Source organism: Neolamprologus multifasciatus, chromosome 22, assembly GCF_963576455.1.
Source record: "Neolamprologus multifasciatus chromosome 22, fNeoMul1.2, whole genome shotgun sequence".
Taxonomy (NCBI): Eukaryota; Metazoa; Chordata; class Actinopteri; order Cichliformes; family Cichlidae; genus Neolamprologus; species Neolamprologus multifasciatus.
In genome coordinates this window covers 26,850,625-26,915,909 of record NC_140459.1, presented here as the reverse complement: position 1 = coordinate 26,915,909, position 65,285 = coordinate 26,850,625, and the positions used below count along the sequence as shown (strand labels likewise).

Below are 65,285 nucleotides of genomic sequence, written 5' to 3'. Positions count from 1 at the left end.
ATGCTAATCGTCATGTTCATTCAACATATTGGATTAAAATAATAATAAAATTTAGCCTGCTGCCGTGTTATAGCGGATAGATAGAAATAATAGGTGCAATTTGCTGGAAAATGGAGGTTTAAGCAGCTATTGGTTCTTCTTTTTTTTAAAACACAATCACAGACATAAACAAGTATGAAATATCCCATAAAAAGCAAGATGAAAATATAAAAAGTCAAATTTCCAACCTTAGTTGTTAAGACGAAGTTACACTGTGATTTTGGTTATGCAACCTTTTCTATGATAAAGAACCACCCCCATCACTAACATTCCATAAACGCTATTATTTTTCTGGACAGTGTAGTTAATAATCCAGCCATCCATACACCCATTTACTTTCGTCCACTTTACTTGGCTGGGTCATGAGGGCAAAAGCCTGAGCAGAGAAGCCCAGATTTCCCTCTCTGGGGCCACCCCCTCCACCTTATCCAGGGGCATTCCCAGGCGAGCTGAAAAAAAAAAAAATCCTTCTAGAGTGTCTTGGGTCTACTTGGGGCCTGCTCTTGGTAGGATATGCTTGCATGTAACACCTCGGAGGCACCCTAGGCACACTGGAGTATCAGCTCTACTGTGAAACCTGCTTGAATAACCAAACTCCTTATCCTATCTCTAAGGAAGAAGTCAGACAACTTTTTAAGAAAGCTTAATTGTGTCACTTGTATCTGCAATCTTATTCTTTCTGTCACTACCCAAAGCTTGTAATCTTAGGTAAGAGTAGGGATGTAGATCCCCTGTTAATCAACAGCTTTGCCTGTACACTTAGCTCTCGCTTTATCACAACAGACCAGTTTACATCACTGCACCTGCACTACTCATCTTACTCATGAAAAAGATCCCTCCACTTGGGGCAGAATCTTGTCCCTCACCTGGAGTGGGCACTCCACCCTTTTCCAGTTGAGGAGAATGGCCTCAAACTGTTGTCCGTCTTGAATCCGAGGTTCGACTAGTAGATGAACTCTCCTTTCAGTAGCTTGGCATAGTTCTTCTCACTGAGGCTGAGGAGTATGATCCCCATGTAGTTGGAGCACACCCTCTGGTCCTTCTTCCTAAAGATGGGAATCACCACCCTAGCCTGCCAGTTCGGAGGCACCACCCAAGATCTCCACACAACATTCCAGAGGTGTGTCAACCAAGACAGCCCTACAACAGCCAAGGCTTTAATGAACTCATCCACCCCACAGGCCCCGCTACCAAGGAGCTGTTGAGGAGGAAGGAGCGAACTTGTCCCCAGTGATGGATCAATCATCCCACTCGACTTTACTTCCTCTACAGAAAATGTGTAAATGGTATTAAGGAGGTCCTTAAAGTATTTCTTCCACTGCTTGCCTATATCAGTTGAAGTCAGCACCACTCCACTTGCATTATTCACATGTGAGCAGAGTAATAATCTCCCCTCCTGAATGTTTGTCAGAATCACTTCACCGCAGACTGAAAGTCTTTTTCCATGACCTTCCACATGGCGTCATGGGCTGATCCGCGTTAATCGCTAACGGAGATTTGCCACGTTAATGCGGTTATGATGTTAACGTCATTTTAACGAGAATAACGCTGACAGCACTAGTGTAGACACAGCAGTGGTTTCCAATAGTGGTTCATCTCTTAAATGCCTTTTTCTATGCTTGAATGATTCATAGGTTAGCCTTAAGTAACTTAACAAAAACAAAACAAAGAAACAAAGAAACAAAAAAACCCAATATCATTGTTTCAATCAACCCAATGAATGAAACAATGAAAAACTAGAACTATTGCTCAGGACCACTTTAAAAGTTTGCAGCAAAGGCTGGCATAGCAAAAACAGCATCAGCAGTGCTAAGATAGGTCAATATAATATAATATAATATAATATAATATAATATAATATAATATAATATAATATAATATAATATAATATAATATAATATAATATAATATAATATAATTATAGGCTCATGTGATTATTGGTTGAATAATTTTATGAATTCCCCTCTTGTATATTCAGTAGCTTTTTAATACATATAGAAGAACATAGCACATAGCCAACAGTGCATACTGTCATTTTGTCTTGTTTCAGTGTTTTCCATAGGTTTTCTTTTTTCTGTAGGTAAGCACCATACAGCACACCTCATCTTCAAAGTATAGTAGGTAGCTAAAAAGTGGTGCATAGACAACATAACGGTGTCTTGGCAGCGATTATTTCGCCTTAATGGAGACATAAATCCAGACATACTTGACAGCTAATGAGGTTGATCCCTGGTTGTTTGCTTCATATTGCTAGGTGACTGTGGTCTCAAGAGCAATCTATTATTTGAAGACAACAGAGGAGGAAATGTTACAGATGGGGGAACACATTAGATTCAAAACATAGAGTGTGCCCATTCCCGTTAATCATAGCTTTTAGCATAGTCAGATGTCACATTTAATGTTAAATGCACATACATATCCTATTAGACACTATTTGTTTTGTTTTCTGTCTTTTCACTACCTAAGCAATTACCTGGTTGCCAAGAAGGGGGCTCTTGGCAACCATGTGTACTCACCTTCCCCTAGCTGTGCTTACATCACTCATTCCTTTTGTAAGTTAGCTGTGTTTTCCTGTCAATTTCTTGTATGAAATTTTTTATTATTTTTAGTTTCTCTCTACTTTGATTTTCTTCTGTCTGATATCTGTTAGATCTGTTTTATGTTGCTCTCTTTTGGATTTATTTGATATGATTAGTGAACATCTGTGCATGATCTTAGGGTTTAAAGATACAGTGTGTAAAATACCACTGCTAGATGTCAGTAGGTTGCAGATTGCAGTGAAGTGAATTATAACTTCTCACCCTTCGCAATGTAAGTGCATAATCCTTGCTACAGTGTAGGGGAAACAACTGCTGTTCATCTGTGGTCAGCGTAGACTGTCTGCTTGTGAAGTAGTCAGACTCGAACGTCAAGGAAGGTGGTAGGGAAGCAGACTATGCAGACATTTCAGGTTTCCAAAGTGAGCAATTTATTTACAGTGAACCTAATTTAATGTGACTTAACAAAACTTCCTCCTCAAATAAACTCTATTAACAAACCTCAACATAACATGGATCTGGTAACACAGCTCACCTCTCGTCAAAGGAGCTTGCAAAGAAAAGCGTCTGGACTTCTTTAAGTTACTTGAAGATGTTTCACCTCTCATCCGAGAGGCTTCTTCAGTTCTAAGGTCAAATGGTGGAGAGTCCCAGATATAAACCTGGTGGGAGTGTCCCCCCACAGAGGGACAAAAGGACCCCCTGATGATCCTCTAATCGCCTGAGCCAAGGTGTGGAACTGGGTGTGGGTCCCAATCAGCCAGAGTTTCGGGTGATTTCATTGTGAAACCTGGCCCCACCTTATCATGCGAATTCCTGAGGTCAGATGGCCCAGGGTGTGAGTGGGCGTTAAGGCGTCTGGGAAGGGATCTCAAAACTGGATTATAGATGGCAGAGAGTTGGTGTCGTAAACCACCGCCTCTGTTCAAAGATGGTCGCTCACAGTGGACATAGATGGCTTCTTTCACTCCTCTTTCAAACCATCTGTCCTCTCTGTCCAAAATGTGAACATTGGCATCCTCGAAATAGTGTCCTTTATCCTTAAGATGCAGATGGACAGCTGAATCTTGTCCTGTGGAGGTGGCTCTTCTGTGTTGTGCCATGCGCTTGTGAAGTGGCTGCTTGGTCTCTCCAATGTAGAGGTCTGGGCATTCCTCGCTGCACTGTACAGCATACACCACATTGTTAAGTCTGTGTTTTGGCGTTTTGTTTTTCGGGTGAACCAGTTTTTGTCTGAGTGTGTTGCTGGGTCTGAAGTACACCGGGATGTCATGCTTGGAGAAAACCCTCCTGAGTTTCTCTGATACACCGGCTACATAGGGGATGACAATGTTGTTGCGTCTGTCCTTCTTATCCTCCCTCGCTGGTGTCTGATCTTCTTTTCTGTGCCTCTTTGCTGACTTTAAAAACGCCCATTTAGGATAGCCGCACGTTTTGAGTGCTTTCTTTACATGTGTGTGTTCCTTCTTTTTCCCTTCAGGCTTAGAGGAAACATGTTCTGCCCGGTGGTGTAGGGTCCTAATTACTCCAAGTTTGTGTTCCAGAGGGTGATGGGAGTCAAACAGGAGGTACTGGTCCGTGTGTGTGGGCTTCCGGTAAACTTCGATGTTGAGGTTGCCATTCTCTTCAATGTGCACAGCGCAGTCCAGGAAAGGCAAACAGTCGTCCTTTGTGTCTTCCCTGGTGAACTTGATGTTTTTATTCACAGCGTTAATGTGCGCAGTGAAGGATTCCACTTCTTGTGTCTTGATTTTGACCCAGGTGTCGTCTACATATCTGTACCAGTGGCTGGGTACTCTTCCTTTGAAAGAGCCAAGAGCCTTCCTTTCCACTTCCTCCATGTAAAGGTTGGCTACAATAGGTGACACGGGGGAGCCCATGGCACAGCCATGTTTTTGTCTGTAATAACCTTCGTTGTATTTGAAATATGTAGTGGTGAGGCAGAGGTCTAACAGTGTGCACCTCTGATCGGGTGTGCAGTTGGTCCTGTCCTCCAAGCTCACCTCTCCTCTCTCCTGCATCTGGTAGAGACTGGCTTTAAATAGGGCCATCAATTTCCCTCCAATTGCCCAGCCAGTACCACTCACTCAACTGAGGGATCTAAAACTCTACACAGATTATCCAAAAACACAAAACCTCTACACACTTCTAACATGCACATTTACACAACTAAATGGCAGTATTAACGAAAGGAAAAACATTCAACAAATCCCTTTAAACCTTAACACAAACAAAAGGAAGCATCTCTATGGAAAAAGAAACCCCTCCACTTGGTTTGACCTGCTGATGTCATATGTGACATCATCAGGACTTTAAAATGAGGAAATGCCAGGCGGGCGTTTCCCCACACCTGACCCTTATGACAACTGAAAAGACAAACAAAGTAAGTATGAACAAATGACTTAATCTGTAACATAATAAAATATAAAGAAACATGTAACTGAGTATTTAGCTTAATTTGCAGAATGTTTGATTTGCCGGCAACAAAACGCTTACATAAACAAACACGGGATAGTGAGTGAAGCAATGTTACTTGACAAATAGCAAATCATAGCAAATACATAGAAACAGAATAATGTGTACAATGTGCAAAGAAAAGGTAAACACATATGGGACAAATGGAGAGCATTGCAACTGCTCCTCCACTTTGTGACACTGCTGTTGACCTGTCAGTATGCTGACTGTCCACACCTATTTATTGTGGTGGAGGCTGTAAAACTTTCTGAAAGGAATCTAAAAGGAGTTGATGAGTCAGTGAAGCTCATTTCTGTCTGATGACAGCGATACTGAGGTGAGCTGCTAAAGATTTCCTAAACTTTCTCTCATTAAGCAATGTTATTTTTGCTGCTATTCACTGGCGTTACTGAGACTTTCTCTGAAGTGGATATAACATTGATGTACACTTAATGAATAAACTCTCATATGTGTAAATGTTATCAAACTGTTAATTTGAGGGAAAGTGTGATTTTTAGGACACTCGAGCCTAACATTAGGTGGCATAGTGTTAGCTTATAACCAGCTGTGGTTATTGTTTAGACGACCTTTTTATTAGCTGTCTGGAGATGGGAGTGTCACATGCCTAATCGGTTGGCAAGAAGTTTTATTACCTGCGCCAATATCAGGATAATGCATGTTTTCATGTGCCGGTGCCCTGACTTTAGTTCTGGAGATGAGGCTTGAGGTAAGGATTAAGAGGATGAGGTTGAAATGAGGAAGGAAAGAGAGCAGTGGTGGAGAAGGAGAAAGACCTAAAGAGAAAGAGATGATGAAAATATACACGCACAAATGTTAAAGGGTCATACAGAGTTTTAAAGCGTTATTTGTGATCTTTAAATTAAAAGTAACTTATGGCATAGTACTTATGTGGCTGGTGTCTAGTTACATAAAATGCGATTAGATGGAAATGCTAAGTCTCATCCACTGTTTTTATGAGGGTGGTGAACAATTTGTTGGAAGACATAATTATACACTAATCATTGTATATTTATGAGTACAACATTTTTTTTCTACGAAATAAGCTAATCTTGTAAGCAATGCAAAAATGTTACATTTATTAAGAGAGCTGCTTTTTGTCCACAAAGACTGTTCCTGAATGTAGTGTTCATACAAGTGTCACGAAAATCACAAAAAATAAACCCTTATTACTGTCAATGGCTGCTTATGTCAATATTATACTTAAACAAATAAACAACAAATGTGAAAACGCACGATCTTATTCTTAGCTAGGATTATGCAGGAACTCCAGCGGAAAAAGAAAGAGAGGAAAGACTGTCAAAAATAATGCACGCTCTGACTCCCTCATGTGGCCATACTCTCAGTGACAAACAAAACATCCTGTTTTTGTTCCACTTCATAATCTTTATTGGTTTAAAAAAAGACACATCTGATATCAGAGATTAGTTCCTGATACAACATATTTCTGCTGAAAAAAAAGAAAAACAAACAGAAACATCCAAACATTCGACCTGCTACAGCTATAACGTGTCATTAGCAACAAAATGCACAAGGCTTCACCAGACAATTCAACACTTTCAGTAAAGTAAGAAGTATAGTTTGATAGATGTAGTCAGCAATTCATTACTTCACCTAGATGTTGGTCTTGTTGGTCCAAACCAGAACAAGTTTCCCATCATTCCATTCTAACCATGCTGGGGTTGGGCACTACAAAAACCTCAAGTATTCTGGAAGATTTAACAGAATGACTACAAAAAAACTATTCTTTACATATGTAAGTAAAACAGATTGTGGGTGACACATTGTGGAATACGTGAACTAGTTTACCATTTGTATTAAGTTACTACAGTTATGTTCCTTAACAACTGTAACCATAAACTGATAATGCTAAAGGGCAAAAAAAAATAAAAAAATGGACTCAGTGACTCAGCTGAGAAAATCCCCGTCAGGACCCGAGGGTAAATACAACAAGTACATTTGTTGTCATGAAAACACACCTTCACTTCATGAGTCAGCTTGAGATAAACGTCGCTAATAAGTTACGGCACACGATACAACCTACAGTGTAGCTTCAGATCACGCTGGCTCACATAATATTTGAGAATTGAAAGCAAACGGTAAAACAGTCACAATCAAAATGTATCCAGCACACAGTTAAGATACGAGCTTAAGAGTTATCAGCTTTGTATGAACTTCATGTTTTAAAACAAATAATAAACTGATTTGAAAAAACAAAAAACATTCCATGTTGTCTGAATATTAACTAATGATATGAAATATTTAAAAAAAAAAACAACACCTGAAGGCTTTTTTTTGCAGCCTTCAACTTGTATTTCCAATTGGACGTAACGAAACACAATACAATTACAATGAAAACTCTACTTTTCCTCTACATAGAAAGTATGCAGTGACGCCAACCAGGTGCTTCACTTAGAAAATCATTCAAATTCTGGAAACTATCAGAACTTTATGTAGACTCATTAACTATATATTTGCGACATAACCACAAAACTGAAAGCAAACACATACTCATCAAATCAAATCAACAATAATGAAGGCATTTGAAATGTGCAAAACAACAGAAACAACACCAACGACAAACTTTAAGTCTAAGAGTAAAATCAGAGCAAGCTCTTAGGATCCTAACTCCTTCAAGGACGAGGGGACGGTTATACAACATGTATGATACAACACCTAAGAGCTGCTGATGACGTCTGCCTGCAGGGCAAGCTCCCCATTAAGCAATCCTTCAAACACAAACATAACATTTATGAACCAGAAATATTTACACACAGAGCCCTGAGTTTACTGAAGTCCTTCAGACAATGTGAAATTTCACATTTTCCTTTTGCCACAGCAAAGCCACGGTCTCTGCAAACAGCTTGGCTCAGCCAGGCACTCGTGTGCAAGTAGGGTCTCCTTTCGACGTCCCGTATGTCACCTTTTGGACACAGTTTGACAAATAAAGAAAAATGTGGTGAGTGAATCATGTTCTCACATAGGTGCGGATCAGCGGGACACCTGAAGAATCTGTCTCTGTGTGTGAAGTGGAGTATGATGTCGGGGAATTAGAAGTGTGACCTGCAAGAACACAGAACAGAAAGAAAAGCTATCATGAGCATGAACATGCAAACGTGGCAGACTCATTTTACTTCCTTGCATATCATACAGACAATACACATAATGTTTGTGTGGCAGTAAGAGTAAAGTCACCAAAACTGACACTTTCAATACCGATCCAAGCAAAAATGGCAACAACACAACAGTACTTGTTTTTTGACACACAAGAGTAAAGTTCGCTGTGTGGTTTCCTGGTGTTTGTTTTGCTGCACATACAAATGGAAGAGGATGCACTTAAACCAGTGTACGGGTTATGCAAAACACAAACCTGACTATGGCTTCATACTGTTCCACTCATCTACAGGCAGCACTCACACTGCAGGGAAGGACACAATCAAATAACAACACTGGAAACCACCAGTGCTACCCTTCAGCCTCCTAGTAGACATACCAATTTCAAAATGCTACGTCACCTTGTTTGAGTTATTGCATTCGCAAGGTTTTCAGAAAATTGGACCTCCGACCTTGAGCTCAAGGTTGCTGAGATTCAAACTCGTCCTGGATTTTTAGTAGATGGTATCAATTTTAAAAGCCTAGGTAACTTGCTTTGTGACGTATTGCATTCACAAGATTTTCAGAATATTTTATCTTTGTCCTTGAGGTTGAGGTCAGTGAGATTCAAACTCATCCAAGATTTTTAGTAGATGCACCTGTTGTATCAATCTGAAGGTCCTACATTGCTTGTTTTCAGGTTATTGCATTCACAAATGTAGGTGTCCACGCCACCTGCTCACGCAGAGCGGTGCCTTTCACAGGTTAAAGACCAATTGCTGCTAAAGGTCTTAATAACTGCTTAGTTTTATTGATTGTTGTTAGTTCCTTTTCTCATTTCTCAGATCAGGTGTGAATCACCATCTACTTAGAAACATGAGTTGTCAAAAGGCCTGTGTTCATTTTATGGCTATAGAAATCTCTAAAATTTCACAGAAGTCATATTTTCAATAAGCTACTCTGCTACTCTTGGTGTAGTGGTGTAAGCTTTCTACACAGGAGTGGAAATATATGTATGTGAATGTTTCAAGATCTCAGCAAGTGCTACTACTGCTTAGTTCCACATGTGACGGTGTCGTACCCTTCCCTGGTTCTGTCACCTGTACATTGTAATGCACTTTTGTTAAAATTTTGTTGAAAGTTTTAGATGGATGGTCCATTAAAAATTTCGACCGTGGTTCAGGGGGTTGGGAAGCTCGTCTTGTAACCGGAAGGTTGCTGGTTCGATCCCCAGCTCTGTCTGTCCTGGACGTTGTGTTCTTGGGCACTTCACCTACCGCCTACTGGTGATGGCCAGAGGGGCCGATGGCGCGATATGGCAGCCTCACTTCTGTCTTACCTACTTAATACTTGTATGTATATTTCTTTATATAAAAGATGAAAATTGCTTGCTATTGTTATACAGAAGCATAAGCATAACATAAGAAGCATAACATATCATGAAGCATAACTTCATGATATGTTATGTAGTTTAGCTTCCGGCTCAAACAACCAAGATATGATTGAAGTGCAAACTTTCAGTTTTAATTCAAAAGGTTTAACAGAAGTGCTGAATTAACAGTTCAGAAATTACAGCTATTTTTATAGGACCTCATTTTTAGAAGCATGAAAATAACTACAATTGACTAATAGTCAGTTTCATCGTCATGTGAAGCCTGTTTCCTTGTTGTTTCATGACCAATCACACAGATAAAAGACTGGACCTTTTCACTGGATCTGTCAATATGACATCCAAAGAGCTTCGGAAGACCACAGAATATATGTGATTTCAAGTCAAAAACACTCAAGGTCTTACAAACGAGAGATGTCTTCGTGAATGGAAATGCAGATAATTTACAATAAGGTGCAAACCACTGGTTACATTCAAGAACAGAAGTGCTAATTAGACATTAAAAACCTAATAAAAATTAAAAAAAAAGGACAGACGAAACCAAGATTAACTTGCACCAGAATGATGAGGAAAGTATTAAAAAGGAGAGAATCGACTCATGATCTAGTGATCCAAGGTATACCACATTATCTAACATTGTGGAGGCAACATTTTGCCATTGGCATGAATGGCTGCCAGTGGAACCAGAGTTTATTGATGATGTGAGTACTGATAGAAGTAGCAGGACGGATTCTTAATTGTACAGGGCTATGCTCTCTGCTCAGATTCAAATTCTGCAAAACATACGCACACTCTGTGTTGCTTAATAAACTTTATTTAAATGTTTCAGATGAAGCCAGCTAAAAGATCTAAAAAAACAAAAACAAAACAACACATCATGCCACGATCTGAAGTTACTTTAAGAACAGATAAGAAACACAGTCATGGACATTTATCATCTATCAGTCTGGAAAGGGTGACAAAGACATTTTTAAGACTTTGATACTCCAATAAGTTCCACAAAAGGAGAAAAATTGCAAAAGTGGTGATCCTCCAAGATTGCACCGATGACTCACAAAAGAAAAAGTTTAAAAAACTGAAAGTCAGTGTTCATGATTCCACAATATAAAAAAGAGAAAGGACATCAAGTTTTGGTCTGCAGACTGAAAAGAACACAAAGGCTTGTTTCACATTTACTAAAAAAATATCCTGATGATCCCTAAGACCACCACCAGGCCCTGGCTAGGTGGTGGAATCGAACTCAGGCCCTTCTTGCTGTGAGGCAACAGTGCTAATAACCATGCTACATCTTTTAAATCAAAATCTGTTAAAACCAGCGCCGCTCAACAAAAAGTAGACCATGACTACAGAAGAGCCGTGCAACATATCATGATCATACCCTTATTTAAAGTCAAAATATATTTTTGTTCAATTTTTTTAACATTACTATTATTAAGAATTAATTTGTAAAACACAATGGAGGCTCTGTCATGGTATGGGACTGCATTTAAGCCTGTGGTGCTAAGAATTGTATCAAAATTGTAGGAATTATGAACACTTAAAAGTATCTAAGACATTCCCAACCCCCGGGCCTCGGACCGGTACCGGTCCGTGAGTCGTTTGGTACCAGGCCGCGAGAGTTGAGGCTCAGGTGTGAAATGTATAGTTTTCAGGGTTTTTATCGGTTTTCAGCATTATTTTGTTATCGTTTTTATCGTTAACTTGGTTTTCCTCGGTCTTTTCATGTGTGTTATGAATAAATCTTCTTTTTTTCGATAATGGTACTAGTTTTATTTTGTTGTATTTATCCGCGACACCTTAAAGGCCGGTCCGTGAAAATATTGTCGGGCATAAACCGGTCCGTGGTGCGGACCGCCATGTAAGACCATCTGAAAATCATCTAACAGGCAATGACTTTATTTATTTTTTAGCACACCAACAATCACAAACCCACTGCTAATGCAGTAAAAGCATTAATGGAGTCACTGTCAGTCATGGATTGGCCTCCTCAGAATTCAACATTATTAAAGCAGCGTGAGATCAAGTTGATAAGAAAAAATTGAATAAAAGGCAGCAAACATCCAAATAGGAGCTTTGGAATGTTTTTCAAGAATCCTGTAGATTAAAAATGACAAGAACAGAGTTTAGGCTGTTTTAAAGAATAAAGATAGTCATTCCAAACTTGTTAGAAGTGTACACTCTGCTTTTGCTTTCCATATGGTATTTGCATTTACCCATGTTTCAATAAATCGCTGCACCTATTTTCCTCAAAAATATAAAGAAATATGAGAAAAGCTAAAGCAGTGCTACACAGTACTGCAGTTCAGATTTTAATTATTTTTAACTGTGTTTTAATTGTTTTTAAATATTCTTTTGTAAGTATAAGTGACATGACGCATCATAAACCGCTTTTCGGGGCATTCATACGGTAATTTAAATCCCATACATCAAACAGGAACTTTTGGCTGCAATGAACCAAGTTGGTTGAAATGTTTGTTGTGAGTTTACCATGATTATAAGTTAGTTATTTGTTATTAGCTAGTTATTTGAATTAAAGGAAATTAAGGGAATCACAATCCACCTAATCAATGTACAGCACAAAGCTACTGTATTATGTGCAATTTTATCTTATTTGTAAGAAAAAAAAGACTATTAAAATACTGAAATAAGTTCAGTCCAGAACCACTTTTGCCATTTATCTCCATTCACTCCAATCAGTTCATAGTGGATAGTCTGAGCCAATAGCGTGAACCCCTTGCTGGTAAACTGTGGTCATTTTGGGCAAAAGATTATTAGAACTCTTTAGGATCCATATTATTTTATGTTCTCATCACACTTATTGCTGATGCCAGCAAATTTGCCACTCTGGCTAGAGCTACAAAAAACAAACAAGCATAGGTGGAGTAATGTTTATCAATGGCAGCCATCTGGAAATGTTTCCAACAGCCCAGCACCAAACACAAACAGTTCCACTATATGTAGTACAGCGGCTATATTTTCAAGGATACAAATATGCAATAAGCTCACTCTCAAAGATGGAAAGAATGGTAAGAAAGAGAAGACAGGAGAGGAATATAAGGGAACATTTTCAAAGTGCTCAGTGACATCTAATAAATCTGAAATTTATTGTTTAGGTCGGTTCTGAAGTATGCTGGAGTTTTGATATTGGATCAAACATGATGTATAGCTGTAGCATACATTTTTATTATAAGGCCGGATGAAAATATAGACCGTTCAGTACAGTTCAATGCAGGCTAAAGTAGCTAGTTTGCAGTGTTGTGGTAAAGTTTACAGTAATGCATGTTGTACTGGTGCAGGGCAAGCTATGGTTTTGATGGTCAATGTTACACCAAGCCAAGGGAAACTGTGCTTATCTCTTTAAGCTTATCTGTGCTATTATGTTACTGAATTCAGTTAACACTACAGAGAGCAATAAAGCTTACAGCACAGCTCAGGTGATCACAGCCTGTATGCAAAGAGATCAAATCTACTGTAGCTTACAAAACAAATTTTTACAGGTCTTCTTTCTAGTGAATTCCCCCCATGCTTCATTTTTACACTGTACCCCGCACGTAGAATCTCACATTAACCCATGAATAAAGCAATTAGTACAACTTTGATACAATTTAGGATGTTTTATTTAGCTATTGACTATGTGCACGTTAGCATATGCTACTTCCGGTGCGGAAACTCCTGTGGGGAGCTTTGTTTCAGGTGTCTTATTCACGCCCTGTTTACGGTCCAAAACAAGTTAAGCAAATGAATGAATCAAGCGGCGATTTACATTTCTATAGATGTCTTGGGCATTTACCCAATATATCTGTAAATTATGTTCATCGACTTGTCGATATTTTTTCCCCCGCGCCTCAGAGCAAAAGAGAAAAGGGATTCAAATGTTATATTTCTCAGCTGTCCCTCGTTTATCGCGGGTGTTATGTTCTAAAAATAACCAGTGATAGGTGAAATCAAGTAGCCAATTTTATTTTTTGACGGTGCAAAACGTTTCGTGGACATCGTGGACATACAGCACTGCACTTCAGAGTCACACTGCTAGCGATTGATGCAGCGATTCTGTACTGTACAGGAGAGACGTCACGGAGGAGATCGTCTGCAGCGATCAGGACGCAGGACACAATGTGACGTAAAAAAAATAAGCATGCAAACTTGCACTAAAAAAAACTGCGAAACAGCGAGGTGAAAGGTGAACCACGTTATTAGTGAGGGACCACTGTAATTTTGAAGGTAAGTCACAACATACCCTTCGTACATACTAATGTATAGAAACCCTTACCAGCAATCATTCATTTTTGTGTGGCTTTTTTCACGGTTTGTTAACATGCTGTGTAGGTGTGTACTTGACTAGCTGATCTGACATAACGGGGGAAACATCTGGTTTGACTATTCTTCACCTGTAGTTTGAATGCTGAACATTTGCCTGTTTAAATCATAAGACCAGTCACTATACAGAGATGTGCTTCTGAATGTGGACGATGTGTCTTCTGCTGCAGTGATGCAGTTCTGCTTGTGTTGAGTGATGTAAACAACTGATCGATCTAAACTCTCTAAACGTCAAAATTGATCATTAGATTTTTTATGACACAACAGTGGTGAGTGTTCCCACCTTCTCCTCTTTGTAACTTAACGCGATCTTTCCGTTTTCGAGTTTTGGACATGATTTTGGAGTATATCCTCGCAGTAGCGATTGACCGCAAAGTAAAGCTACCGGAAATGTACAACCCCACATCCGGTCTCAAACCAGGAAGTTAGCATTTTCTCGTGCACAGGGTCAATTGTAATTCCCACTGATTCCCTTTTATTCGATTTGTGATAACAAACTTAATTACATATGAATTAGGCCATGAAAAAAAGAGAATGAAAGGAAACAAAGGTGTGAGAAAATGTCAATCTTAGTTTTGCCAATTGCTAAATGCTTTTAGAAAAACAAAACAAAACACAACGTATTCCTTAGTCTTCGTAAATATTTAACTTAGTGCTAACCTATTTCTAAACAAATCTTTTCTATTGTCTGAACTCAGTTATCAGTTAATGACAAAAACACATAATTGTGAAAGCCAGATCATGAAAAACATTGATTAGTCAAAAATCACAAATGTTAGCTTTCTTTTTTTTTGGTTATCTAAATAATCCAACCACACTGCCAGTGTAATTTATGTTTGGTAGCTTGTAGTTTGATATCATTTCTTTTTAAATTTTCTTCAGTCATAAAGTGCACAGATGAACTGTTAGTGTAAAGCAGTGGTTCTCAAACCTGTTCTGGCATGTCCTGCTTCAAAACGCTCATGCCCCAAAAATATTTTTTTATGAATCATTAACAATAAAAACGGGTTCAAAATAATTTGGAAAATCACTTAAATACTGACGTAATTTCACTTCATACTGTTTACCTAGTTGTCAGTGCCCCACCTGCAGGAGCTCCACGCTCACTGTAATTGAGTGAAGCAACTCAATAGAAATGATGCAACTGCTCCAAAAGCTACTTTTTGACTGGTGTAAAACAGCAGATGTCTGTTCCTGACTTACTGAGAGATGAAACTGCACAGCTGCTCACACATATGTGACAAAGTGTGACTGTAACATTCACTGATGCACATTATTTTTTAATCCATAAAGGCTCTAAAACAGAGAAGTTACAGAAAGTCTAAATGTAAAGAAAACTTGAATGATTGAATTGAATCCTGTGCCCCTCCCACATCCTACTTCTAGTATATAGTAAGTAGTACATGGAAGAGCCTTAGCAGGCCTCATCTATGTAACCTCATGGTGACTGAAGCATCTATAATCAGTCTTGATAATGAATAAACCACTCAGAATGTTATGTAACACCATGACTGCAATGTCTCTCAGCAGAGTGGCAGACTTTACTTGCAGTTTCTATTTACTGGCACTGAATGGCTTATATCGTCAATTGTACAGTGGAGCTAGTCTAATAAATTGACTTTATCAGAATAGCTCGTTTAGGACAGACTTTCAACAAAGCAGAATAGTGCAGATTTCTTACCTCCATTGTTCCTCCAAATCTCCCTGGCACACTGATCAGAGGAGGTCAAATCTGATATCTGGATATTGGGATTTGACTTGTAGTCATCTTAGGTAAACAGAGAAAAATGAGATTGTTACTTGATGGCACTGAAGCATTTCCTAGATGCCGGCAGGAACACTGATGTTTCTGTACTAAAGGAGTCGGTCAGGACTTACTGTTGTTGCTCACTGAAAAGGACTCGCTCTCCCTCATCGTCTCGTTTCCGCTGTCCGACAGTGTCCTCTCATTCCTGGAGATGTGCGGCCTCTTCTTCGTACTCTTCCGAGTGCTAATGCGGATGATTCCACGCACTAGCCGACACTCGGCCTCCTGCTCATCCATTTTATGCTCCTCAGCTAGTGAGTTGATGAGCTGGTTGATGGCCTTGCTCTTTTTCAGGAACACCGAGTCTGAGGTGCACCGGGCCAGTTCTTCAATCTGATATTCGGAGTAAAGCTCCAGCAGCTTCTTAGTAATCAGGGAGTCAACATTCTCCTCCCCATCCTCCCAGTCATCAATCCTTATAGACTCATGCAGCGACTGGTGGCTCGGCAGTGTCTGAACACCAGGAGGTGGCACGTATGGCAAAGTGGGAGGATTGGTTTTAGCACCTAAATACTCTATTGTGCTGTCCACTTTGACTCCAGCAATGTGGAGATCCTCCAACCAGGGTTCTTCTGCAGTGTACTCTTCTTTGTTGTCTCTTGAGTTCATAGCTTGGAGACTCAACCTCTCTGGTTCATCTGGTGAACTCTCCTTTGGTGCCAGGCATGGAGCGAGGATGGAGTTCTGGCAGACCCTGTACAGGCCGCAAGTAAGTATGCTACATATAAAAGTCCTACAGCTTCTTGGAGAAGCACATGGATTGCAGGTTTGGGTTGCAGTGGATGGCTCAGCTGAGCCAGGAATGAAGCCAATGGTCTCATACTGTCTGCCATTAGCATCCTTCAGGTCAGCTTTGTGGACTCCTTTCGGCTCTGGGTTTTGTGCTCTGTCTTCAACTGGGTCCACACAACGTTCTTCATAGGACGACCCCTGGCTGTTGCTCCGGCTGGACCGAAGCCTGTGGCCTGCGCCACGTCCTGAACCATGCGTAAGGCTGCTGGAGGTGCCAGCAGACATGATTGACTGCATCAGAAAATCCAAGAACAAAAATGAGAAAAACATTGAGGTCATCTGAGGTTCAATTAAATGATGAGACAGGGTTGAAATAGTACAGCTAAACAAAACGCTTCTCATAAATCCACATTGTCAAGCAGGAAATAAGTGTGCTCCTAAGCACCTGAGGGCATTTCTCTTCAAAACAATCGTGAAACTAATATCCGCAGGTGGCAGGTAATGCAGCCCAACAGGTTTTACGGAGTATGTGTACACACAGTCAAACACAATTACCCGTTCTTATATCAAATATACTGCATGGTGTCATGGAGATCACAAAATACTCATTGAAACTCCAATGAGTACACTTTCCTGGTGATTCACACATATATTCATTTCAGAATTATATAGTTTTATTTCCTTTTACTCATTAAGAACACATAACAATGATGAAGGCTACTTTGTGGATATGGATCATTAAAATTAATTAAACGACAAGTGTGGCTATTTCGCCAGTCATTAAAACAACCTGAGTAAAGACGAATGAATGCCGAATTTAAAAAAAAAAGTGTAATTATAAATTATAATTACTTTACATTTGTATTTATTTATTACATGAATCTTATTAGAAAACGACAATGAACTCCCAATGAAGCAATTCTTCAGCAGTGTTTGGCAACCTGTGTTGTGACGATATACGCCTGGACATTTATCAACAGTATGACTTAGCTTTTAAAAAAAACAAGTCAAACGGGACTATAGTGTTGCGGTTTTGTCTTTATCTAATCACAAACTCGATTTGACGGTAACTTTAGGAACATATGAGCTCGAATTTCGTCTCAAATACAAATATTATTTTCACTTTCATGGCGACTTGTCATTGCGGCAGTTTCCTCCATTTGAGGACTTTCTCACCTAACATTACTCACAGTTTACACGGTGCGTCCACCGGCCGTCTCCCGAATTAATGCCTGATTCTCCACTTTATGGTTCGCATTTATTTATTGTAATCCATTTCGAACGTTTCGTGTATGAATTTCGCCCCAAAACGCCAGTTTCAACAAAGTTTTCGACCAAATCTGTGTACCTGAGCGTCAAGGTAGAAGAGGCGCACCAGGTAGCTACAGCCAGAGGTTGGCCTTCCGGTTGTAAGTGACTCACAAAATAAAATGTACATCAAATTGCCAATGTAATTTTGTATCTTGCACGATAATAGCGCATCACGGGCGTCTTAACTTTTCTCAGGAAGGCAATGATAAAAAAAACAACAACAGTTAAAACACAGTTATACCCAACCTACCATTATAAAAGGTAATTCTTACACTTTTATTTTTTTTTTAACACATTTCCGGTGGTTATTGTCCTTTTCTGTGAACCAGCGTCAAGTCACCTACACTGGTCATTGAATTACCGGATATTCCACATGAAAGTATACTGATATTTTTTTTTACATATATTTGAGAGAACAATTTAGTAACAACAGTGCGAGTAAATAAAGTACATCTTTAACCAATATTTTTGTATAACTTTTATTATTATGGTATATAAAATATAATATTGAATGTTGTGGTTTATTTAGAAAGAAAACCAACCGGAAATACAACATTTCTTTGCGTTTACTTTGACAACACGGCTCGTTTTATGGCAACGTAGCTAAACAGCAGGTAGTCACGAATGTGTCAGGACTCCTCCTAGTAGAGCGATATGCATTAAAAATAACAAAGTTTTTGTGTTACACGTCATTTACTCATAAAGGACCGCCGGAGCTTAGCATAAAAGCCGGCAATAATCTATAAGTCGAGGAAGCTAACAAGCTAGCAGTGGTAACAGCACTTTGGATTTACTGTTGTTAAATAACTCCGCAGCTGGATGAGCTTGCTAGGATGAATGGGAAAGCTAAGAAGCTAACGATGGTCATTGTGTTATAGGTTGAATTTGTGCTGTCTTTTTGGAGATAAACTTTTATAAATAATAAATTAGGAGTTATGAGAATAAACAGATATGTAATTTCGAGCACGGGGTCTCGTGGTTATTTACAGCTGGATATCCTCGGTGTGGGATTAGCTTATTTTCTGATTGGAAAGACGACATTCGCTCCTTTCAGCTACCTCAAAGTACACGGGAGTCGGTGATGCTGTCGGTCGATGGACAAATGCACCGGGTGTCCGAACTAGGACAGAGCGGCCAGACTCCGTTATAAACAATGAAAAACTGCGAGTATCAACAAATAGACCCGCAAGCACTTCCGACGCCCACCCCGACCCCTCCGCCTCATCATGGGAATGACACGGAGAAGAAAAAGGAGCCGAGAAGACCCAGGAGAAAGTGGCAAGTTTTCCCCGGAAAGAATCGCTTCTACTGCGATGGACGGATCATAGTGGCCCGACAGAGTGGGGTCCTTCCCCTTACCATGGGTCTCATCCTCGTCACAAGTGGTTTATTTTTTATATTTGAGTGAGTTCGTCTTATATTATATGGTTCTGTAATACTGATTGTTAGTTCCGTCCAAAAGTTGTCCACAGATGATACAAAGCTGCTTTTAAGCTGATATTTTAATGAACTGAGACCTGTCTGGCGCATCAAATCTGATTTATTTATATTGTTTGTCTGTTTGTTTGTTTGTTTGTTTTTTCCAAAAGCAAGAGACTCGCTAACATACAGCTGGACTTAACAGGATGATATTTGATGATGCAGATTGCTAAAAAAAAACAAAGCAAAACAAGAAAATACTGACCAAAGCGCATTTTTGACCCTGCACTGTATCGATATTTGTTTTAACCTGTGTGTTGCAATTATGTTTATCCTTAATGTTTTTTTTCTTAATATTTGAAGCTAAGTGCACATTTTTAAGAAGTAGTGCTTAATAATAGAAACAGGATGCCACAGTAGAGTGAAAATGTGTTCAGTCTTCTGGGAGTTTTATGGCAATTAAAAGAGTTGAATGTTAATTAAAATTAGATCCATCAGTGAGTTAAAGAAAAGAAGAAGGTAGGCTCAGTTATATGTGACAGAACACTGTCTGCGTCTTTTCCCAGTGTGCCTTAGTAATTACCCCTGCCTGTGTTTGTTTCTCAGTTGTCCGTTCCTGGTCAAACACCTGACCAGCTTCATACCTGTTATTGGAGGAGTCCTCTTTGTGTTTGTGCTCATCACCCTGCTCCAGACCAGCTTCACCGACCCCGGCATCCTGCCCAGAGCAACACCGGATGAGGCTGCAGACATTGAGAAACAGATTGGTAATGTCTAATAGCTGCACTAGTAACTATGAGGTTGTCTGCAAGGCCTTTGAATTTGACGTCCCGAATTGTTTCCTACAGACTGACATTCTGTTGGAAACACTGCTGGATAATAGGAGGAGTGGGGCTATATGCACTTGAGTGTACTGTGTGCTAAACATTAGTCTCTGGGGCTGAAAAGGCTTAAATGCCCAATATCTGCAGTTCCTCAAATAGCCACTGGAGGCAGACTCCAAAAACAAGCCAACCCAATGGTGGCACTGAGAGGTCAAATGCACTGCAATTCAAGAAAAAGCCTGCATATAGAAAAATGCTGTAAAAGCACTCAAAACAAAACACAAGTGTTTCTGAGAAGGTGATAACGTGACAGACTAGCTGTGGCTGTAACGAAAACCGAAACATGCGTGAATCATGTGATTAGATAGCAAGATACATTTAAAATTGCCTCTATAGTTCCCCCTCATAATAACTCCATGGTGGATGGATTTTTGTATACAGTGCTTAACAAATGTATTAGACCATAAAAACAGCAAACATTAATATTTGTCAAAAACTTGTTAAAAAAGTAAAAACATAATATTATTTATTATCCATATTTTTATATCCAAATCAGAGAAGAAGTCAGAAGTGAATCAACCATTAAAACTATTTTTTTTTCTGTTCAGGAATTCAACTAAACTAATTTGGCATCTTAATAAAAAAGAATAAAGGTGGATTAACATTGCAGAAATACAAAAAGTGATTTTGGTAAGCAGCTGTGAGGCATCTGTAGCATAAACCTTACACTGGGTGGTGTAAGGCTTTCTAATTATCAGCATACTGGTGGTAGGGGCATGACCCTCTTGATTAATATGTCTTCTGATACAGAGAACTGTAGTCGATACATCTCGCCTTCACTACCTTTTGGTGTGTTTTCTGGTTGTTTCATATGATTGTTTGATAAATAATGTGCCTTCTTGTAAAGTACAGCCCGTCTAAGAAGTTTGTGCTTCGGATTTGGTGAGTAATATTTTAGTCTGTGCTGTGCTAGCAGATATAAGTGTGTTTGTTGTACGCGTGCAGTTTATGTAAGTAGCCCGCTAATGAAGCATGCTAGCATTAGTTGGTAACCTAGCACCCTGTTATACAGATTTTGTCAAACAAGAATGATAATAATTGTTCTTAATAAATCAGCCATGTTGGTAATGATGGTGCTCACTGAGACACATATGGAAAAGGAAAAATTAGTCACCAAATATACTTGGTTGGCCTAAAATCTGTGTGCAGGAAATGCTGTCCAGTGTTGTCGCATTTTTTTTCTTTTGGGATATTTCTGCACTGTGTTTTGGCTCTAAAGTTTTGTGTAGGACAGGGAATCTTACCCATAAACCAGTACTGCTTAAACACAGGTTATTTTATTCCAAGTTACTGAAGAGTCAGTGGGCTTGACTTTGTTTTGATTAAAACACCATTCATAGTTTCAAGAGAATGAAAGCGCTGTTCTGGTGTCGCTAATTATTTATTCTGGAATCACACATGCGCGTACATTTTAATGGCTCAGTCACAATTTAAAATTCTTCAGGTTATTTTAATGATGCGGAAGTCATCAAGACATAAAAGAACATAAGTGGAATTTGCTGTGACTCAGTGTAATAAACGTCATGTTGGCATAGGGATGGGTATCGAAAACCGGTTCTTGTTGAGAACCGGTTCCCACTGTTTCAATTCCTTGGAATTGTTTGCCATTTTTGCAAACGATTCCCTTATCGATTCCAGTCGCCCCGAATGACGTCACCCACGTTGCGGAGCGTCATTTACCTGGCAGGAAACATGGCGCGTAAGCGGCTCAAACGCTCAAAACTTTGGTTATACTTTACGAGAACGGATGACAACAGGGCAACTTGCAATACTTGTAAAGTAGATATTTCATTTAAGGAAGGAAACACTACGAATATGCAAAAGCATTTGCTCACAAAACACGCGATAACCTTAAATGAATGTCGTGTTTTTAATTCCGCTCCGGACTCGTGAATCTCAACCCAGCAGCAGCGGTAACGTTTGCGCGTCCTCTCCCGTTAATGCGGCCGGTAAATAATCAACTAACAGTGCATATTATGTTAGCGCGATCTGCCTTATTACAAAACCTGCCATTACTGTGCGTTTAGGTGACCATGATGAGAGAGACAGACAGAGTCTGGCTCAGATGCTGGCAGTTGTCGCTGCAGTCTACCGGTAGCGTCTCCTTTCAGGCCAGGATAGACGAATGTCACCGAGCAGTGACTAAGTTTGTGGTCAAAGGCATGCACCCATTTGCCACAGCAGATGATTTTCAGTAAGTGAATGTGTTTAATTGTAGGCAGGGACATTACTGGATATTCTTGTGTAATTGCTACTGAATAATTTATGTTATACTTTGTTATTGCTACAGAAGAATATTTATTTTATTATTTTACATTTACAATTTTTTTTTCCTGGGGACCCAGTGACACCCCATTGAAGAGCTGTAGGCTGTGGATCTCTTAAGATCTCACTGTTGGGTTTGTAAGGCCATGTTACTCCTAAATTTCTATCTTGTTCAAAGAGAAGATATAAAACAAAGTTCTAAGCTATTAGACCTTAGTGTTCTCCTTTTTTTAAAAAAAAGAATCGATAAGAGAATCGATAAAGAATCGAATCGTTAAACAGAATCGAAAATGGAATCGGAATTGTGAAAATCTTATCAATACCCATCCCTATGTTGGCATGTTGAAAAGTGTCTGCTGCCTTCTAGTTTTGGACTGAAGTTTTCACTAGATTTTATACAGATTTATTTTCCCCAATCTTTTACACCTCAGACCTGTTCAAAGCTCATCAGTTATGTTCACTGTCAGTTTTATGCCATGGCAATATTATTTTTACTTTCCATATGACTTGCATCGTTATAATGACCTGCATGTCTAAAGCTGGCTTTCTGTGCACTTTGGAAACTCCTACTCATGACCAGAGTTTAGGCAGTGGTGATGTAAGATCCACATGTTATCCAACTGAACTGTACAACAGCTATTTTTGAAATGAAGATTCTGGCGTAACTGTTGAACATTTATTTGGGCCCCAATGTTTCTGGAAAGCTCTCTTGTGTAGCTTCTTAGTTTGAATTAGCGCACGGTTTAATATGGTATGGAATGGATGACACCGACTATTGTAAAAAAATAAAATAAAGAAAAAAATCCATAAGGAACCATCTGTAAGTTGCGCAAAAAGAATAGTGGGTATTTCTTTTCTTTTTTTTTCTATTATTTTTCTCATGTTGGTCAACCTCTCAGGCACATTGTCCAAGTTACTGGGAAAGAGAACTTTAAAAAACAGTTTTTGCAGGTTAGTCATTTTGTGAAAGACGACGCATCATTTTCCATCTGCTGTTATGAGCTGCACACCTGACACCAGATGTCTTTCTGCTCAGGCTATTATTGGGCTATAATCCACCCCTCGCCCTGAGTAAGAGTGGATAAAGGCGCAAGTTGTTACAACCCAGTGAAGTGGTCAGACCTGATTTTACAAGGATGTGAAGTGTGACAGAAAATGATTATAGGTTGAGATTGTGTACATTAAAACAGGATTGATACGTACACTATGCTTCATTGATTGACAGTGGGAGTACCTGACATCTGGGGTGTCTTTGCTGGTGGGATAGTCAAAGCAGTAACAGCCAGCCATTAACAAGGCAAGCTAACTGAGCTTTGATGATCACTTAGCATGAGTCACACTAACTGCCTGTTGCTAATGTTCTCCATTTTGATGCTGAATTACACAAGCATCAACTTCCTTCATATTTTAATAACATGATGTGATGGATGGATTTGATTGGCTGCCATGGTGCTGGCATTGGAGAACTTTCTCAACTTTTAAGTGCAAGCACTGAAAGCAAAACAAAGGTCCAGATTCACAGTTTAGTTGTGCACTGCGTTTAAAGTCAGTGAGAGGTGTGGGGATTGAAGTTTGAAATGCAAATGTGTAAATCCCTGTTTTGTGTGCATGGAGACTCTCCAGGCACTCCAGGTTCTTCAAACTGCCCATAGACACAAGCAGTGTTCAGGTTCATTTGTGTTTCAAAATTGACTGTAGGTTTGAATATGAGTATGAATGTTTGGCTCCATGTTCTAGCCCTGCGACACACTGGCCACCTGTCCAGGGTGCACTCCCCCCTCCCTGTGGGTTCAAGTCTGTAGCACTGATCGAGGGAAAACTTTTTGAAATGATCTTTTAGAGCAATCTTCAAAAGGTTTTTAATGAGAAGCTCAAAGTACTGACCAGAGATGCGTGCAGCCCTAATGATGTGCACGCATTGCTGATAATGTGATGGTATCCATTCACACTTTTATCGTGTGAATGTGACACTTGTAAGTTTGCTGCCATGACTTTGATGGAAGTGGGAACCGGATGCAATAACTGCACACCTACCTTAGATTTAAAGCACAACACTGTGCCCCTATTTTCACTGTTCTTCTCTGTAGACAACACTGGAAACACCAGCTATCGACCTCCGCCTCGCACCAAGGAGGTGCTAATCAATCAGCAGGTGGTGAAGCTCAAGTACTGCTTCACCTGCAAGATGTTCCGCCCTCCGCGCACCTCCCACTGCAGCCTGTGTGACAACTGTGTGGGTGAGCTGTGAACACACAGCGACACTGACATTTACAACCCATAAATAATAAAAAGAGGCTTCACAGAGCTGCAGAGAGCGCACTTTTATATAGCTCAGTGCTCTAGAGTTTTGTTTTTTTAAACATTCCTAAAATGTGAGTTGATCACTGTCTTTCAGAGAGATTCGACCATCACTGCCCCTGGGTTGGGAACTGTGTAGGGAAACGTAACTACCGGTTTTTCTACACCTTCATCGTGTCGCTCTCCTTCTTGACGGCGTTCATCTTCGGCTGTGTGACCACACACCTAGCACTGAGTATGTGGTTTTGCTCTGATCTGCAGGTGTTTCATGCTTGGGAAGTAGCCGGCTTCAAATAGCGCCTGCTTGTTTGTTTTGTTTCATTCGGACTGCCAGGCGTGGTTCACAACAGCAGAGCAGTTGAATGTCTGACAAAAGCCATATACGTGGATCAGCTCGGTCATTTCCCACACAAATTACATTTTATGTCATCCTGAAATCCTGTCCACTTTCTTCTTTTTCAGGAGCTCAGGGCGGGAAGGGCCTAGTGTTTGCGCTTCAGGAGAGTCCGGGGAGATATCCTGTACTGAATAAGATTTTTTTACTCAAAAAACACAGTCAGTGACAGAAGTCGGATGAAAATCAGTCAGCTTGCATATGTATATATAACATATACATAGACACCATTGCCATCTGTGATAATTGTTCTTATTTGTACTGTTTTTAACCGTGTTTTTCTTCACTTTATATTAGGAAACAAAAATTACTGTAATCCGTAGTGAAGTTAGACTGAGGCTTTCTGGGCTGATTTCAGGTTCTAAATAACACTTTGGCAAATATCCAGTGCCCAAATGGGGATATGTTTTAGTTGATTAGCTGTTGTTATGTCTTATATATTTCTTGCATTGTGCCAGTGAAACAAATTTGGCACAATTTTCAAGCCTTTTGTTTTTTCCTATGTAGCCAGTGTTTTGATAACTTTGCTTTCCTTGACTCAGTCTTTCACTGCAGTGGAGCTGGTGATATGTTTCTTTTCAGTTTGGTCCATTTTGGGCCTCTCAGGCTTCCATACATACCTGGTTGCTTCCAATCTTACCACTAACGAAGATGTGAGTACCCAAAGCTGCTTTTATGACTCAGTTTGTTATTTGTTCATTTTGTGATGCTTGTTAAATCAAAGAAAATATACTCTGTATGTAATTTGGGAGTTCAAAGAAATGTGTGTAAATATAATTAATATTAATTTTCTGTTAGTGTGGAAGTATATTTAACGTTAGAATACTTTTAATTAACAATAACAATAGTAACAACAACACAAATATTAATACTAATATTTTGTTAGTAGTAAGGGAAATCTTGCAGATACTTTTGTATTCACAAAGTGAACAAACTCTATTTCCAAAATAATGTTTGGGGAAAACATGTCATATGTTTTATATCAGAATCAGAAAGACTTTATTTATCCCCAATTATATGTGATTTGTTTTTATATTTTTTATTTATATTTTTTAGATTAAAGGCTCCTGGTCAGGGAAGAGTGGAGAAGATGTTACAAACCCATACAGTCATAAAAACATCTTTATCAACTGTTGTTCGGTGCTTTGTGCGCCCATGCCGCCAAGGTTGGTCCTCTTTATGAATGACTCCTTCCATCATTAAATCTTTAATATCGAGTCCAAGTAACAAAGAGAGATGCCTGTGAGGATCCTTGTATATTAGTTTTAGCTATTTTATTACTAATGGGCTGTTTAAGATGGTGCATATTTCATTTGCAAGCATGCATACTTTATAAAAGAAGCAATCACTGATAATTTTAAATAAGCTTGTATGAGTTGATAAAGAGAGCGCAGTACTAATAAACCTGTAGCAATACATCAGCTGGATTGTGGCTATTTTTGAATTACTTCAGTTCATTGTTTAATTGCAATTTAGTTTTATGTGTGTAAGTAGCACCAGTTTAGTTGTCTCAACCACTTACTATTACAAGATAAAGACTCTCAGATGGAAAACCAGACAGCCAAGAGAGTAAGTAGTTGGAGATGGCGGGGAGGAAGAATTCCTAATTCTTAATCTGTGATGTGCGTTCTGCATTCATGACAAAGATGACAAGATATTGGTATTAATGGAGGAACATCCTCGCCTCATAACCTGAACATTCGTATCTTTCTGTGCCATTTCAGCATGATTGACAGACGGGGTTTCCTGCCGGCAGATGAGTCTGCCCAGACTGGCAGTGCTGACATCGAGCTGCCCACCCTGGCCGCTAAAAGCGAGATAAATGTGGTAGGAGCCGCTTTTGCTTTGCAGAAATCCCCCTCTCCCGTGCCTGCACCCTCTGACTGCCACCAAAACTCTTTCTGTGCCTGAGAGAAACCTCGTTGCCTGCTGTAGCCCCAACCCAGCATCTGTCTGCTGCCTGTTGTTGACTGTCATGTAAAGGTTTGGTGTATTAACACTCTAGTCAGAGGTTTATCGCACAGTATTATGCCTCTTATTGGAAGTTAAAGGGATAGTTGAACGTTATGGCGCATTTGTTTGGTTTGGTTGGTGGAGTTTATTTCTATTATTCTATTTCTTATTCTAGTAAAGAGCCGCAATGTTTTAGCTCGCTTTACTTATTAATTTATTATGATTATGAAAACCAGATAGGGTACTAGTTAGGAGTACTTACTTGCCACTCAACACCTGTTTTGGTTTTAAATCGAAAGCTGAAGGACCTAGAAGAACATCAAATGAAGAGAATGTATTTGGGGGCTTTTGAAGCAGTACAATCACAGTTTGAAGACTGCTTAAACTGGGTTACTTTTTACATTTTTAATATTTTATGACAACATTATTTTGAAACTGAGTTGTCCTATCTTTAAGAACTCCTCATTAACTAAATATAAAAAAAATTCAGAGAAGTCTGTTTATGGTCTGTGTGTTTGAAAGATGAGAGCAGTAGTGGTAGACAAGTATTTTGGATTTTTAAATTGCTAACTGTCAGTATTGGTGTTCCTATACTGGTTAGACTCTACAAAGGACAAACTATTCTATTTGTTATATTCTACTAATTCTAATGGTTGCCAAACCATGTTTTTATTGATATATACTGAGGTGTCAAAACTCATCATTAAGGCTAGAGGGGGATGTCATCAGATGCAAGAGTTAAAAGAAGAGTTGGGGGAGGGATATAATATTTTTATAAGTGATCGAGGGGCACAACCACACACATAGTCCATCCATCCACTTCTGCTTATCCTTTTTCGGGGTCGCAGGGGTGGGGGGGTGGAGCCTATCCCAGCTGTGTTAGGGCGAGAGGCAGGGTACACCCTGGACAGGTCGCCATTCTAACACATGGACAACCATTCACACCTATGGGAAACTTAGAGTTTCCAGTTAACCTATCCCTACTAAGTGCATGTCTTTGGACTGTGGGAGGAAGCCGGAGTACCCGGAGAAAACCCACGGAAACACAGGGAGAACATGCAAACGCCACTCAGAAAGACCCTGGCCACAATCTTCTTGCTGTGAGGCAACAGTGCTAACCGCTGTGCCACCGTGCTGCTCATACATGATTTATGACTTCGTAGAGTGACCAATAGAGGTATGTTAATTGTCACGAAGTCTCTGCCCTGAGGGTATTGAGGTCTGCTGCTAGCAGCACTCTTTGAATCGCGAATACTGAATAATTATTAAGTTGAATTGTCAAAGACGCAGACAATTAAATTAGAAAAAAGAAAAAAACTCGTAAAGACCAACAGTAGCCAGTCACCCAGTGACACCTCTTAATCTTGTTTCTGTTTCTTAAAAAACCAAAATGTTAACGTATTGATTTATAATATTTGTTGAAGGCGTATCTTAGAAATATAGATAACAAACATGAAAAAGTAGCTCTAATGTCCAGGTTTAAATAAGAGAACTAATGATGCTTTGGCAGGTGCGTATTTTAATTCAGGAAATAGTCAACTGAGATCCTGTTTCACGACTTCTTACTGCATTAAGCTAAGGTGAGAAAGTGACATTAATCTTCTCATCTGACTCTGAGTGCTAAATTGAACTGATGTTTTTTGAACTACTTTGTTAAAGTGTAATTTAATATGGTGTCTTTAGCTGTTGTTCAGCCATGTCTACCTCATGGAAATGCACACATAAAATTTTTCTTGTGCTATTTTTAATAGAGAGTACTACTCTCTGTATGCACATTTTTCCTCAGTGTTTAATTCTATGCAGTATCGTGTGCCAGCTCCGGGTGTTTAGAGAGCAGGAGATGTAAGAAGTGTTTCCAGCTCCTCCTCACAGAGCATCTCACAGTTGTTCTCTCTGACAGCAAGGGATATAAAAAGATACTTGAAGTGTTTTAAAGCCAGTTTTGTTTACAAGACTTGCCCAGAGTTCAGATAGAGTTGCAATCTGAGCCTCAATATATTCACATATTGCGTAGTACAGTGAGAGTCAGTTGAAGCTGGAGTCTTGTGTTTTTGAGTGTGTATAAGTTAGCCTTTTGAAGTCAGTTGATAAGCTGGTGACGCTGTAAAGAAAGCTATTTCTGTAACAGCGGTTTGTAAATTTGAGTGTGTGCTGTTTGTTTTCTCCTGTCATGTCTGTCTGCATATAAAAAGTTAAAATGCCAAAAGATTTGTGACGAGGGAAGCTCCTCATATCCTTCATCTCTTGCTTTCCATCATGCCTTTGTTTCATTTTTACGTGTTTGTTTTTTTTTTTTTTTTTTTTACGACGTTTCTGTTTTTAGTATCTGTAATGTATAACATTAAATTTTTGTCCGTGCAGTTCATCATGTGTGTTGTAATTTTTCATTTTGTTTCCATCCATCATCACCGTTTTCATATCACAGTACAAGGAGACATACTTTTCTATATTTTTCCTACGAGACAAACCCAGAATCAGTCCCTCCCTGTGTGTCTGCTCACCCAGTGCTGACTCACTGTTCTCTGTGTGGTGTGTCTCTGTGCCTGCGTCCCTCCACCAACACTAGGAGGAGAAGTGTCTGGACTTTGCTCTGTCCTGCACTGGCTGATTAGCCGCTGTTAGAGCAAAGAAAAGCGAGCCTTGAGCTTGGTAAGCCTGTATAGAGAAAGGGAGAGTGAGTGCAGACAGCCTGTGGCCGCCGTTGTCTTTGCATGCCCCTTTGCTTGGCTGCTTTACTCCCACATGGCTTTAACCATGGCCAATGTTAAATGCATTGAAGTGTATAATTGATCACAGTAAAGGGTGCATAGTTACGGATCAAACAACTCTCTTGTGCTAACCATCAGACCGTTCAAAGACTGACAAAAACAACTGTAGGAAGATGTTCATTCAGAGGTCAGTGAAACATAATGACAGCCATTAAACCAGCTTCTTAAGGAATGAACTGCAGTACTTTAACAGTGCTTAGAGATTTCCCACGTATGTATAATTTTTAGGTTTAGGGGTGGAAACAGTGTTGAAATATACCCACATGGTGACAGCACATTTTCTCGACCCTAAATTGTACGTAGCGTATAAACTTTGAATACAAACTAGCATATGGAGAAAGAAAATGGTTTAGCATTTAAATTAAAAATTTTCCAGAGCATATGCTGTTAAAATTCATTCATTTGTCAGACTAATTTACATTCAAGGCTAAAGACATTTTGAAGCGAATTCGGGTGAATAGTTGCATTTAAAAAGTGCCCAAAGCAACATTTTATACTAAGAAATGATCAGTTCATGTAAAACAGGTTGCTCATAGTATCAAATATTATCACCTAACTGAACTTCCAGTCAGTTCTGTGCAGTTTAACAGCTCCTTTCAGCTCACTCTTTTGGTTTTACTTATCTTCGTTTGGCCGAACTAACTGCTACTTTCTATTTTCATTGTGTGTTAAATTGCTTTAGTAATAAAATGTACTTTTTAAAAGTACATTTGCATGCTTATAAAGATCCCAGCCAATCTCTGTTTAATTCGGTGTTTTTTATTTGGCGTCAGTTTAAAGCAAAGCATCTCAAGGCAGGTATGTTTATAAGGTAAAGGCTGTGTAACGTTACAGAGTGGGATAAAAACATCTGCCAACAAGCAGAAAGAAGTCAGGTTCAGGGTCTGCTGCTGTACTTGTAAACATTTACTGTTTTGAGCTACTGAACCTTTAATCTCAGTTCCGATCAACTTGGATGTGTCAGCTTGAAAATGTAAACTGTTAAATTGCAAAGAATCCACCACACAAATGCACGCTTGATAATGGATGCATTAACAGAGCCAATGCATCCAATCACTTCCTTTTAGCCAGCTTGTCCCAGTGGTCACTCATTGTATTACAGACAAGAGTTTTTCACATAAACCACAATTAGAAAAGTTTATAAAGCATTTACTGAAGACCACTGACTCTTAACAATGTTAGGTTTTATCGTTTTGGTTGGGACTTCTTCGTCTGCAGATGGTTTAAAAAGCATAGAAGATTTTTTGTTAAACTTCAACATCTCCCAGAAGAATCTTACAGTTTGTGATCTCAGTGTAAAGCCTGACCTGAGTCTGATCCTTTGGGCAAGCCTGCAGGGATAGTGATATGAAGTTCTTTTTAATGGATCCAGCATGACACGTAAGAAGCATCCACACTGGAAGAACTAGCAGTGATGATACCGTAAAAGATGGACTTATCTTCCTGATCTGAGAAATGAAGCCTTTAGGAGGACGTGAAAGACTACACGTAAAAAGGCTAATTTACATCACGGAGCCCTGCTCTCAAAAACTGATATAGATTTAACACTGTCTGCGAGTCTAGTCATGTTTGTTAAATTCTTTTCAGCTAACAGCTGGATTTTCCCATTTCAGTGCAGGTAGCCAAATAATGAAGAGCCAATTACTGCGAAAGAGACAGACAGTGAAAGTGGACAGTATATCCTCGGTTTCTTAACGTAAAACTCATTGTTGCAGCCAGGGACAGCACAAAAGTGATCCCCTTAAACCACAGCTGTCAAACTCCAGTCCTCAAGGGCCGGTGTCCTGAAACCTTTCTGTGTACCTGCTGCAACACACCTGAATAACATTAGGTCATTAGCAAGACTATAGAACTTGAGTGCACGCTGAGGTGGTAATTCAGCCTTTAGATTCATGTTACAGCAGCATCTTTCAAACACATACACTTATTTAAAATTGCTTGAGTAGGGTTAGGGGTTGCCACCTCAGCATGCACTCAAGTTCTATAGAGTCTTGCTAATGACCTAATGTTATTCAGTTGTGTTGCAGCAGGGACATATTTAAAAGTTTCGGGACACCGGCCTTCGAGGACTGGAGTTTGACACCTGCCTTAAACTCATTTTTAGTTTTGGTGTTGTTATTTTTGGCAGCACGGTGGTTAGCACTGTTGTTGCACAGCAAGAAGGTCCTAAGTTCAATTCCACCATCAGGTCGGGGTCTTTCTGTGTGGAGTTTGCATGTTCTCCCTGTGTTTGCATGGGTTTCTTCCGGGTACTCCGGCTTCCTCCCACCGCCCAAAGACATGCAGTTTGTGGGGATAGGTTAATTGATTAATCCAAATTGCCCATAGGTGTGAATGTGAGCGCAAATGGTTGTCTGTCTTTGTGTGTTAGCCCTGTGACAGGCTGGGATAGGCTCCAGCGCCCCCGTGACCCTGAAAAGGATAAGCGGAAGCAAATGGATGGATGATGTTGTTATTTTTCTCTGAGTTATCGATTCTATGGGCTCAGTCACTCATTTTGGGAACTTGTAAATTTTGGTCATAATAAGGGTCAAAAAGCAGGATTATCCAGAGTGCTCATTGGCTAAGGACGTGCTGTTTGAACATGTTCTCCTCAAGGCTTCATAAAAGAATCTCACAAAACAGTCAGTGATGTCATAGTCACTATGTTCATCTTTTATGATATTTATGACAATAATGTGGGAACTAGAGGTAACAGAATATCAATGACATTCAGCAACTTTAACAGCGACAGGCAAAATAACTGCTGATGACATAAAGTGGTCAGGTTCTGAGTTAGACTTCTCACATTCTACTTGAATGGTAGAAACGACTACCAACGAGAGTGAAGGATACGGTTGACTGACATATGATGGAATGCTTTTAATGTTCACTAGTGACCAGTCGTCAGTGATGAAGCCACAGGCACCAAGCAAACTGCTTCTTGTGTGGACGCCCTGTTAAAGTCTGAATATTCTGGCAGCTGCTACTTAAACTTCATCAATCCTTTTTTAAAACCATCTCTTGCAAGCTCTCACGCTTTGTTTTAGTGCCATTCTAAAAGTTTGGTGTAATAAATAAACCGGCTTCTTGGGCTAAATCAAATATGAAATGTGACTGGCCAGGTTCAATGTGCATGCCTATGCATGTCTGTGGCATGAAATATTTTGGATATCCTGCTTGAGATCATGTGTGGATCCTGCTTGCACTCCTAGTTGGCCTTTGACTCATGTTATATTTACTGATGTAATTTCAGAGACTGATGTTTTCCCTGTTAATATCACTAGCTTGTTTTGTCACTTGTTTTATTACTTTTTTTACTTCCTCTTTCTTGCACTGCCCTTGCAGTGCACACAGGGAACTAAAGGTCTGCTAGAATCGGCTGCGCTTTCTCCGCTCCTGTCCACTTCGTGTCCTCAGGGGAAACCTCAGAATGCTCATTCCTGCCCAGAAACCAGCCCAGCGTTGAACTCTGACCCCACATCGGAGTTCTCTAAAGGCTGCAGGGGTAACCAAACGTCCAGCTCCCATGGCGATACTTCTCGTCCACGTCACACCAAAGCTCGCTCAAAGAAATGCAGACGAGAGGCTCTGCATATTCCCAACCCTGCATTTGATGTCCCTGTTTCCCCTACCTCTCCGGACGCTGCCCCTGACTCCAAAGCAAGGAGCCACAAAGGAGGCAGCCTCACCCCGTTGCACTGACTTTCTTGAATGATGTTTTTCACAAGTCAAACACTGTTTGAGGCTTGCATGCTGTAACACAGTCAGATCCAAGTTATATGATTTTTTTAGTTTGGTTATTCCTGTTGGTTCTCTGAAACTCCAGGAGCATTGAAGATGTTTGGTACCTGAGTAAGACAATCACAGTGGAAATAGGACAGATTGGATGAAGAGGCTTCTAGAGGCAACATAGCGTTGGTGTAGAGAAAAGTTCTAAGAAGGGCTGTGAGCCGTAGATTCTTGTGTAAAAAAACAAATTTACCAGCATGTCAGATTTCACCAAATTTGTGAAACAGCGGCTTTAATGTATCAGGTGGATGGAAGCTCTGAATTGTGTATATCTATAAAGAGAGGATCCTTGAAGGGAAAATCCACCCAAAAATGTTCACATCTCAAGCTGTACAGGCAGTGATTAATGGAACAAGTCGCAGGACTCGTAGACAAAAGCACTGTCCTCAAAACACTTTCTTATGGAATCACCTGTTTAGCTCATTGGGTTAATCAGGCAACCCATTTGCCTCAAGACATGTCTTCCCCCTGGTTTTCTCCCAGGCTTCCTGTCTTCTCTTTGCTCTCCTATTGCAATATAATCCATATAATCTGGTACAGAATTTATATGGAGTAAATATTTAGTCACCACAGCCACCACAGGTGGGTAAGGTTTGGCCACCCCTTCTGCCCAGTAAGTGTGAAACGGCAATGTCTGCAAAAGAGCCTTTGCTGTACAGTGGTTGAAATATCTTGTAATTTATTCATTTGGATTGTTGTAGGGCTTTAGGGGTATGTCTGCTCTGTACCACCACCTGTCATTGTCTGTTCTGCTAATTTAAATCTCTGAACTGGATCTCTGGGCTGTGTTTGAGGAGGTGATTCTTTTTGGAACATTTTTAATTAATTATTGATACTCTTAATAATCTTTTGTTTCAGTTTTACTATAGGGAATTTATTCTTCTGTTACTTGACACTTTTAAAAACTTTTTTTTTTAAAGTTTTACATAAAAATGCTTCTTATGCATGAGTCCTCATGGCATACCTTTCTATGGCAGTCATACCTAAATGATTAGGAATGATTTGGTACATCTGGTAAGCAATCGTTTAGTACTACAACAATCTGGCTACCTGGCTCTGTGGCTGCTTCCACTGGGTTTCAGTCTAACAGAACCTGAGGGTACCAAATGCAGAGATAGGGATATAACTGAACTATGCACTTGTTTTTTCCCCCCACATTTATAATAATGCAGGCAAAGATTTGGTCCTCTGACCTTAGTGACATTGAATATTGGATTAATGATTCAAATCTATATGTAAAACACCTAATTTTTCACTGAAGGTGATGACTTTGTGTTCTAAAATAAGCAAAATGTGAATGTCGTTGTGTGGATTTTTCCGATGACCTTGCACAAACAGCACAGTGGATAAGATGTAAATCAGTTTAGTGGTGTGTACTGTTGTTCAGATCTTCGTGCTGTAAAATGGAATTGAGTGCAACTGCATGGTCATGACTAAAAGGTGTATTTTATGATATGTTTCTTTAAATACATTCAAACATTACACCATCTCAACACACCTTTTTTGTAGGAAACCAGTGTTGTGTTTCAAAACTGAAACAGCATTACTGATTCCCGCTTGTATTCTTGTCACCATCACACAATGATTTAAAGCTCCTTTTCACATGTCCACCTCCTGCACACACACCTTGTGTCAGTAATAGCAATACCTTCTGTCTTCTCCTTTCCCTAAAATTGTTTTTCTTTGTGCACTTTGACAAATCTGAGACTTGTGTGAATGGAGGATGTACTGGTTTGTTCTCAGGTGAAAGCTTTAGGTTAGGTATTCAATATGCAAGTTCAATGTGACATGTGTTCGCACACATTGTGACCCGATGGCAATAGCTGCACAAGAGTGCAAAGACCCCAACTATCATGTACACACTGTCCGTCTATAGTTCACCTAAAGAGTGTCTGTGCAGCATCTGCTGTGTCAAAAGTCACCCCAACACCCTCAGTGACATCACTAAGTGAATGCGAGTGATGCATTTATTAGGAGAAACATACTGTACTGTATTTGTACCAACTGTAAGGTAAATTAAGCCAATGCTCCTGTCAAAATAAAGGAAAGAAAAATACAACTCACTGAACAATCTGTGTATTTTTTAAGCTGACCACAAGGTGGCACTGGAGGTCCGTGAGCGTGGACTGAGTCAGTAAATCAGTCAGTGAGCCACTGTTTGGACAATTTGGTGTTTTGTTTCCTCTTCTCAGATGTTTAAAACGGAAAATAATCAAAAGATTTTTCTTTTGTCCTCTTTGCAATGGAAAAAAAAAGATCACAGTACCACATCTGTGCAATTATTTAAAAAAATATATATATACTGTAGAGAATTACAGTATATATTTACATTATATATTACAGTATTTATTTACAGGTTCATGTGGAGCCATGTGCTACATAAAAGTTTATTCAATACAAAGTATGAAACTTTTTTGTATTGAATGATTAAGTTCTGTTTTGCAGAATCGTGAAACAAGCATCAGAAGCAAACAAGCTTCTTTTATTTAAGTCACAACTCTACAGAAGGAACACTACGAATATTTAAAAATATGCTTAAAGTAAAATACTCTACTTTATTTATTTTATCGGATCATAACTGATTCATTGGTTTAAGTATCACTTTAATGTGTCAGTTGGAGAGGATTGTAATGATATATATATATATATATATATATATACACAGTGGGGCAAAAAAGTATTTAGTCAGCCACCGATTGTGCAAGTTCCCCCACTTAAAATGATGACAGAGGTCAGTAATTTGCACCAGAGGTACACTTCAACTGTGAGAGACAGAATGTGAAAAAAAAAATCCATGAATTCACATGGTAGGATTTGTAAAGAATTTATTCGTAAATCAGGGTGGAAAATAAGTATTTGGTCAATAACAAAAATACAACTCAATACTTTGTAACATAACCTTTGTTGGCAATAACAGAGGTCAAACGTTTACTATAGGTCTTTACCAGGTTTGCACACACAGTAGCTGGTATTTTGGCCCATTCCTCCATGCAGATCTTCTCAAGAGCAGTGATGTTTTGGGGCTGTTGCCGAGCAACACGGACTTTCAACTCCCGCCACAGATTTTCTATGGGGTTGAGGTCTGGAGACTGGCTAGGCCACTCCAGGACTTTCAAATGCTTCTTACGGAGCCACTCCTTTGTTGCCCGGGCGGTGTGTTTTGGATCATTGTCATGTTGGAAGACCCAGCCTCGTTTCATCTTCAAAATTCTCACTGATGGAAGGAGGTTTTGGCTCAAAATCTCACGATACTTGGCCCCATTCATTCTGTCCTTAACACGGATCAGTCGTCCTGTCCCCTTGGCAGAAAAACAGCCCCATAGCATGATGTTTCCACCCCCATGCTTCACAGTAGGTATGGTGTTCTTGGGATGCAACTCAGTATTCTTCTTCCTCCAAACACGACGAGTTGAGTTTATACCAAAAAGTTCTACTTTGGTTTCATCTGACCACATGACATTCTCCCAATCCTCTGCTGTATCATCCATGTGCTCTCTGGCAAACTTCAGACGGGCCGGGACATGCACTGGCTTCAGCAGCGGAACACGTCTGGCAATGCGGGATTTGATTCCCTGCCGTTGTAGTGTGTTACTGATGGTGACCTTTGTTACTTTGGTCCCAGCTCTCTGCAGGTCATTCACCAGGTCCCCCCGTGTGGTTGTGGGATCTTTGCTCACCGTTCTCATGATCATTTTGACCCCACGGGATGAGATCTTGCGTGGAGCCCCAGATCGAGGGAGATTATCAGTGGTCTTGTATGTCTTCCATTTTCTGATGATTGCTCCCACAGTTGATTTTTTCACACCAAGCTGCTTGCCTATTGTAGATTCACTCTTCCCAGTCTGGTGCAGGTCTACAATTCTTTTCCTGGTGTCCTTCGAAAGCTCTTTGGTCTTGGCCATGGCGGAGTTTGGAGTCTGACTGGTTGAGGCTGTGGACAGGTGTCTTTTATACAGATGATGAGGTCAAACAGGTGCCATTCATACAGGTAACGAGTGGGGGACAGAAAAGCTTCTTACAGAAGACGTTACAGGTCTGTGAGAGCCAGGGATTTTCCTTGTTTGAGGTGACCAAATACTTATTTTCCACCCTGATTTACGAATAAATTCTTTACAAATCCTACCATGTGAATTCATGGATTTTTTTTTCACATTCTGTCTCTCACAGTTGAAGTGTACCTCTGGTGCAAATTACTGACCTCTGTCATCATTTTAAGTGGGGGAACTTGCACAATCGGTGGCTGACTAAATACTTTTTTGCCCCACTGTGTGTATGTATATATATATATATATATATATATATATATATATATATATATATATATATAATCCTGAGCCTGTTTCTTCCTGTTAAAAGGGAGTTTTTCCTTCCCACTGTCGCCAAAGTGCTTGCTCATAGGGGGTCATATGATTGTTGGGTTTTTCTCTGTATGTTTTACTGTAGGGTCTACCTTACAATATAAAGTGCCTTCAGGCAACTGTTGTTGTGATTTGGTGCTGTATAAATAAAATTGAATTGAATTGAATTGAATTGAATAGAAATGAAATGAATTGAATCTGCATCGTGTTGGCAAATGGTATTGCTGAAAATAACAGTAATACCACTTTAAACATTAAGACTGATTTTGGTTTTCCAGTACAGTGTAATCCATTATTGTAAAATTAAATGTTGTTGTTGATCACTGTTGTTATAGATATTCTTTGTGAATATCTATAACAATTTTTTTTTATAGTAGTTAATTTTTTAGGTGGTCTGGGAGCAGATAGAAGGCTGGGGTTTTGTGTCTAATGGCCATTATTCTGTTTAAATTAATTAGTTTCTATTAAAATTAATTGTTCAGTTTGTGAGTCCATGCTTATTGTAAGCGGTAACTGACTAAGGAAACACACCTGAGATTAACTAACTAATTAAGAAATCAAGTGAAGAAGTAAAGGCATATTCAATTTATATTGCAGTTCTCTAATTTGCTCTCATGTTATGGTGTTATGCATTGTAAGATTAACACTGTGAGACATTAGTGTTGGGACACCAGGGAAGGCTGGACACACCTCTGAGCAAAATACAATGAAACACTGCTTAAAAGCCAGATTATCCAGTTGTGTCAGAAGAGGACTGGAGTTGAGTCTGGAGACAGAGACAGGGAGAGAGATGAATGCGATTGTTGCTGTGTCTTCCTCTTTGTCACCAGCTTCCTCTGATCAGCCCTGGCTAACCTGTAGTTATATTTTTCTATTATCTTCAGCAGTTAATTGAATAAGCACATTGTCAGGTGAGGTTATATAGGAGATTTTAATCACTGATCACTAAGACAATGATTAATTATAAAGGAATACCACACTAATTATAAATGACAGAAAATATTTAATAGAAGAACAGCAGGTTGAAGCTGTGCTATGAAAGGAACCCAATCCAGATTAGTCAAATGTGACATGCTTGGAGCAGATACCAACTGACCACTTTAGACAGGGCCATGCTTGCAGGTACCTGACTGTCAGCACCTGGAGTACCAGAAGGTCAATAGGAGGATAAGCTGTTCATGGGCAAAACCCACAAACTCAACTTTGCTGTTCAACCCAAAAATCTATTTTCCTTTCAAATGTGGCACCATTTATGGTGAAATAAACAGCCTTTCTAACAGAATAAGATTTATTGTAAAGAAGCATTAAGTTTATATTATATTCCAGTCACCTTCAGGTCTTTCTCCCTTTGCATCTGGCCATTTACTATTGCTAGAAATCGCTCACACTGTTGTGCTGATTCATGGTCAAATTAATTTATATGTTATGTCTGAATGAACATACAAAATCTGTAAGCATGGAGAGTTTTTGAAACAGATTATTTCTATTTACCATTTATAGCCCATTTGTATTCCAAGTTATTTTTCACCAATTACTTTAAAACACAGAGAGTATAAAAGATGTGATGTCACCTAATGGAGCTGTCAAGTCCTGTTTTGAAGCCTTAAGATAAGCATCGTGGCCATCACCACCTTGGTTGCTAAAAGCCACATTTGATGAGAAGGAGTGATTCTGACTATGTAACTGCAGGTTATTAGCTAACGACTTTTGACTGACAAGTCAAAGAGTGTGCAATTACATACCTCCAAAACCAGTGACTGAGCCCATAACCTTAGCAGGCAAGTGTTTATAGAGGTCAAAATTAAAAGCTGTTTTTGCAGACTTTTTGGAAACTTGACATGTTTTTGTCAAAAAATTTCCAAAGGGCTTTTTAAAACAAAAACAAAAACAAAGGAAAGATGGATATACAAAGTTCTCACAAACATTTCCAAATGTCAAGAACTGGAGTGAGAAGTATCATCAAGAAATTCAAAGAGAGCCAAACAATACACAACAAGCCTGGCAGAGGTAGGAAGCAAACTATTAGAAAGAATCTGGAAAGAAACTTAGTTATAGATGTGAACAACTGCTGAGACACAAGATAACGACTGAGCCAAGTTCGTCTCAAAGATGACAATCAAAAGAACCCTGCACAAAATTGGACTATAAGGTTGCAGAACAAGAAAAACTTCTGCAGATGAACCACCTTCAAGCCCACCTGAAGAATGCTAAAGACAACCTGGAGAAAGATTATGCATACTGGAAGCCCACCTTTGGGTCAGGTGAGACAGGACTATAGCTTTTTTGTCACAGAGATGCTGCTTATGTTTGAAAGCAGCATCTCTTTCAAACATAAGCAGTCAGCTGACAGAAAAGTACAAATGGACATGACAGGACTTTCAGAATGATCTAAAAATAAATGAATGAATAACAGCCACATTGAAAAAGGTCATTGGTGCTTTATGAGATGAACAGTACTGAACTGTAAAGTCATTGTCCCTGATCTTTGTAAGAGCTCCCAATCACTGTGATTTCAGCTTGAACGAAAATGCTAACAACTGTTTCTGAATTTTGCAGACATGACCAGACAAACACTATCATCTCTTTAAGCCCTAGGCCAGTTTTAAAAATAGACTTTAACCTGAAAAAAAAATCCTAAATTCATTCAGTAACAGATGCAAAACTGTGAGGGCCACAATGAGCAATCGTGCCAGGCCAGAGTTCATCTAAGGATATTGTTGATGAAAACTATAAATCGGAAATTCAAGAATTTGATGTACGTTGATTTAATGGAAACGGTAACTCCTAAATTTAGGAAAGGTAAAAAATCTTTAAAAAAATTCTGGGATCCAAAAAGTTCCAGACTCGAATGTTAATGGTAAATAGGCTGGTACCGGTACCACAGGCTGGTGGAAACAGACTTCAACTGAAAGACATGGGATACATTATAGACCCTTATGGTCTTAGGTGAACAGACACTGGGATAACAAGAGGTTTGATTTCGAGTATTTCTATGTGACAGTTTCTTTGAGTAAGTTTTCTCAAAGGAATGTCTGTAGAAGAGAGCAAAACAGATTGGCCTGGGTGGAAAACTTAAGTTGGAGTGCGTCTTGGGTCTGTTAGCCATTTATTCTGATTGGCTTTTGTTAACGTTATGTTGAACAGAGTGGACTGTTATTTCACTCTCCAAGGCACGAAACAGTGGAGGTTGGTAGCCTTGAGATACTTCCAAAGGAGAAAAACTTGTTGTAGAGAATATCCATGTTATGCCCATACTCCAGCCAAAACAACTGGGTGCTCCAGGAGGAAGGGTTGGATGAGACAACACGCTGAAGGGCAGCTTCCATGTCCTGATTCATGTGTTCTTTCTGGCCATTGGTCTGAAGTTGGAAACCAAAAGATCCACTTATTTGTGCCCCCAAAGCTGTACAGAGCACCTTGCAAGTAAATTGATGGCCCCGATCAGAGACTATGTCACAGGGTATACCATGAAGTTAGAATACATGTTTAACTAGGATTGCTGCAGTCTGGAATGCTGTTGGAAGTTTGGGGAGTGACAATAAGTTAGCTGCACTTTAGAAGGCTAGTCAAAATCCTAATCCTAACAGTGATCAAGGCAGTGTGAGCGCAGGAACAAGTGTGAATGAACTGGAGGCTGAGCTAACGATTCAGGGATGCATTTCTCCATAGCCTCTCTTTCAGGATGTCACAGCCTGTAAAGGCAACTAGCAGAGAATGATACGAGATAGGTCTATGGCACAGTCGCATGCCTGCCAGGAGGGAAAGCATGATATTTAAGGAAAACTTCTGTTAGGGACTGTCTTCAGGGACAGTGGTGAAAGCTATAGTAGAGCCCTGTGCGGGCCTATTTTTAAATCCTACTTCTGTCAATCCCAATTCTGGCTGATTGATATTCAGAACTTTCACATGACATTAAAGCTACTGGGGGCCAACCAACCTTTCACAGGTTCAAGTCCAGCTACCACAGGGTGGTATGACAGGTAAGTGTTCACTGTTCTCAATGCATGCAAGGCAGTAAATAATAACTCCACTTAAATGTCTTGAAACCAAAGTAATGAGGCTGTTCTTAAAAAGAAGGTATCTGTGTACAAATGTAAGGAGTAAAAAGTAAAAAGTTGGTGAAAACAAAAATACTGATGTAAAAGATGAAAATAGTGGACATTAGCTGTTTAATATCTACATGATAATGTCTCTGCACTCCAACTCATAGGTAACCTGTTCGTCCTACATGTGTTCAACTTATGAGGGAAGCAGGGCTCCCCTCTCATGCTGTCCTCTGAAGAATGTCAAGACAATTTAGGTTACCCTCAGATAAAAGAAGCTGCCTTGTTTAATGAGTTCCTCGGAAGAACAAATAAATATTTATGGAGAATCTCCCCCTCCTGTGTCGTGTATGGCAACATCATGAAAACACTGAACTGTTGCCACGGAGATCCCATCACTTTTCCTAATGAGTGTGGCCTTTGTGTGTTGCAGGTTAAAACTTTTCATCACCCTTTACTATGAATTCACCTCTTGGCTCTGATAACATCTAATCACCCTCTTTGGCTGACTTAATTAATTGTATGCTGTGTGGTCAAATATTTATGCTTGTTTGAGGTATGTCCTTTCTATGTTGTGATCAGTGTTGGGATTGTTATAAAAACACAACGCCCACCCACTTTTCTTAAAAGTATTGCACGACATTACTTAATTATTTCCTGAAAAAAGTAATACATACATTACCTTCTCGTTTCTCCGTAAAATGATCTGAAACACACAACAACAACAACAATATAAACATATAGGTGTAGTTACACACAACAAGACAAATCCTAATGAGGAAACACATATGATATTTCTCTATTAATATTTAGGTATGAGTATAAATGTGACAGCAAAAAGTAAAGAAGAAAACCAGAACAAAGAGACATCACAGCGATCGGCACGGTGATTCTACTTAAGAAACATGAACAGGAGAACAGGAGAAATCGAGGGTGCAGGCTGACTGCTCATCCGTTTGTAAGCAGTTCAGGGTCTGACTGCTGGGCTGGCGTCAGCATTCGCTCGCTTTTAACATCACTCTGGGTTCTTGGCTAGCTTAACGTTAGCATGTGAAGTTGCGTTAGCAGCATAATGAAGCTTGCACTTTACCGTTGCACTCTTGTCCTTTTGTGCAATAAAAATAAAGTAATGTTTAATACACACTGTAGACTGCACCACTATCTGGTACATGAACTGAAAACAGCTGACTGTAATGGAAGTTCAAGTGGAACCGATGAACCGAATCGACAAACAATTCCAAGGAACTGAACTACTGGGAACTGGTTATCTGCAAGAACCAGTTCTTGATTTCCATCCGTAGCCTCAGAAGAGTAAAATAACTGGTAACTCCTATTCACCAAGTTCTCAGAAACACGAGTTTGAGATTTCAGGTTAAGGTTCATCTGTAGGCCTGTATTGAGTCCCATATAGCTATAACCTGTGTCAGGGAAGTCTTGTTTGCATTCATACTGTTGCACTGATGGGCCTACGTTGCAGTGCCATTACGAGTAAAGTTACCCATATGGAAAAGAAATAGAACAAACTTGAAAGACTTGCATAAGATGTGGCCTACTTCATATAGTGAATCATATAAGGCTTATATGATTTACTCATGAAAGTGGCCACTTTCTCATTACTTTCATATATTGTTTTAATAAGTATCCAAAACATACAAGTTTAATTTATATAAATTTTAAATAAAATAAGTAAGGGATCTTATATCTGTTTTCACTCTTGTATGCTTTTCATACAAGTTTCACACAAGACAGATACAACCTTTATGAGATTTATATATATCTTTTCCATATGGGTAGGCTCATCATTTTGGATTTGGAGGGGATAAATATTGACTTTCCTATAATAAATACAGCACAGAAAGATAACTTTATAAAACATTAAGTTTGGAACTTCATCTGAGAAATCCACTGTTCATTTAATCCCATTGTAGACAGACTGACTGAATCTCTCAATTAGTGTTTCTTCATTGATTGGCAGACTGACAGCAGGCAAATGGAAACTGTGAACCTTGAAAATACGTGCTAAATAAATAATTTCCCTCAGGGATCAATAAAGTATTCTGATTCTGATTCTGAGAAATAAAAACTAAAAAAAAACTTGAAGCATTTGTGACCATGTAGAAGAGAACAGGAGCCATGTGTTTTATTTCTCAATTCGAACTCATGGTTTACTTCCCTCTGAATAACCCCCACCCCCAAACATTTCTCTCTCTCTCAAGTTTCCCCCTCACTGAAACAGAATTACTGTGTCAGGTTTTTTTTGTGATGCAATTAGTATAAAGTGTGGGCATTTTTACAGCATGGGTTGGCATTGCCTCGCCCACCTCACCACCAACCTTTCAGCCTCTAACACTGTGTGGGGTCCACCAGTGTGAAATCCTGGTGAAAGGGTTGGACTGTGTGTGTGTGTATTTTTTCAGGGAAAGGTTCCTTCTTCTCTGCTGTAAGGTTTCAGCTTATACATACATAGATGCAAACAAATATATGTATATATACAAATTAAATCTGTAGAGAGAAATATTTAAAGTTAAATTAACATTTTATATAAAAAATAAAATCATTAATCTAGCTAATAATGCAGCAATTATGACAGTGGAGTACCCCTCTATATAATCATCATGTCATATCAACTGTGAAAAAAATTAAAGGTATGTTTTTTGCGTGCACAATAATGAAAGAAATCATTCTGCTGAGCTTGTTTCTGAACTCGGAAGGTTGTTGGGATGGTTTCTGCAATGGAAGCTCTAAATGGACCTGAGCTTGGGTCAGGCCTTTCGTGCAAGCTCAGCCAAGAAGCAGAAAATAAGAGCCTTAAAATAGAGAAAGCACTGCAATTCTGTCAATGGGCCGTGTTGTGTAAGTAAAAATAAATCAGTGGGAAAATATAATCAAAGGGCTCACCACTCTTTATTCATTTTTGACTCCATGCAAGTCAAAGTAAAGCAACATTGAGAGTGAATTGTTGGATTTCTCACAGTGTTCACAGTGCTATTAGGAGACTGAGTCTCTAAACACACAGCTGACTTGCTGAAAGAAGAGCTTGTTAAAGCCAAGCTGAAAACTGAGAAAAGGTAGGAGGACATAATAATGACCAGTTATTGAAGTGACCAAATTAACACTTACTCTTTATTTAACTTCATTAAAATGGCCAAAGTTGCTAACAAACGTACAATCTAATAGAAATCTAATCTTTCCGTTAGACTGACTCCAGTCTAAAAATGTTACCTTACATTTAATAAAGTGAGAAAAATCTAAATTAAGGACAACGTCTATGAGTCACTGTTGGCCATCTGCCATGGAAATAGCAGGTTGGAAAGTACACCATGTGTTGTGGTGAAGGTGGCAAATGGGCAAAGGCATTGGGCTTTATATGATTCATTACACGCTGTGAGTCACATTTTAATTTAAGTAAAAGGTTTTGTTGTTTCACCATAACCAAAGCCTCTCCCCAACCCTACCCAACATTGTTTTAGTTGTCTAAGCATAACCCTAACCTCGCCCAAGCTGCAAATTTTGTTGCTTTAGTTGCTCAACTTAACCCCTAGACTGACGTGTTTTACTCAAACTAGCATTGTACTTGCTTGCAGTCATCAAACAGCAAATGTTATGGAGATAAATCTGTTCACATGAATTAGACCTAAGCTTTGAGGCAGATTACTGACTACTCTCATGGTACACATTGGCAAGCACTATCTAACCAGTAAAATGTCACAACTAAATGCAATAGTGTTGGCAAGGTTAAAAATCCCTCCACTTTTAAATTAAATTTCGATCTACTGTGGAGCAGTGCATTGTTCTCAACTGTAACAAAGACATGTACTGAACTCTCTGCCACTGTGATCTCACCTTAGTCTTATGGGAATTTTAGCTATTGCAATATTCTTACCATTGAGCCACACCAGGATCCAAGGATCAAGTTTGTGTACACCCGGAAGTCCTTTTGCAACCAAAGGAATCACGCTTTGTTTGTCTTGACAAAGAATAGAGGTTTAAGACAATACACACATAGGCTTCACTTTTCAGGCTAGTCTTTCTTTTACACACAAAGTTTATGCAATATTCACTTTATTCAACAACATTAATTTACCCTTCACATATGACATAATATAAAAGAAAGAATTTGCACTTAGAGAACTTTTTTCTAAGCTCCATAAGACGGTCCTCTGAGTTACTGCTACTTGGGGAGGTCTTTATGACATTATTCTCCACGTTACTGTTCACACAGTTGGGTGCCATGTGTTCTGCCCACAAGAGTGTACCTATGGAGCATAACTATGGAGCCCTAATGATAGAGGACCACCCCTGAAAGATGCTGCTGTGCCATTAAGTCATGTTCCATATGCAAAACAGCATAAAGGTATATTGTTGTAAGGAACATTTAATAAATTCTCTTTCAAATTAAACACTCTTATTACATTTACAGTGTTTCCTTGGCTTATAAAATCTCCAAGGTTGGTTACATTAATTGCTCGTTAAAGCGCACACAGGGGTACATTTTAGTGTCGTTGAAGGAAATAACTGTAGTATGCAATTGTAAAGTTTCATCATTTCCTATTTGGAAAAATAATTCAAAAAAAGTTTGTTAAGAATGAGAAACTTAACTGACCGTCACAATCTAAGCTCTGATTTCATCCAGTAACCCTTCGAAATATCTGGATTACCAGTGCAAGACTTCAAAGATCCACAGTTTGTCAGTCCTGTGACGTATATGGCTCGCCTGCAAGCCAAGTCCAACATCAAATGAACGGACTCCAATGAATTTATGTGCCTGTAAAAGAGGTTTTTGGGTTGAACGTAAACGGCCTGACATCTGTGTTCAATCTTCACTGTGGCATGTAATGAGGATCATGGTGCCTTTGTTCTCTTCAAGAGGAGAAAGGGAGCCAGGTTGGGGTGCTGAAGCTCAGGTAAGCCTGCATATGTGCCTCAAAGCTAATGGAAAACATTAGTTAAGGGGTATGGAGAATCGAGGCTTTGCGCCTGAACCGGGGACCTTACCAGAGGCCTTTAAAGCCATGTGGCTAAATCATCAGGACTTGGTTCTGAAGGTTTGGGCACAAACCACATATAAAAACAAGATGTGACTTTCACATATATATTGAAAGTTTGACCTGCTAGCAGCTAAAACCGTAATGTGCTACAAGTTTAAGGTCAGTAGGTCAATCTCAATTAGTACACCTTGTGAACAGGACTGAGCCAAAGTAGGAGCTAACGAAATGTCAAGAGTGTTTATTTTTCCTCATAAAACTTTTATAAAAAGCCTTCCTTTATGCTCTGTCCAATTTTCTCTCACATACATATGAAATGGTCACAGAAAACGCTCTGTATGTTTTCATGTACCGTAGATATTTTACATCTACAGATTTTCTCGAAACAAAGTGGGGATGCCAATAGTTACCATGGTAACTAAGAAAACAGCTCTTAAAAAATGTAAGCATTATATTATAACTCAAACTTTTATCTTTTTCTAAACTTAATGCAGTAGTTTTAATGCTTAAGTAACATTTTCAGTGTTTTTTTTTTGTTTTTTTTTAAAAAGATAAATATGAGCTGTGAAGTAATTTGCTCCATCATTAACTTCTCCAATCTCTAAATTCAGGTTTGTCACCCTTTAAAAATGGAAAATATTATTATTTTTTTAAATAAATAGCTATGAATCAGAATGTCTGAGATACAACAGATACTCAAATACCAATACGCTATTTCAGATTTCTCCCACCTGCTGATGAGAACTTTTGTTTGCAAGCCACTGATCCCAGCTGGCATTGAGGTGCCAGTCTATCACAGACAGGAAAGAAACCATCCACACTCACATTTACATCTACTGCACGTGTGATTCTGTCAGTTTGAACTGTGCGAGGAAATCAAAACGCACGGTGGGACTATATAAAATCGATGCCACTCAGCATGTTCAATTCAAAAAGCGTCTTGCTGTGAGCTGACAATACTAACCTCTGCACCACTGTGCTGCCTCTAAGCCTCAGTTACAGCTTGCACATGAAAGCTGAGAGAGCGACTTTCATGTGCAAATCAAAATCAATTCCAAAAAGAGTAAAACTCGTGCATGTAAAATCTAGTGGGAGAAACCTTTTGACAGATACAACAACTTTTTCGAGGATATATGAAACGCACTAAATGTGGAAATTATTGAGTTTTAGGGGGATGGTTTGGGGATTTTGTTACTGGCTGCTGAAAATACCAGCAAAAATGAGAATTTGTCAAAGTGTGTTAAGATTCACTGATTCACTGAGGTGTACCCTCAGTTTTTACCACTAACATCCACTGGATCTTAATTTGTCAGATTGCTCCTTTTATTGTGACTTTAGTAGTTTTAGAATCCTTTACATGTGGTAGCTCTGCTATTTTGTCCAGACCACATATAATTTCATATGCAAGTGCAGTCTTCAATTGCAGCTGCATAAATAAAACTGAGATGCTCTGGATCACCTTTTCACTAAAGGGAAATCGGCACTTGGGTGGCTGTCGGTCAGCGGTTCTATATGCTGACCAACAGCCAGGACTCTGAATTGGCACTGTGTCCTTATAAAAAGAACCACTTATGGCCTATGGCTCCGAGAAACATTGAAAGGCTGTCTTTTTTCAATTGCGGACAGAAAGGACTTAACATAGCAAGACCTTCATATCCATTTAGAAAAGTGCATATATTAAAAATAAAGCAAGAGGACATCTAAAAGGATGCTTGGCGTTTTCTTACAAAGAGTTGCTAATAATAATAACTAATACACTGTGAAAGTGTATGTATAGTTTTATCTAGAGGCTGACCGATATTTGACTTAAAAAAGATAAGAAAATTCAATGATTTCAAAATCACATCATTTGACACATCAGCAATTATGCTTCATATATTTATTTCTTTATTTGTTTACACTCTGCCGAACTCTGCTCAAATCATTAAAACATATCTGAAAACATATTTGAAGGTTTCTTCTTCTTCCCGTTTTAGGTTTTGATTTATCAGTCACCATAATTACCAGTACTCTTAGGCTACGTTCACACTGCAGGCGAAAGCGCATCAAATCCGATTTTTCTGACCCTATGCGACCCATATCCGATCATGGTATGACAGTGTGAATGGCACAAATCCAATATTTTCAAATCCGATCTGGGTCACTTTCGTATGTGGTACTGAATCCGATACATATCCGATGTTTCAGAAAGCGACTGCTGTGTGAATGGTCAAGTCACATTAAATTAGTCTTTTATGTCACTGACACAAGACAGACGCCAATTATCAGTGCTGGAGAAGGGCCCGATAAGACATCGCGAACGCTTCCTGGCCATCCGGTGAAACTGCTGGGAAACGTGAACATTTTATTTGTACTGTATAGTCTGCAGATTCTGACAGAAATCTGCAACTATCCTTTAAAGCACCGCTCCTGTCTAAAACAGCAATAAGTATAATTATTAGGATATTTACATTATTACGTAAATAACAAAATAACTTAAAGCAAAAATTGGGAAACGTGAAGTCCGAAGTCTTTATATTAAGGGCCATCTGTCAAACAATATTGTTTGCTCTGGGTCTAAACAGAGTCTAAACAGAGCGCTGTGTGTGACATCTTCTTTTGCGTCTTCCTTCTCTCTCCCCAACCGGTCGCAGCAGACGGCCCCGCCCCTCCCTGAGCCTGGTTCTGTCGGAGGTTTCTTCCTGTTAAAAGGGAGTTTTTCCTTCCCACTGTCGCCAACGTGCCAGGGGGTCATTTGATTGTTGTATTTTCTCTGTATGTACTGAGCAAATTTGTATGTGAAATATGAACTGGTTCAGCTAACTCATAACAAACAAAAAATTACTTACTTTTTAAAAGCAATCTGACACAGAAAACAGTGAATGACAAGCTTGTATTTTTGTGATTTGTTGAATTATCTTCTCTTGCAAGCCAACTGTCCAATAAAGCTTGCTGTCAAGCTCCACGTAATTTTTGTTTTCAAGCTCTTTGGGTTAAATCTATTTAATTCAATTCAGTTTTATTTATGCAGCGCCAAATCACAACAAGCAGTCACCTCAAGGTGTTTATATTGTAAGGTAGACCCTATAATAATAGATACAGAGAGAAACCCAACAATCATATGACCCCTATGAGCAAGCACTTTGGCGACAGTGGGAAGGAAAAACTCCCTTTTTAACAGGAAGAAACCTCTGGCAGGACCAGGCTCAGGGAGGGGCGGGGCCATCTGCTGCGACTAGTGTGGGAGAGAGAAGGAAGACAGGATAAAAGATAAAATCTACCTGTTATAAATATCTACCAATATTTGAATGAAGCACTTTTGACACTATTGTCAAAGCTTCCCCCTATTGGATGAATGACAGCCAGTCTTATACACCTTTGGGGAATTTTCTTTTCTCCTACTGTACAAACACTTTCAATAAGAAACTACTCAAAGCTATTTGTGATAGGTTGTATTTAAACAGAATTAGGACAATAAGAAAAACAGGAATTCTTAAATGCAATGCGTTATGTGAGTGCTATCATGCACATTATTATGTACCAAATAAAGGAGCTGCCCTTTCAAGACAGCTCTTGAATTACAATCAGTTATGGTAAATGTTAAATGGCCTGTATTTGTATAGCGCTTTACTAGTCCCTAAGGACCCCAAAGCGCTTTACACACCCAGTCATCATCATAATGATCACGTTGCTCCATCTGCCACTATAAAGTTAATCCCATCTGAATAGGGCTTTAATGTGATAGAAAGCCCTAAAAACCAGGATGCAACCACCCCACAGGTGGTTATAATATCAAACTCTAGGTGTTTTGAGTAATTGGGTGGGAATCCTGGTGCAAGCCACAAATACTATACTCCTGGAGATGGGACCAGAAGCAGCAGTCTTCCTTCTTCAAAGGCTTTGGCAGGTGTGCCCAGATCAGCCTCCAGCATCAGCTACTGAGCACTGGAGTGAAACTGTAGCTGCAAGAGGCCAAGTAGACCTCATGGTTGTTTGATGCTATAGGGAAAATAGGTTTACCCCTAATGGAGCATTCATTAGTTTTTACTGGCACATGGCACCTCATAAAGCACGTTTTGATCTCTACTCATCATGTGGTGTGAAGGGAATTCTCTGCGTTTTGCCCGTTTTCAATTACCTTGGACATTTATACATATTTTAATTTAATAAAATTAAGAGATATTTTAATTAACGTCATACATTTGTGTATGTTTGTGAATCTACAGAATGCTTTAAACCTGCCTGGTGAACAAATAGAACTGGATCCACTCTCAGACATAGATGTGTGGTACATTTTTGACCCAACACTTAATAATTAATTTTATTAGATTTTAAAGTGGGATTAGTTAAATTAAAAGAAAAATAATTAGTACATAATGACAGGTTTTTATTCCTTATCTGCCTGTGCCTCGGTAAAGAAGTTAGCTCAGTCATCTCACAGTAATAAGGTTAAAGTTTTCATTGGGCCTTTCTTCTCTCTGGTCTTGTCTGAGTGGTACTTCTCTAGATGCTGGTGATGGTGACAAGATTAAAGAAAGCATGTATGTTTAATTTGGGAAGCAAATAAAAACTGATAGCTCAAGGCTCAAGTTTATACTTTAATGTCATATTTCACATCATAATAAAACTCTAAGTTTATCTGTATAATATAAACTCTATTAGAGCCATAAAAGGATTGGCTAGATTACAAGCTTAAAATAACTTTTCCATATGTTTTCAATTATGTTTCAAAAGAACTTTACTTTTTCCTGGAAAAGTAGCAGCGCAACTTTATCCCAAACCTGTGCCACTATTTCCTGAATTAAGCGACATTATTTACGTATGTTTTTACATATGATTCAAGTAAATATATAGATCATTTACATGCTCTTGAGAATTTTTGCTGTATGGAAACATCAGAAAAACATCAAACTACAGTTCTGATATGCAACCAAAGCACAACAAAAAAGTTGTGGTGTAAAAACAAACTGAAAGGCACTACACCCTTATTTGTTTAATGGTTAACTCATGACTATTAACATTAGCCACTGTAAGAGCATTAGCAGGTAACCTGCCTTAAGTTGTGAGTGATAAGAGTCTCTTTCCTGAGTGACCTTTTTCAGCCACTCCTTGAAAGGATAACAACAGCATTAAAATTCCTCCGTTTGTATACAGGCTGTCTGAATATAGATTTATTATGTCACAACTTGTTAGAGATGTTTTTTCTAAAAATCCAGCTTAAGCATGAGCAACTCTTTAGCTGAGATCCCTGGAAATCTGCTTTGTTTGTGACATAATACACTTCCAAAAACCAGATACGTGTTTTATTATCAAATGTTAACCCTGTGAGGTCTGAGTCATCATTGATGACTATTCTAACCCTTGTTCTGAATCTTTACCCTAACATTTACTTTATTGAAAAAATAATACGATTATAGTTTTCAATATGTGTCAGGAATTATTGAATTTAATTCATATTTTTGGGCCCTGATTGTGAAGATATGGGAGAATGATTAATATTAAAAAACAACAACAAAACTACCAAAACTTAGTAGTTTTGCCTTAGAACTACCAATTAACCTAATCCCACTAAAACCTGATCTATATATCTATATATGGTAAATGGCCTGTATTTGTATAGCGCTTTTTCTAGTCCCTAAGGACCCCAAAACGCTTTACATATCCAGTCATCCACCCATTCACACACTGGTGATGGCAAGCTACATTGTAGCCACAGCCACCCTGGGGCGCACTGACAGAGGCGAGGCTGCCGGACACTGGCAACCTTCACGATTACAAGGCAAACTCCCAACTCTTGAGCCACGATTGCCCCATACATATATATATATATATATATATATATATATATATATATATATATATATATATATATATATATATATATATATATATATATATATATATTATTTAAATATATTACATTTTATATAAATGTAAATATAAATGTATATTTATGTATATGTATATGTATATGTATATTTATTTATATAAATATATATATAAAAATATATATATTTAAATATATATATATATTTAAATATATATATATATTTAAATATATATATATATATATATATTTAAAATTTTGTAATATATATATATATATATATATATATATATATATATATATATATATATTACAAAATTTTTAAAAAATGAAACGAAAGGTATTGAACACATCAGACTTACAACAAATGATTTCTAAAATGACTCATGGTGTTGCTTTTCTCATGACAAAGACGAGAAAACAACATCAGTACACCTTAAACAAGACAGGAAGTGGCTTTAATATTCAGGTAAATCGCTACGCATGTCAAGTTTTTAACTAAGAATTCCAAACTGCTTTCTCTTACTTTACAGTTCCTTCCATCTATATACAGGACATGGAACAACTTTACACTACAAGAGCAGTTCTGTTAATTACTCATTGCTATGCTGTAGCCGGTGGGTGCAAAGGCTTTAGGTCAATGGTGGCGTACATACTGTATTAAACTGTAGTCATTTGTTACATTTTTTATTAATACATTTTTAGCATTGAACGGTTTATAAAGCGGTAGGTCGAAGAAGCTGTGATTCACAGTGTTTTTAGGACAATTAAAGGCAAAACATGGGGCTGATCTGTGATACTGTGTGATACTGTGAACCACAACAGTAGTAACTGCTTTTGTCACTACATATACTTCCCAATGTTTCATGTAATAAAAATAAAACAAGAAAGGAAATCTTTTATCAATAATGAATAATCATTCTGGTAGCACGAGTGCTCTTAGGCACCATGAGCAGCACTAGCACACATGTTTAGCACGCTCAACTGAAACAGAAAACATCATGAGTTCAAGGAAACATGTGAAGCAAAGTTTATAAGAATACACAGAAATCTGACTGCACTAAGTCTAAGCTTCTTAGTAATATGGTGTTAGACCTTCCTAAGCAAAACTGACTGTTTGACTGGTGCCTAACATTGAGGCATGCAGGCTAACACCCAGTGAATCTTTTGTATTGGCTTGTTTTTTCAGTCTCAGAGTTTGTGTACCCACCCTTTTCCATGAAAAATAGATATGGTTATCATTAAGAGAATCAGTTAAGAATTAAGCCTGTAACCTGAATCATTGATGTCAATGGTGTCCATAAATCCTTATTGCTAAGTCAATAAGGAATTTGTCCTTATTGACTTACCAACGAACATCATTTTTGTTACAGATCATCAAGGCTACACTGTTACAAAGTTTTCTCCAACTATAGTTAGAGTAATGTGAGCATAATAGAGTATCATAGAGTGTAGTTTGTCTTATTTGGCAGCAGCAGTAATAAGGGGTGTATTTTTGAAGTTTGTTTCTCTACCCCAGCAAAAATGTTGATGATGATGACTTTGAACAGACACCAGGGTTGATTGACGTTGGTGTAGAAACAACAAGGTATTATTTTCAAACGTCAGCCAGTTGTGGACTGGTGGTAGGTGTTGTTGAGTAACACAGATGAAATGATGACCCTTTTGGATTTTAGGTTTTTCTTGAGTTTACTATGTGGCTCAGGTCTGGGAATAATGAACATACTGATTAAAGTTGACAGCAATGTGAAACAAGGGAAGTGCTTAAGAAACGGTGTCCTTTTGGTTCACTTGTGTCGACACTGCCTGGCAAGTCTTTTTTTGGCTTTACGAAAATGTCTCAGAGCTTAAAGGATAATGTAAAATGTCAGGGAACTAACAGAGGTGCTCATTGTTCATAACAGAGATGAACACTTTTTATATAAGAAATGGCCAGGAAACGTCACTTGGTGTTCAAAACAGTTGGGCAAAGAAAAGCTGCTGAGATACTGGTTTGTTGGTATTAAATGTAGCTTATGTAACTGGGAAATCCACAGCATGTCTTACATAACAGTGTTTATGTCACAAATTCATAGACCACACTTGGTTGGTTGTATTAGTCACGATGTAGAAATGTACCCAGTTTACATTCAGTATCTCTTTGTTTGCGTCTGACTGACGAAAGCAGTTTATGTTTTGCTTTGCCACAAGCAAGAATCGACTCATTTTGAAACAATGCAAGAGTGGACAATATACTGTCTGGATGCAGTAATACTTCTGGCATGTTTAAATGCTAATAAAATCATATGAATTAACATTGTAACGAGGATGAGTTTTATTTGGTTTGCTAAATTTTCCCCACATTCACTGAGGAATAAAATGATTTCTTTAATGCCATTTGTAAGCTAAAGGAACAGTTTAGTTTCACAGTCCTTTTCTGATGTAGGAACAAACCTAAAATCCTTCTGAGATTGTGTAACAAGACAGATTTCAGATTTCAGATTTAACAAATCTCATCTTTAACAGCAGATGTGTCATTAAAATAGACACATCTGCTGTTCATCATATATGATGAACAGCAGATGTGTCTATTTTAATGAGCTAAGTGCTATTTTTGTCTGCTGCACCAAACACAAAACCATTAAACCAATATGAGTATCAACCAAAATGCTTAAGTTGTAGGCCAAAAAAGCAAAACAGTGATCTGGGACAAACTATAAAGCTTTGTCCAGTGAAACTCCAGAGTTGGGCATGAGTTCAGCAGCTGCTTGTCCTATTTGTACCTTTCACTGATAATAATTCCAAATGATGGTCCTGGAAATTCAAATAAGTTAACCGAATTTTTAAAAAAGGCAGCTGGTTGCCTTCATTATTTTAAGCTGATAAACAGTCAAATGTTGTCACAGTCAAACATGTATCTTTAGTTAGTAGATAAATAAAAATGTTTATAAAGTGACATTTCAGTTCATTTTCCAAAGGTTGATTCTGTTCAACGTTTCGTCACTTATCCAAGTGACTTCTTCTTAGAAGTCACGTTTTTCCCACTGAAAACGCTACGTCCATATGAACAGAATCCACCTTTGGAGATTTACTTACCTGGATGATTGAGAATGCATCAAGACATTTCAGTTCATTCATCTTTCCCATATAATTAAGCTAGAACTGAAGTCAGAACTTTTATATGTTGAGTAAACAAACACCAGTGATTTTTGCCTGACTAAACACAAAGGCAGAACTTAACATGGCATTCAGAAAGGGATGATGCATGTGTAACAGTTAAGGCAGGTAAGACAATGATAAAGACTGGAAAAATGATTGGTCCAGATGACACGATGACAGATGAGAAGAAGTGTACTGATACAGAATTTCAAGAACAAGGTTGATGTGCAGAACTGTTGTAGTGAAGATATGGGAAAGAGGTGATGAAGCTTAATTCCTTAATGCAGAGAAAGCACACTATAGATGTGATGTTTGGTTTGAGAGTGTTGATGGAGAGGTATGGAGACGGTCAGAGGGAGTTGCACTGTGACTAGAAGTTGAAGCATATGACTGGATGCCAAGACAGTGGTAAGGTGGCTGGTAGGAGTTACAGATGGATCCAAAATCAGGGTGGATTTATATCAGGGATCAGCTCAGAGAGAAGGTAGATTACTTTAAATCGGTGGGGTCAATCATCCAATGAACAGTGGACAAGAGAGGTGAAGAAGAGAGTGTAGGAAGGTTAAAGTGGCTGGAGACGTGACAACCCCTGAATCTTTAATAGATTAATCTATTTATTAAAATATTAAATTACTTTGAGATTTAATCTGTTAAATAACTTTAATCTCTACCAAATTTTCAATAAATGTCCTGAATTTCCTAAAAATTAGTTAAGATGTTGATCTAAGTCCTTTATTAAGTGGAGTTGGAAGTGTATGTCGAAATCCAGTAAATAGCAGTTAAAAGCTTGAGGCAATATGGTGTCAAACAAGATGTGTACAGGTATATTAAGGTTATTAAGTCACCAAAATATATTCAGGGGTAAGAGGCCAGAAATCCAGTCCACACAGTCCTAAATCAAATCCTGCAGTCAGTGGTATTTTCACCATCAATGGGACTGCCCTATAGTTTCCATGCTGACATTAAACAAACACACAGGCTGTTAGGTAACCAAGGTACCAAATGCAAATACCAGAAGGCTAGTTGAGCAACATAGCTCATCACAGATTAATGTCTGAGAAATGGCTGTGATGTAACACAGAAGCCCCTGCAGCTGAGCTGAAAGTAGAACACATTATTATAAAATTTTCATACCACAAATATGTTTACCCCCGATAAAACATTTGAATTTGTTAAAAAATCCTAGCCTAAATGTTTCTGTAATATTATTATAATGAACTTTACGTAAGGATAACTGATTTTTGAAGGATACATTATGATTGACAGGGCAGTGATAATGATATTTGCTAATATAAATGTTAATCAGAGTTGATATCAGCCTAACGAGATAAGCAAATCTGCATTTGTCACATTTTACAGAAGGCTAGTTTGAAATGCCATCATCTAATCTGTCAACATGGTGTTCTGCTGTATTTCTTTGTGGCTTTTTCAAACACACAAACACACATGCCTTCCTTTCAGGGAGGAAAAGTCAGTGCAATTGAAAAACATGGACGACAGACCCTATGGTGACCTTTTGTGGAAAAATAACAAGTGTGCCAATTTGGGAAGTCAGAGGCTTTTCTCACTAGCAAATTCCATGGAATGAAGGAATAGATGCAAATGAATTGCAATATGACACTTGTGCATGTGCAAAATGCATGTGTTCTCACAGCACTGAGCTATGACTTCATATTCTATAGAAACTCACACATATCTTACCCTGTAGTCAAAAGTGACACTCCAGTTAAATTTAATAGCACTACCAATATAATGTAAGTTTAGGTTTGTAATATTGAATAGCAAAATATATATTGTTCATCAATAAAATAGCATACGATCAACAATAGTGTCAAAAAAATAATGAACTTAGTAAAAACAGCAGCAATCTCAGGTGGTGCCTCTGCATTGGCAAAATGGGGTGATAGTCCCTCTTCAGTACCGATGGTTCATCCCTTTGTTTGGACCTCAGATTCAGGAGGTTTTTACCTGGTCGTGAATTGCTGGAGCAGCTCATTAGCCTCTCGAAGATTTTTGAGGGTGCGTGGGAGTTTGACCAACCAGTCCACATGTGTTTTGTGGACTTGGAGAAGGGATTTGACAGTGTCCCTCGGGGGGACCCTCCCTTCCTGTTGGAGATGCGCCAGTATCTGGCTCACTGTTACAAATCATTCTGTCCCTGTATGACCGCAGCCAGACCTTGGTCCACAAAGGCAGCAATACGTTGGACTCCTTCTCCGTTTTTGACTCTGCTGGGCTGCCCTCTGTTAATAATTCTATTCATGAGTTTTTCGACAGAATTTCTAGCTGTAGCCAAGTAGCCCAAGTTTTCCACATTGATGGTCTAGGGCAAGGGTGTCGAACTCCAGGCCTTGCAGGTTTTAGATATCACCCTGGGTCAACATACCTGAATCAAATGATTAGTTCATTACCAGGCCTCTGGAGAACTTCAAGACATGTTGAGGGGGTAATTTAGCCATTTAAATCAGCTGTGTTGGATCAAGGACACATCTAAAACCTGCTGGACACTGGCTCCCGAGGCCTGGAGTTTGACACTCCTGGTCTAGGGATTTCATCTATGGCTTTTGTAGATGATGTGGTTTTGTTGCCTTTATCATTTGGTGACCTCCAGCTTCATAATGCTTCATATCTGTATGTGAAGAATTAGGAATGATAATTAGCACCTCCAAGCTTGAGTCTATGGTTTTCACCAAGAAAATAATGGAGTGTCCACTCTAGGTCATGGACAATTTATTGCCCCAAGGTAAGGAGTTCAAGTATCTTTGGGTCTTGTTCACGAGGGGGGGGGGGAGAGGCATGATTCAGTACTCTAATGTACTGGTCTGATGTGGTAAAGAGAGAGCTGAGTGTAAAAGCAAAGGTGTTGATTTACCGGTCTATCTACATTCCTAACCTCTCCTATGGTCACGGGTGAAAGAATGAGACTGCAGGTACAATTGGCAGAAATTATTTTTCTCCAAGATGTGGCTGGCATCTCCCTTATAGAGAGATAGAGAGATAGAGCAAGGAGATTAATGATTTTAAAGGTCCTCAGAGTTGAGGACCTGTAGCTGCTACTCTTTCAAATAGAAAAAAATGTGGTTGAGGTGTTCAAGGAATCTAACTAGAATGCCTCTGGGGCATTCGTGGTTGAGGTATTCCAGTCATGTCCTACTGGGGTAGACCCATGACACCATGGAGAGATTACATCCCTCGGCTGGTCTGGGAACATATTAATGTTCCTCCAGATGAGCTAAAGGAAGGCGCTAGGGACAGTGAGGTCTGGGCTTCTCTGCTTAGGTTGCAGCTTCAAAAAACAAATGTGTCACTTATTTTCAGTCCAGTCCCTGTATCTACCCATTTTGATGTTTTTTTTAGGTCACTTAACACAGGCCTATTAATCATTCAAGCATAAAAAAGGCACTTAACTCAAGGGATGACCCAGTGATGAGTACAGTAAGAGATGAGTTACAGGCTCCCCGCTCAAACACACCTGTGCTTCATCAGCTCGCAATCAAGACCCACTATTTCTTCGTATTATTGTATAGTCTTTATCTTACAATATAACGTTTTGTGAGGCAACTGTAGTGATTTTGTGCTATGTAAATTTAATTAAATATTTAAGGACCTGCTCGAGCCTTCACTCTTTGCCAGATTGTCTGCTACCTACTACTACTGATAAATTGGCTGTTTCTTTCTTTATGTTTTGCTTCCATGCATTAACCTCGTTGTTACTTTATATCTATCTTAGTGTTTGAACTGGATTCCATGGCGCTCTATCCTAAATTGTTTGATGCAGTGTCTAATCAATGGTCTGTGGTAAATATATTTTTACTTGCAGTGTGTATGATCTGAACACACCACACAACAACTGAATTTGAGGTGATGGTTTGATTTTGAAAGAAAAATCTGGCCTTTTGTGAATGTAGTTTTACTTTTGGGATTTGTGTTTAAGATTTTAACTGAACTGTCATCATAAGCCATTGTTCAAGAAGGGAAAAAAAGAGAAAAGGCTGAGGTGACCCAAATTACACAAGAGTTGGACTGAAAATCAGTAGTAACAGGTCTTATACAGTAATGAATCCAAATTTGAAATATTTGTTTCAACTCTTCAAACATACGTTCAGAGCAGTTTAGGAGAGAAATACAACAGTGTGTACGTGATGGAGGCTCTTTCATGGTTTGGGGCTACATTTCAGGCAGTGATATTAAGGATATTGTCAAAATAGATAGAATTATGAACACAGAAAAGTGCTGTCATATTTTGATCAAGCATGCAATACCACAAGCAAGCACATGTAAGTGTCTGATTGGTAGATGTTTCATTTCACAACATGAAAATGATTCCTAGCTACTGCCAATGCAGTAAAAGCATGCCCGGATATAAAAATACACAATCGAAGACTTCAGTCATGGATTGTCATCCCCAGAGCCCGAACCTCAAAACTTATTGAAGACGAGTGTGACTATCTTGATATAGAGTGGAACAAAAGGTGGCAAACATCCAAAAAAGTAGTCAAACCAAATATTGACTTGGAAAATAAAGCATGTATGTTTGTGCATTTCAATAAATCTTTGCACCCACTTCCCATTAGAAGGAATAGGGATTGACTCAAGATGTTTGCACAGCACTATACATCTTTTTCATGAATATCCTGTCAAGTCAACTGGCTTCCACTAGCTTCTGTAACTTAAAGGACATTCTGATTGAATTCTTCCTTTGTGGTTTCATATCAATACAATACAATACAACTAATACTGGGAAATAACCAACTAAATTTTGAGTTGTTTACATGTACTGCATTTAAAACACAGATTTAGCTATTGTGACGTCACCATTAATGTCACACACAATTGGCTGTTCATTTGAGGCCACTTGAAATAAGCAAAGAAAAAATAAAGAAATACTATTCAAATTAATTATATTATTTCAAACTGCAAATAGTCCATACATTACGTGAATAATCTACGGACCCATAAAAGGCTAGAAAATGAGTTGTACTTTAGGTATCAGCAGCTCGTGTTTAAATATAAACAAATAAATAGGAACTATATTCAACACTTTTTGTAGAGCTGGTGATAACAGTGCAGTGTGTGGTATTTGCTATTGCCGGTTGAGTCAATGCAGACTGACGTACAGTATTTACATTATGCACATGATATGCAAATCATGGCAATATTTTTCCATGTTGTCATTCTGCTTTAAAATGACACTGGGGCTTTCCTGTGTTTTTTCTGTCATGGTAGGAGACACACAAATTGCTCTTAAGAAAATGAAACAACGACAAAGCAAATTAAGGTCACAAATCCCTTTGCGTCCTCCCACAGGGGTCAATGTTGGTCAACCAAAACATCCAGAAATGTGTGACTCTTCATCATGACCTTATGTTGTACATAATGGTATCACCAAAACGAATTAGGTCATTTTCCTTTGAGCGTGGAGTAAAAAATGGTCATGTCTTCCACTGAGCAAAACTCTTTTCACATTTCCTCTAATTCTGAATTCTAATGTAGTGGTTCCAGTTAAAAGCAACACCTTCTTGCAACACCAATTACAGAAAATAAAAACAAAACAGATGACAAGTTTCTGTCCGGGAACAAAGGAGGGCTAGCAAAGGGGCTCTGATCTCTTCTTTGACAAGGATGACTTGGGGGAGCATTTTAAGATGAAATGCTATTAGCTTAACTTTCAGACAGATTGCCATGTAAATGTGTGCATATACTTGGAATCAATATAGAATACATGTTTTAGAAGTTTTGAATGTCAGTTTGAATGTCAAAGTTTTTTCTTTGTTTTCTAGATGTCTGAAAGAAAAGAAGGAAGGCAATAATACAAAGAAAATAGTTTGGGGTAGATGCATGGACCTCCAAAACGTTTGGCTATCATTTAAGAGATCATTGCCGTTGCTATTTAAGGCGTAACAATGGCTTTATAACTGTGTAACAATGTTTCTCTAACCTTAGCAAAGTAGTTATTTTAACAAAAAATTAATTATCTTTCCTGAAATGCAATTCTGTCATTCTGTCATTGTATCTAAACCCAACCAAACTTTAATCCCACTGTTTACATACAGTCGCATGAGGGATAAATGATGCTAGTCTACTAACAGCGGAATATTCAGAAAACAGTCCTAGAGGAAAAGGCCAGACAAATGTTGTGATGTGAAGCATTTGTTCATCTTTTAACACCAGCTCAAGAAGTTTCCTTTTCTTTTCTTTTCTTTTGAAAATAACTCAGGACTTTGGCTTTATAGAAGCATGTTATGATTGCTAATGTTACTGTTTTTAATTGTTTAAGCTTCACAGTATCAAATCAAAAAGGAAGTCTGTTATTTTTTTTATAATGAACTTTCAGCTTACTCCATTAAAAACACTGAATTTGAATATGATAATATTATGATTTGTTTCCATACATTTTAGTTGCGCATATATTTATTTTTGCAAAATGCATTTGAAGTAAACTTCCTTTGTCTTTTCTCCTTCCTATTAAACAGACCAGTGTGAGATGAGGTACTGTATGCAGTTTGGGTAAAGTCTTGAAGCCTGACGTGAGCAGTTCAAGCTTGTGTTTTTTTTTACTTGCACATAGTAATTACTATACTTCCTACAGTCATTGAACATGCCATGTGACGCAAGGGAAGTAGGTGTGTGTGGGTCTGTGCGCAAACGGAGTGCAGTCTGTATGCTGAAGCATTATTAAGGCTCTGGGCAGCCAATGGGGTGGCGCCCGTTAATCCCTGCTCGGTTAAAACCTCGGGCGAGTCCAGAGGAGGCTCTAAAGTGCACAGACAGTCAGTGGAGACAGAGAGCGACGCAGGCGCAGGAAGTTTTGTTCTGGGAATGTGCGATGTTCTAAAAGAGTTAACACATTTTGGAGCTTTCTGAAAGTTTTTCCACAAGAACAGACAGAGAGTGAGAGAGGGAGACGCACTGGGAGCTTTTCACACCCACTGTCGCCCTAACATCACCGGCTCTTCCTCGTGTGAGGAGAATTGCTTCAAGTTGTTCTAACAGTGCAACAACACTTTCTCTGGACGTCCCGTTGCCTCCGGTCGTCATGTCCTCCGGTGATGTCTCGGAGCAGAGTCGGCGGGTGAGCGTGCTGTCATGGGATCAGGTTCGGCGTTTGGACTCCATCCTTGGAGAGAGCGTACCGATCCACGGCCGAGGAAACTTCCCCACGCTGTCCGTGCAGCCCCGGCAGATCGTTCAGGTGAGACCCCTCTCACTAACTCTCTCATAGTCGTTTTGCTATCTAATAAAACGCACTGAAGCAGAAGTGACAGAGAAGAGGGAAAAGTACATCTTCTCTTAGTTTCATGTATCCCCGTATCGCCCTATTCTCAACAAACAGAGAGAAAAAGGAAATAAATTAATAAAAAAAACTGTTATTTACAACTGTTACCCTTGAAAAAGAGGTTTTTAATCTCAATGGGATTTTCCTGGTTAAATAAAGGTTAATAAAATAATAATAAATAAATTATTTTGATTAATTTGACACAAGGTGTGTTACCTTTTTGGGTGAAAGGCAATTTTAATGCTCTGCATATATAAAGATATTCCACCACTGTAGCTCACAACTGTGTCATATGCCATCTTGGTAATAAAATTTTTAGTAATTAGAAAATAGCAGTTTACAGTAGTCTGCTGACAGTGGGTGAGTGCAGTATATTTATTTTTCAGTGACTGTGGAGTCAATGAGATTTCACTTGCTCCAAAGGTACACAGTAACATAACTTCTAAACAAGCTAATCAAAATCAGGCCTACATATTATATAATAAATATTCTGTTTGCTCCACATTCTGCTGTTTTTCTGCAGTAATTAGGATTTGTGGCTTTAAAAGATACTTGATCACTTACTCTCAGACACATTAGTGGAGATGATCTGACACTGTGACTGCAGTTTTCCACTAGCTCACTAGTGCTTCTCCTCCGCAAGTCCCTTTTTCACAGTTTCTGTGAGATAATGACCACACCACAGTATATTTACTAGAATTGGAACGTGTGGGGATTTGCGTGGGCTGCAGTTTTTCCGGACATTAATAGCCTGTAATCCTGGTTCATACGTTGCTTGATTGATTAATATTTTCTACAGTGTTCATATGGGGGAGGGAAGACCCTTACACACACACACACACACACACACACACACACACACTTCAAAGACCCCTATAATCAAAGAGGCCTACCAGTGTAATCTCTCCCCTGTAATGCCTTTTTTCCATTATATAGTCCTCTAGTCATAGGGGACCTTAACCCTTTTTTCTTACTGCATTCTTTTTGTGGAACTTTCGGATTAAATTCTTAAGAAAATTTCTTATCCAGAATATTCATTATCTATTGTGTTTGAGTGCTGAGACATTGACATACTCAATACTGCTTAACCCAAAACACCAGTAAAGTTTTTTTTTAACTTACTAAAACTATAGACTGTATGTAAAAGATGGATGTAGCAATTGTGACATCACTCATTGATGTCACAATTCTGAAAACATGAAGCTCATCTACAAACAACGTGCCTCCGTCCAGCTAAACTCTGAGCACTATTCCACTGTCAGTTTTGCAAATCTCTGAATGCAGTTTGCATGAATTTTCACACATTGTTGACAGAGGAACACTGGCTTACAAAATGCAACACGCTGAGTCCCAGTTAATTCAGTTCGATTCAGTTCAATTTTATGTATGTGCAAGCGCTTTGGTGACAGTGGCAAGGTCAAACTCCCTAATAACCTCTGGCATAAACAGGCTCAGAGAGACGCAACCATCTTTCGAAAGTGGTTGGGGTGAGTGGATGAAGACAGTGATCAATAATAACTAATAAATAATACAAAGAGGTGTATAAACACATAGTGAGTGGAAAAGGTGACTAAAGAAGAAACTGTGCAGTTGACAAAATTCGATCATGTGTCATTGTGTGAAAGAGGCTTCAAGTGACGTATACAGGTGTTTTATAGAAGAAGAGGCAGAGCGAGAGGCGGAGGAGGCAGCGGAAAGCAATTCTAAAAATTCTCTTGTTAGTTCAGTTGACATAAATATGTCAACAGTGTGTATTGTTTTGTTTCGTGGAAGAAATAAGTTTTGATAAGATGGTTTTGAGTGGTGTGTTTCATTTTACACTAGATGTGTAGTTTGTGTTTTGAGTTTTGAGAAGTGGAGCCACGGTTTCTGGAAATGTGTTTAAGAAAATCTGGGAAAGGACTTAATGTAGCAGTGGGAGGTGGCGTCATAACATCTTTGAACCAACACATAGCTGCTATTGCTGCTGTTAATAAAATAAAAACTAATTGAGCAGATTAGGATTTCAAGTAAGAACAACAATGTTTAAATGTGTAGTTAAGAAGTCACACACATCCAGCTCAAATCTTTACGGAGTTCAAACAGTATGGAAGAACCTGGCAAATGCTATAGCAGCTTAGCTGATCTTATCCACTGTGAGTGTGAGGTCTATCATTTTTTTGGCCAAATGTGAAATGTTAAGATGTCTGCTGGTAGAAGCTATAAAGTTGGCTAACAGCTTCACTGTTT

At 38.8% G+C, this 65,285-nt stretch overlaps 3 protein-coding genes across 5 annotated transcripts in view; 2 read left to right on the top strand and 1 right to left on the bottom strand.

Annotated features, from left to right (window-relative positions):
* Positions 1 to 4,703: 4,703 nt before the first annotated feature.
* Positions 4,704 to 17,788, bottom strand: kdf1b (keratinocyte differentiation factor 1b). Of its 3 annotated transcripts, none has more exons than XM_085148027.1 (4): positions 17,564 to 17,788; positions 15,727 to 16,678; positions 15,530 to 15,616; positions 4,704 to 8,111 (listed from the first exon to the last, which is right to left on the bottom strand). In XM_085148027.1, exons 2-4 carry the CDS (start codon positions 16,670 to 16,672, stop codon positions 8,017 to 8,019), a joined length of 1,128 nt encoding a protein of 375 aa, XP_085004153.1. In that variant the 5' UTR covers positions 16,673 to 16,678; positions 17,564 to 17,788; the 3' UTR covers positions 4,704 to 8,016. The 3 variants fall into 3 exon arrangements, with proteins under 3 accessions (XP_085004153.1, XP_085004152.1, XP_085004151.1); XM_085148026.1 differs by having other exon boundaries at positions 17,578 to 17,787; XM_085148025.1 differs by having other exon boundaries at positions 17,736 to 17,775.
* A 460-nt stretch (positions 17,789 to 18,248) lies between these two features.
* On the top strand, positions 18,249 to 35,245 carry zdhhc18b (zDHHC palmitoyltransferase 18b). Its single transcript, XM_085148024.1, has 9 exons — positions 18,249 to 19,102; positions 19,724 to 19,884; positions 24,354 to 24,503; positions 24,662 to 24,799; positions 25,027 to 25,078; positions 25,509 to 25,611; positions 26,015 to 26,124; positions 26,683 to 26,785; positions 33,007 to 35,245. The coding sequence occupies exons 1-9, from the start codon at positions 18,852 to 18,854 to the stop codon at positions 33,361 to 33,363; spliced, it is 1,425 nt and encodes a 474-aa protein (XP_085004150.1). The 5' UTR covers positions 18,249 to 18,851; the 3' UTR covers positions 33,364 to 35,245.
* Positions 35,246 to 62,490: 27,245 nt separating this feature from the next.
* The window catches only part of tent5bb (terminal nucleotidyltransferase 5Bb), a 13,714-nt gene continuing 10,919 nt past the window's right edge, over positions 62,491 to 65,285 (top strand). Inside the window, exon 1 of the mRNA XM_085148827.1 lies at positions 62,491 to 62,972. Within this exon, the coding sequence (XP_085004953.1) occupies positions 62,817 to 62,972 (156 nt within the window). The 5' untranslated portion in view covers positions 62,491 to 62,816. The remainder of the gene's footprint in view (positions 62,973 to 65,285) is intronic.

Bases quoted from the DNA above. Each gene is read 5' to 3' on its own strand.
- kdf1b (XM_085148027.1), bottom strand. From the start codon at position 16,672: ATGTCTGCTGGCACCTCCAGCAGCCTTACGCATGGTTCAGGACGTGGC. The intron at 15,617-15,726 runs GTAAGTCCTGAC...TGTTTACCTAAG, and splicing joins CTTTTCAGTGAGCAACAACA to ATGACTACAAGTCAAATCCC. The intron at 8,112-15,529 runs GTAAGAAATCTG...GTGTTCTTGCAG, and splicing joins GATTTGGAGGAACAATGGAG to GTCACACTTCTAATTCCCCG.
- zdhhc18b (XM_085148024.1), top strand. From the start codon at position 18,852: ATGAAAAACTGCGAGTATCAACAAATAGACCCGCAAGCACTTCCGACG. The intron at 25,079-25,508 runs ATATCCTGTACT...TCAGTCTTTCAC, and splicing joins CTTCAGGAGAGTCCGGGGAG to TGCAGTGGAGCTGGTGATAT. The intron at 25,612-26,014 runs GTGAGTACCCAA...TATATTTTTTAG, and splicing joins ATCTTACCACTAACGAAGAT to ATTAAAGGCTCCTGGTCAGG.